The sequence below is a fragment of the Triticum urartu genome, chromosome 5 (assembly GCF_003073215.2).
Source record: "Triticum urartu cultivar G1812 chromosome 5, Tu2.1, whole genome shotgun sequence".
Lineage (NCBI taxonomy): Eukaryota > Viridiplantae > Streptophyta > Magnoliopsida > Poales > Poaceae > Triticum > Triticum urartu.
This window is the reverse complement of record NC_053026.1, coordinates 657,632,618-657,704,706: the sequence shown is the minus strand read 5'-3', so window position 1 is coordinate 657,704,706 and position 72,089 is coordinate 657,632,618. Positions and strand designations below refer to the sequence as shown.

At 46.2% G+C, this 72,089-nt stretch overlaps 2 protein-coding genes across 2 annotated transcripts; one reads left to right on the top strand and one right to left on the bottom strand.

Moving 5' to 3' along the window:
- Positions 1-616: 616 nt before the first annotated feature.
- Positions 617-2,037, top strand: LOC125506566 (ervatamin-B-like). The gene is made up of 2 exons (XM_048671357.1): positions 617-1,154; positions 1,278-2,037. Exons 1-2 carry the CDS (start codon positions 656-658, stop codon positions 1,868-1,870), a joined length of 1,092 nt encoding a protein of 363 aa, XP_048527314.1. The 5' UTR covers positions 617-655; the 3' UTR covers positions 1,871-2,037.
- A 25,395-nt stretch (positions 2,038-27,432) lies between these two features.
- Positions 27,433-37,297, bottom strand: LOC125511671 (probable LRR receptor-like serine/threonine-protein kinase At1g51810). The gene is made up of 12 exons (XM_048677094.1): positions 37,072-37,297; positions 36,273-36,840; positions 35,238-35,746; positions 34,554-34,698; positions 33,157-33,228; positions 33,006-33,071; positions 32,854-32,934; positions 30,484-30,647; positions 30,135-30,370; positions 29,635-29,764; positions 28,417-28,476; positions 27,433-28,334 (listed from the first exon to the last, which is right to left on the bottom strand). Exons 1-12 carry the CDS (start codon positions 37,163-37,165, stop codon positions 27,661-27,663), a joined length of 2,799 nt encoding a protein of 932 aa, XP_048533051.1. The 5' UTR covers positions 37,166-37,297; the 3' UTR covers positions 27,433-27,660.
- Between the last annotated feature and the right edge of the window lie 34,792 nt (positions 37,298-72,089).

Genomic DNA, 72,089 nt, shown 5'->3' with positions numbered 1-72,089 from the left:
AAATGTAAATCTCGTGAAACAGGGATGGAACCCGCGACTTCCTGCTTCTACCATGCGTTTTGTTTGAACCAGGCCACTGAGCAAGTTCTAAACACGTGTGCATACATTTTCTCTTTGACCTCGTTCACTAATTTAATTCAAAACAATTTGTTTTTTTTCGGACGATATTTCATGTTATCGGGAATTTCCAAAAATAGGCCAGTTTCTGAAAATCTCGTTTGAAAAAAAAACCCTGCGACCGTACAGGAGCCACCCACGACGAGCTGCTGCGATGCAATTCTCGTGAACCAGGATTAAAAAAAATGTAATTCTCGTGAAACAGGGTTGGAACCTGCGACTTCCTGCTTCTAGCACACCCTTCCTACAACCAGGTCACTAAGCAAGTTCTAAACACGTGTGCATTCATTTTTTATTTGACGTCGTTACTTATTTAAATTCAAAACAATTTGGTATTTTCGGACAATATTTCATGTTTTTGGGGATTTCCGAAAATAGGCCGGTTTCCGAAAATCTCGTTTGAAAAAAAGAAACCCTGCGACTGTACAGCAGCCAAACACGACGAGCTGCTGCGATGGACCTAGCTAGGCGCCCGCCTATATAAGCATGAGGCCCGGTGCATGTATTCCAGACAAGGATCCAACCCGAGCTAATCAAGATGGCTTCCTCCACGCCTTACCTTGTCCTACTCTTGTGCCTCACCACTTTCCTGCAAGCATTGCTTACTGCGGCAAATTACCCACCGCCGCCGCCCCCGCCGTTTGAGCTGCCGGAGTCCGAGGTGAGGGAGAGGTTCTCCAAGTGGGTGGTCAAGTACTCAAAGCACTACTCGTGCCAGCAGGAGGAGGAGATGCGGTTCCAAGTCTTCAAGAACAACACCAACGCCATCGGCCAATTCGACCAACAGAATCCTGGCACCGTCATCGGTCGCGGGTTCCAGCCAGGTGGGTCGCAGACCAACAGCAGGGGCGGGGTGAGGATGAACAGGTTCGGCGACCTCAGCCCCACGGAGGTCCTCCAGCAGTTCACCGGGCTCAACACCACCAGCTTGAATGCCACGTCACCCACCTACCTCCCCTACCACTCCTTCAAGCCCTGCTGCGTTGACTGGCGCTCCAGTGGCGCTGTCACCGGCGTCAAGAATCAAGGCACTTGTGGTAAGTTGTCAAGCTATACCTTCTTGCAGATTTAGTTATAGTATACTATATGCATGCATGGTCATGTTTGCTCAATGAATTACTCGTGTCGTCGTGCGGATGGATGAAATTGCAATATGGCAGGATCGTGCTGGGCATTCGCGGCGGTGGCGGCCATCGAAGGCATGAACAAGATTAGGACGGGGGAGCTGGTGTCGCTGTCCGAGCAGGAACTCGTGGACTGCGACACCGGGAGCAGCGGCTGCGGCGGCGGCCACTCAGACTCGGCTATGGCCCTCGTGGCCGCCCGTGGTGGCATCACGTCGGAGGAGAGGTACCCCTACGCCGGATTCCAGGGAAAGTGCGACGTGGACAAGCTACTGTTCGACCACCAGGCGTCCGTCAAGGGCTTCAAGGCCGTGCCACCCAACAACGAAGCTCAGCTGGCGATCGCCGTAGCCATGCAGCCCGTGACGGCGTACATTGACGCCAGCGGTTTTGAGTTCCAGTTCTACTCCGGCGGCATCTACCGTGGCCCCTGCTCCGCCAATGTGAACCACGCCGTCACCATCGTCGGCTACTGCGAGGGTCCCGCCGAGGGAGACAAGTACTGGATTGCCAAGAACTCGTGGAGCAACGACTGGGGTGAACAAGGATATGTCTACCTCGCAAAGGACGTGCCCTCGTCCACGGGCACATGTGGCCTTGCCACCTCGCCCTTCTACCCCACGGCTTGACCACAGCAGCCAGCACTATGTGTGATATCTAAGAAATTGCTTCGATAATGCAAAATTATTTTTTTTACTATACTTCCCTTTAATTTGATCAATCGTTAGACCATGCGTGTAATAGCATGTCCTGAGAGTAATAAATTTTCAAGTGAATTACACTTTTTACCAGTTAATTGTGCATTTGTGACATATATTTACCGATTTTGTGGATGTTGTATCGAAATATCCCATCTAAAAAACTGTGTACTCGATTTTAATCCATTTTAGCATTTTGCCTACTATTATATATGACCCGCATGTTAGGTACATACTTTAACAACAATGTTTAAAGATCTCAGGACAGGATCGACGATCATGTCTAGCCTTCTCTTCTCGCATGTGTTCCACTCCTCGCCGTCTTAATGGTTGAAGGAAATATGCCCTAGAGTCTCCCCTTCACCGGTAGGGTGGTCAAGCTGGAGGTCCTCAAATCTCCGTTATCTCATCCACATCACCCTAGCATATCCTTCTGGAATCGGCCGGCAGTGAAAAGTTGCGCCGGGTTCAGTAGGATAAACAGAGCCAACAGCCGCCTTGACCTTCAAATTCATCCATTGCGTCATAAGGTGGCAATTTTGAGACTCCGTTATACCATCCACGGGATAGCTGGCAGGAGCCGTCAAGGCATGCTCCAGCTGAAGCAGCTCGGTGGAAGCCACGCTGCTTCTGCGCTGAGATGGCGGGGTAGCTTCGGGGGAGGCTTCGGCAGTATGTTTGCTGCGATTTGCTTCTCGTTCTTTATCGCGTCTACCCTTGCTTGCAGCGCCTATTTGGATCTGCTGCACTTTTTTCCTCCTCTCATGGGATTTGCAACCGCTTGCGTCCGGAAACCCAACCTTCCACGGAATGGAGCCTGGCGTGCCTCGTGTCATCCAGGGTGCTCAGGATTCCCGAGGGCCATTGTGAGCTCGTCGTTCTCTCTGTCTAGAAAGAACGTTCCTTCCTGCGCTGCTTCGATATACTGCTTAAGCTTACTGACTGGTATGTCCATTTGATCGTTCGTCCAAATGCACTTCCCTGTTACAGGGTCCAAGGTTCCGCCAGCCCCGAAGAACCAAGTCCGGCAACGGTCTGGCCAGTTATTTGTCTCTGGTTCGATCCCTTTATGAACCAGATCATTCTCAGTCTTGGACCACTTAGGCCGGGCTACGAGGTAGCCACCTGACCCCGTGCGATGGTGAAGCTTCTTCTTCGCAGCATTTTTCTTGTTTGTCGCCGACATCTTCTTACTCTTTTCCGATGTCTTGTGGGCCACAAATGCGGGCCAGTGATCTCTGATATTCTCATATCTGCCCTTGAATTCTGGTGTCTCATTATTTTCGACAAACTTATTCAGCTCTTTCTTCCACCTCCTGAATAGTTCTACCATCCTCTTTAGAGCAAAAGACTTGATTAATTTCTCTTTAACTGGGTTCTCTGGATTATCCTAGGCGGTAGGTGAATTTGACTTCAGCTTAGTCAAAGATCATTTTTCTCATATCATTGACATAAGACACCTCAGGGTCTTCTGTAGCCGCTTAAACCATTGCTGGATGCTTATCGGGATCTTGTCCCTAACCAGACCGCACTGAGCAACCAAATGCGCTCTTTGTCCGGAGGGGTTCAATAGGTTGGCCGTCGGGCGCGATTGCTATGATCTCAAACTTTTCATCCGAGCTCAACTTTTTCTTCAGGCCTCGTCTCTTTACCGAAGTTGTGCTCGATTCGGAGGGCTAGAAAAAAGAACAAAGACTTAATTAATATGTGTACATACCAAAACAATGAATGCATCAATCAGCTAGTCAGCATAGGCTTAACTAATATATATACCTGGCCGGACTCGGTTCGGTAACCGGAGCCGTCATCACGGTCTCCTTCTTGCACCGGCATTGGGTCACCGGAGCCGTCCTCATGTTCTTCTTCTTGCACCGGCATTAGGTCACCGTAGCCAGCTTGTTCACCCTCTCCTTCCAGACCATCGGTTTCGTTGAGAAACAACGAGATGGCATCACTTCCTTCTGCGATTATGTCCCTCAACAACGCTTATTTTGTTGCTTCGTCTAGGGCGGTGTCCATAGTTTCTACAAATATTTACAACATGGCAATTATTATTCAAACATGACAGATGGATATATTAGTGCCAAACGTAGAACTAGCTACCTAATCATAGTAAGCTATCGGGAGGGGGTATATATCGACAACGACGACACTACATATATGTCCCTCGACGACCCTCGTTCCCGATAAAAAAAAGAGGAAGAAGAAGAAAAATAAGAGGAGAAGAAAGAATAGAGGAGAATCCTCTATTCTTTCTTCTCCTCTTTTTTTTCTTCTTCCTCTTCTTTTTTTATCCTCTTCTTCCTCTCATGTTCGATAGGATCGCTGAGGGGTCGAGAGGTTGCCTAGTGTCAAGGGATTCAACAAAACCATGTCTTCATCATTAGGCGAAAGTAACATGTGCATGATGGTACGAAGCTCTTCAAAGTTGTTCTGGAACGGAGTCCCAGATAGGATAATTCGCTTTTTGGTACAAAGTTCAGCAAGAGCCTTCCGAATATCGCTATTTGGAAGGCCTTTGCTGAATTCGTACCAAAAGGCGGATTATTCTATCCGGGACTCTATTCCAGAACAACTTTGCAGAACTTCGTACCAACATGCCCTGGTTACTTCCGGCTAATGATGAAGGCATGGATTTCTTCAATACTTTGACACTAGGAAACCTCTCTCTACTTCCGGCTAATAAGAATAAGAATAAGAAGAAGAAGAAGAAGAAGAAGAAGAAGAAGAAGAAGAAGAAGAAGAAGAAGAAGAAGAAGAAGAAGAAAGAAGAAGAAAAAGAAGAGGAGAAGAAGAAAGGAATAGTGGAGAAGAAGAGAAAATAGAATATTCTATTTTCTCTTCTTCTCCACTATTCCTTTCTTCTTCTCCTCTTCTTTTTCTTCTTTTTTCTTCTTCTTATTTATTTCTCCTCTTCTTTTCGGTAGAGGAAACCCTAAATAGCTAGCAAGTATCGTGGGTGTGAGATACATGTGGCCTTCGGTGTCGGACACTACATCCACGTCCCACAAGTGACGTGGGCGTCGAAGCCCGCGCCACTTGTGGGATGTGGGTGTAGTGTCCGACACCGACGGTACATGTATCTCACACCGACGATACTTTCTATTTAGGGTTTCTCCTCTACCGCTCCTCGACCTCTCGACGACCCTCGTTCCCGATAAAATAAAGAGGAAGAAGAAGAAGAAAAAAGAAGAGAAGAAAGAATAGAGGAGAAGACTTCCTCTTCTTCCTCTCCTCTTCTTCCCCTTCTTCCTCGCCTCTCTCATGAATGTCCGGCGTTCTCGACCCCCCCCCCCCCCCCCCCCCCCCCCCCACACCCTCGACCCCTAGGCGACCATCGACCCCTCCTGATAAAAAAAAGATGAAGAAGAAGAAAAAAAAGAGGAGAAGAAAGAATAGAGGAGAAGCTCCTCTATTCTTTCTTCTCCTCTTTTTTTTTCTTCTTCCTCTTCTTTTTTATCCTCTTCTTCCTCTCATGTTCAACGACCCTCGACCCCGATAACATTTTTTTCCCCGATAACATTTTTTTCTCCGAGATAGTTAGTGTTCCCGAGTGAACGGGAGGGGGACATTTTTTTCTACGAATGTTCTATATACATACATCCATCGATATCATTCCATACATACATATACATCTACATTATATATGAACAAAAAAATATCAAAATTCATCATACATACATGTCCAGTATATATGAACAAAAATTATAAACTTTCTCCCCAACTCATACATACATACATACATACATCTACATCATATCAATATTTTGCAAATTAAGGAGCAGGGAAGGAAGGAAGGGGGAGGATGGGGCGGTAGCTACCTCTCCCGGAGGGATCGGGGAGGAGACGCGGGCGGCCGGCGTCGGGGGCGACGGCGACGAGGACGGGCTCGGGGTCGGCGAGGGCGAGGGCGACGGCGGGGCGCGCTCGGCGGCGGCGGACGGGCTCGGGGGCGCAGGGGGTGCTCGGGGGCGGCGGATGGGCTCGGCGGCGCAGGGGGTGCTCGGGGGCGGTGGACGGGCGGCCGGCGACGACGGCGAGGCAGGGCGCGCTCGGGGGCGGGGCAGGGGCAACGGCGGCGACGGCGAGGCGAGCACAGGGGCAGCCTGGCGGCGACGTCGGGGCGGGATCGAAGAAACTGAACCAAAATTTTCACAAGTGTGGCTTATATAGACGGAGCATTGGTCCCGGTTGGTGGCACAAACCGGGACTAATGCCCCCTTTAGTCCCGGTTGGTGCCACGAACCGGGACCAAAGGCCAATTTTCAGCAGCCCAAAGGGCGGGAAGCGGCGGCCTTTGGTCCCGGTTGGTGGAACCAACCGGGACTAAAGGGGGGCATTGGTCACGGTTGGTGCCACGAACCGGGACCAATGCCCCCTTTAGTCCCGGTTGGTGCCACCAACCGGGACCAATGGCCTTTGCTGCCCCGAGCCCAAAAGTTTAGTCCCACATCGCTAGCTGAAGGGCGCCGACACTGGTTTATAAGCGCTGGTGTTCCTACCCATTCGAGCTCCTCTCTAATGCAGGCTTTCGGGCCTAAACTTGCTACTGCCCGTGGGCCTATTGGGCCTTCTGCGGGCCTGAATTCTGGCCCATGTAGGGTTTCTAGTCGTATTCAGGCCGTGGAGGCCCAGTAGGAGGCATTTTTTTGGTTTTTTCTTTTTTATTTCTATATTTTTTTGGTTTTTTATTTTTTTATTTCTACTTAAAACTAAATACTTACAGTTTTTTAGTGATTTCTTTTTGCTTTTAGGTCACAAAAATTATAAACTTTCTGTTAGTGCCATTAGTTTTAAATTTTAAATAGTTTAAATTTGAATTTTTAAAAATTTGTGGGAATCACTAGTTTATGAATAACTTTACTATAAAATAGAATTTTTTTCTATTTATTTTTTATTTTTACTTACAACTAAATACTTACAGTTTTTTAGTGATTTCTTTTTGCTTTTAGGTCACAAAAATTATAAACTTTCTGTTAGTGCCATTAGTTTTAAATTTTAAATAGTTTAAATTTGAATTTTTTAAAATTTGTGTGAATCACTAGTTTATGAATAACTTTACTATAAAAATAGAATTTTTTTTCTATTTATTTTTTTATTTCTACTTACAACTAAATACTTACAGTTTTTTAGTGATTTCTTTTTGCTTTTAGGTCACAAAAATTATAAACTTTCTGTTAGTGCCATTAGTTTTAAATTTTAAATAGTTTAAATTTGAATTTTTTAAAATTTGTGTGAATCACTAGTTTATGAATAACTTTACTATAAAAATAGAATTTTTTTTCTATTTATTTTTTTATTTCTACTTACAACTAAATACTTACAGTTTTTTAGTGATTTCTTTTTGCTTTTAGGTCACAAAAATTATAAACTTTCTGTTAGTGCCATTAGTTTTAAATTTTAAATAGTTTAAATTTGAATTTTTTAAAATTTGTGTGAATCACTAGTTTATGAATAACTTTACTATAAAAATAGAATTTTTTTTCTATTTATTTTTTTATTTCTACTTACAACTAAATACTTACAGTTTTTTAGTGATTTCTTTTTGCTTTTAGGTCACAAAAATTATAAACTTTCTGTTAGTGCCATTAGTTTTAAATTTTAAATAGTTTAAATTTGAATTTTTTAAAATTTGTGTGAATCACTAGTTTATGAATAACTTTACTATAAAATTAGAAATTTTTTCTTTTTTGCTATTTATTTTTTATTTATACTTACAATTAAATACATATAGTTTGATTTTAGGTCACAAAAATTATATTCTTTTTGCTATTGAAGAATATTATAGTTTTATTTTAGTTGATCATAACATAATATTTTAATTGATTGTTTTTATTTTCATAAAAGTTTTGTAGTTTATTTTGTTTGCTATTAATTCATTCTTTGAGCTAAATGACTCTGAAATTGGAAAGCATTTCAAAATGAACTCTGAAAAGGTTGAAAGTTGGCATGGTATCATCATTTCACCCACATAGCATGTTCCAAAAAATAGAGAGGGTTACGACAAAAACTTGATGCACTTCGTGTACAAAATGGACAATCACTTTCGAAGTATCAAAGTTTCAAACCATAAGACATGAAAGCATTTCAAATGAACTCTGAAAAAGTTGAAAGTTGGGATGGTATCATAATTTCACCCACATAGCATGTGCATGTACAAAACGGACAATGGTAGCATGTTCGTCTGTTACAAATTTGGCATGGTATCATCATAATAGTTGCGGGAGAAAGTCTTCACTTTTTCTTCGCTTGTGTCATTTGCTTATTGCGCCGTAACCATGGATGATCTTCATTGTTTATCAGGATGCTTGGGTCAGCCTTGACATTGAAGGGAGGAATTTCATGAAACTTTTCATAATCTTCAGACATGTCTGTCTTGCCGTCCACTCCCAGGATGTCCCTTTTTCCTGAAAGAACTATGTGGCGCTTTGGCTCATCGTATGATGTATTCGCTTCCTTATCTTTTCTTTTTCTCGGTTTGGTAGACATGTCCTTCACATAGATAACCTGTGCCACATCATTGGCTAGGACGAACGGTTCGTCAGTGTACCCAAGATTTTTCAGATCCATTGTTGTCATTCCGTACTGTGGGTCTACCTGTACCCCGCCGCCTAACAGATTGACCCATTTGCACTTAAACAAAGGGACCTTAAAATCAGGTCCGTAGTCAAGTTCCCATATGTCCACTATGTAACCATAATATGTGTCCTTTCCGCTCTCGGTTGCTGCATCAAAGCGGACACCGCTGTTCTGGTTGGTGCTCTTTTGATCTTGGGCGATCGTGTAAAATGTATTCCCATTTATCTCGTATCCTTTGTAAGTCAATACAGTCAAAGATGGTCCCCTGGACAACAAGTACAACACATCACAAACAGTGTTGTCACCTCTGAGACGTGTTTCCAACCAACTGCTGAAAGTCCTGATGTGTTCACATGTAATCCAGTCGTCGCACTGCTCCGGGTGTTTGGAGCGCAGACTGTTCTTGTGTTCATCGACATACGGGGTCACCAAGGTAGAGTTCTGTAGAACTGTGTAGTGTGCTTGAGACCAAGAATATCCGTCCCTGCATATTATTGAGTCTCTTCCAAGAGTGCCTTTTCCAGTCAGTCTCCCCTCATACCGCGATTTAGGGAGACCTATCTTGTTAAGGCCAGGAATGAAGTCAACACAAAACCCGATAACATCCTCTGTTTGATGGCCCATGGAGATGCTTCCTTCTGGCCTAGCGCGGTTACGGACATATTTCTTTAGGACTCCCATGAACCTCTCAAAGGGGAACATATTGTGTAGAAATACGGGCCCCAGGATGACAATCTCGTCGACTAGATGAACTAGGACGTGCGTCATGATATTGAAGAAGGATGGTGGGAACACCAGCTCGAAACTGACAAGACATTGCGCCACATCACTCCTTAGCCTTGGTACGATTTCTGGATCGATCACCTTCTGAGAGATTGCATTGAGGAATGCACATAGCTTCATAATGGCTAATCGGACGTTTTCCGATAGAAGCCCCCTCAATGCAACCGAAAGCAGTTGCGTCATAATCACGTGGCAGTCATGAGACTTTTGGTTCTGAAAATTTTTCTCTGGCATATTTATTTTTCCCTTTATATTCGACGAGAAGCCAGTCGTGACCTTCATACTGAGCAGGCATTCAAAGAAGATTGCTTTCTCTTCTTTCGTAAGAGCGTAGCTGGCTGGACCTTTATACTGCTTCGGAGGCATGCCGTCTTTTTCGTGCAAACGTTGCAGGTCCTCTCGTGCCTCAGGTGTATCTTTTGTCTTCCCATACACGCCCAAGAAGCCTAGCAGGTTCACGCAAAGGTTCTTCATCACGTGCATCACATCGATTGAGGAACGGACCTCTAGGTCTTTCCATTAGGGTAGGTCCCAAAATATAGATTTCTTCTTCCACATGGGTGCGTGTCCCTCAGCGTCATTCGGAACAGCTAGTCCACCGGGACCCTTTCCAAGGATTACGTAGTGTAAATCATTGACCATAGCAAGCACGTGATCACCGGTGCACATGGCGGGCTTCTTCCGGTGATCTGCCTCGCCTTTGAAATGCTTGCCTTTCTTTCGTCATTGATGGTTGGTCGGAAGAAATCGACGATGGCCCAGGTACACATTCTTCCTGCATTTGTCCAGGTATATACTTTCAGTGTCATCTAAACAGTGCGTGCATGCGTGGTATCCTTTGTTTGTCTGTCCTGAAAGGTTACTGAGAGCGGGCCAATCATTGATGGTCACGAACAGCAACGCCTTAAGGTTAAATTCCTCCTGTCTGTGCTCATCCCACGTATGTACACCGTTTCCATTCCACAGCTGTAAAAGTTCTTCAACTAATGGCCTTAGGTACACATCAATTTCGTTGCCGGGTTGCTTAGGGCCTTGGATGAGAACTGGCATCATAATGAACTTCCGCTTCATGCACATCCAAGGAGGAAGGTTATACATACATAGAGTCACGGGCCAGGTGCTGTGATTGCTGCTCTGCTCCCCGAAAGGATTAATGCCATCCGCGCTTAAAGCAAACCATACATTCCTTGGGTCCTTTGCAAACTCATCCCAGTACTTTCTCTCGATTTTTCTCCACTGCGACCCGTCAGCGGGTGCTCTCAACTTCCCATCTTTCTTTCGGTTCTCACTATGCCATCGCATCAACTTGGCATGCTCTTCGTTTCTGAACAGACGTTTCAACCGTGGTATTATAGGAGCATACCACATCACCTTCGCAGGAACCCTCTTCCTAAGGGGCTCGCCGTCAACATCACCAGGGTCATCTCGTCTGATCTTATACCGCAACGCACCGCATACGGGGCATGCGTTCAGATCCTTGTATGCACCGCGGTAGAGGATGCAGTCATTAGGGCATGCATGTATCTTCTCCACCTCCAATCCTAGAGGGCATACGACCTTCTTTGTTGCGTATGTATTGTCGGGCAATTCGTTATCCTTTGGAAGCTTTTTCTTCAATATTTTCAGTAGCTTCTCAAATCCTTTGTCAGCCACAGCATTCTCTGCCTTCCACTGCAGCAATTCCAGTACGGTACCGAGCTTTGTGTTGCCATCTTCGCAATTGGGGTATAACCCTTTTTTGTGATACTCTAACATGCGATCGAACTTCAGCTTCTCCTTTTGACTAATGCATTGCGTCCTTGCATCGACAATGACCCGGCGGAGATCATCATCATCGGGCACATCGTCTGGTTCCTCTTGATCTTCAGCAGCTTCACCCGTGGCAGCATCATTGGGCACATCGTCTGGTTCCTCTTGATCTTCACCAGCTCCCCCCGTTGCAGCATCACCGTATTCAGGGGGCACATAGTTGTCATCGTACTCTTCTTCTTCGCCGTCTTCCACATAACCCCTATTTCTCCGTGCCTCGTCCAAACATTATAGTGTGGCATGAAACCCTTGTAAAGCAGGTGGGAGTGAAGGATTTTCCGGTTAGAGTAAGACCTCGTATTCCCACATTCAGTGCATGGACAACACATAAAACCATTCTGCTTGTTTGCCTCAGCCGCATCGAGAAACTCATGCACGCCCTTAATGTACTCGCGGGTGTGTCTGTCACCGTACATCCATTGTCGGTTCATCTGCGTGCATTATATATAATTAAGTGTCCAAATTAATAGAAGTTCATCATCACATTAAAACCAAAGTGCATACATAGTTCTCATCTAACAACATATAGCTCTCCAGAGCATCTAATTAATTAAACCATACATTGAAACTATGTAAAACATTTCAATGCGAAAACAAATGCGATCATAATCGCAACCAAGGTAACAATTGATCCAACGGCATAATGATACCAAGCCTCGGTATGAATGGCATATTTTCTAATCTTTCTAATCTTCAAGCGCATTGCATCCATCTTGATCTTGTGATCATCGACGACATCCGCAACATGCAACTCCAATATCATCTTCTCCTCCTCAATTTTTTTTATTTTTTCCTTCAAAAAATTGTTTTCTTCTTCAACTAAATTTAACCTCTCGACAATAAGGTCGGTTGGCATTTCCGATTCACATACATCCTAGATAAATAAAATCTATGTCACGTTGGTCGGCATAATTTTCATAAACAATAAATGAACCAATAGTTATAAAGATAATATACATACCAAATCCGAATCATAGACAGGACGAGGGCCGACGGGGGCGGATACCAAAACCGTCGCACTATATAAGATGCAATAATAAATGTAAGAAAATGATACAAGTATCTATCTAAACATACAAGTAAGAATATTTTTCCTTTCAGAAAGAAGATAAGAACAAGAGGCTCACCACGGTGGTGTCGGTGATGAGATCGGCGCAGGTGATCGACGGCGGTGAAGACGGGGACGGGGCGTGACGGACCGCTAAATCTAGACAAATCTCGAGGAAAATGGAGCTTGGAGGTCGAGCTTCGAGAGGAGAAAGCTTAAGTAGTGTGGCTCGGGCATTCCATCGAACACCTCATGTGCATAGGAGGTGAGCTAGAGCACCACAAAGCCCTCTCCCCTCGGCCAGAAAAAACAGAGCACTGTGCTCTGCTCTTGCGCGAGGGGGTATATATAGGCACCCCCATTGGTCCCGGTTGGTGGCATGAACCGGGACTAAAGGGGAGCCTTTGGTCCCGGTTCAAGCCACCAACCGGGACCAATGGTGGTGGGCCAGGAGCGAGGCCCATTGGTCCCAGTTCGTCCCACCAACCGGGACCAAAAGGTCCAGACGAACCGGGACCAATGGCCCACGTGGCCCGGCCGGCCCCCTGGGCTAACGAACCGGGACCAATGCCCACATTGGTCCCGGTTCTACACTGAACCGGGACTAATGGGCTGAGCCGGCCTGGACCATAGCCCTGTTTTCTACTAGTGCATGTTCATCAAACTATGAGATTATACAACTCTGGAATACCGGAGGAACACCTTGTTTGCTATAAAATGTCACAGCGTAACTGGGTGATTATAAAGGTGCTCTACAAGTGTCTCCAAAGGTATTTTTTGGGTTGGCATAGATCGAGATTAGGATTTGTGACTCCGTGTTTTGGAGAGGTATCTATGGGCCCTCTCGGTAATGCTCATCACTATAAGCCTTGCAAGCAATGTGACTAATGAGTTAGTTGCCGGATGAAGTATTACGGAACGAGTAAAGAGACTTGCCGGTAACGAGATTGAACTAGATATGATGATACTGACGATCGAATCTCGGGCAAGTAACATACCGATGACAAAGGGAACAACGTATCTTGTTATGCGGTTTTACCGATAAAGATCTTCGTAGAATATGTAGGAGCCAATATGAGCATCCAGGTTCTGCTATTGGTTATTGACCGAAGATATATCTCGGTCATGTCTACATAGTTCTCAAACCCGTAGGGTCCGCACGCTTAACGTTCGATGACGATTTATACTATGAGTTATGTGTTTTGATGGCCGAAGTTTGTTCGGAGTCCCAGATGAGATCACGGACGTGACGAGGAGTCTTGAGATGGTCGAGACATAAAGATTGATATATTGGACTATGTTATTCGGACATCGGAAGTGTTCCGGATAGTTTCGGGTAAAACGGAGTGCCGGAGGGGTTACCGGAACCCCCCGGGGGAACTAATGGGCCACCATGGGCCTTATTGGAGAGAGAGGATGGCCGCCAGGGCAGGCCGCCCTCCCCCTTAGCGGTCCAAATTGGACAAGGGAAGGGGGGCTTTCCTACTCCCTCTCCCTCTCCTTCCTTCCCCCTCTCTCCCTTTTGGTGGAATCCTACTAGGATAAGAGTCCTAGTAGGACTCCCCTCTTGGGCGTGCCCTAGGGGCCGGCCGGCCCTCCCCTCCTCCCTCCTTTATATACCTGGGGAGGGGGCACCCTAGAACACACAAGTTGATCTTTTAGTCGTGTGCGGTGCCCCCTCCACAGTTACACACCTTGATCATATCGTCGTAGTGCTTAGGCGAAGCCCTGCGCCGGTAACATCATCATCACGGTCACCACGCCGTCGTGCTGAGGAACTCACCTCGTCCTCAACTGGATCAAGAGCATGAGGGACGTCATCGAGCTGAACGTGTGCTGAACGCGGAGGTGCCGTACGTTCGGTACTTGGATCGGTTGGATCACGAAGAAGTTCGACTACATCAACCGCGTTACTAAATGCTTCCTCTTTCGGTCTATGAGGTTACATGGACACACTCTCCCCTCTCGTTGATATGCATCTCCTAGATAGATCTTGTGTGATCGCAGGAATTTTTCTGAAATTACTGCGTTCCCCAACAGTGGCATCCGAGCCAGGTCTATGCGTTGATCTTATATGCACAAGTTGAACACAATGAGTTGTGGGTGATAATAGTCATACTGCTTACCAGCAACGCCTTACTTTGATTCGGCGGTATTGTTGGATGAAGCGGCCCGGACCGACATTACATGACCGCGTTCATGAGACTGGTTCTACCGACGTGCTTCGCACATAGGTGGCTAGTGGGTGTCAGTTTCTCCAACTTTAGTTGAATCGATTTTGACTACGCCCAATCCTTGTTGAAGGTTAAAACAACACACTTGATGAAAAATCGTTGTGGTTTTGATGCGTAGGTAAGAACGGTTCTTGCTAGAAGCTCGTAGCAGCCACGTAAAACTTGCAACAACAAAGTAGAGGACGTCTAACTTGTTTTTGCAAGGCTTGTTGGGATGTGATATGGTCAAGACGTGTATATAAATTGTTGTATGAGATGATCATGTTTTGTAGAAGTTATCGGCAACTGGTAGGAGACTTATGGTTGTCGCTTTATTGTATGAAATGCAATCGCCATGTAATTGCTTTACTTTATCAGTAAGCAGTAGCAATAGTCGTAGAAGCAATAGTTGGCGAGACGACAACGATGCTACGATGGAGATCAAGGTGTCAAGCCGGTGACGATGGTGATCATGATGGTGCTTTGGAGATGGAGATCAAAGGCACAAGATGATGATGGCCATATCATATCACTTATTTTAATTGCATGTGATGTTTATCCTTTATGCATCTTATTTTGCTTAGTACGGCGGTAGCATTATGAGATGATCTCTCACTAAATATCAAGGTATAAGTGTTCTCCCTGAGGATGCACCATTGCTATAGTTCATCGTGCCGAGACACCACGTGATGATCGGGTGTGATAAGCTCTACGTTCACATACAACGGGTGCAAGCCAGTTTTGCACACGCAGAATACTCGGGTTAAACTTGACGAGCCTAGCATATGCAGATATGTGATACGTCTCCAACCTATCTACCTTTTCTCACGCTTTTCTTCTTGTTTTGGACTCTAATTTGCATGATTTGAATGAAACTAACCCCAGGCTGTGCTGTTTTTAGCAGAACTACCCTGGTGTTGTTTCTGTGCAGAAATAAAAGTTCTAGGAATGGAACAAAACTTTGCGAGGATTTTTTATATCAATAATAAGAACTTCTGGAGCCAAGACCTGCCGGAGAGGGGTACCTGGGTGGGCACAACCCACCAGGGCGCACCCCCCTCTCCTGGCGCACCCAGGTGGGTTGTACCCACCTGGTGGCCCCACTGACGACGCCCCTGATACTATAAAATCACATATTTCCAGAAAAAAATCAAGGAGACAGAATTATTGCGATCCACGAGACGGAGCAGCCGCCAAGCCCTGTTCTTCCTCGGGAGGGCAGATCTGGAGTCCGTTTGGGGCTCCGAAGAGGGGGGTATTCATTCTTCGTCATCACCAACGAATCTCCATCGCCAATTCCGTGATGCTCCCCACCGGGAGTGAGTAATTCCTTCGTAGGCTCGCTGGTCGGTGAGGAGTTGGATGAGATTCATCATGTAATCGAGTTAGTTTTGTTAGGGCTTGATCCCTAGTGTCCACTATGTTCTTAGATTGATGTTGCTATGAATTTGAGCATACATGGATGACATCGTGGTCAAGTCATGTAAAGGTTCCGACCTACTGACTGACCTTGCTGAAACCTTTGCCAATTTGAGAAGATATGATATCAAGCTTAATCCGTCGAAGTGCACATTCGGAGTCCCAGGTGGAAAGTTACTCAGTTTCCTCGTTTCCGAGCAAGGGATCGATGCAAACCCAGAAAAAGTTTGTGCCATCCTCCGAATGAAACGCCCCATGCGTGTGCATGATGTTCAGAAGCTTACTGGTTGCTTGCCGCATTGAGCCGATTCATTTCTCGTCTAGGTGAAAAGGCATTGCCTCTTTACCGACTGATGAAGAAATCTGACAAGTTCGAGTGGACTCCTGAAGCTGACGCAGCATTTGCAGAGCTCAAAGCCCTGCTTTCCACCTAGCCCGTGTTGGCTGCCCCAATCAACAAAGAGCCTTTACTACTTTATATTGCAGCCACTAGACAAGTTGTCAGTACAGTGCTCATGGTCGAGCGGGAAGAATAAGGCAAAGCCTACAAAGTTCAGCGCCCCGTGTACTATATTTCTGAAGTCTTAACTCCGTCCAAGCAGAGATATCCGCATTATCAGAAGCTTGTTTATGGAATTTATTTGACTACAAAGAAAGTTCCACATTACTTCTCAGATCACTCGGTTTCAGTCATCAGTGATGCTCCATTTTCAGAAATTCTGAACAACAGAGACGCAATTGGTCAAGTGGCGAAGTGGGCGATTGAACTCTGTCCTTTGGATATCAAGTTTGAGGCAAAGAAGGCAATCAAGTCCCAAGCAATAGCAGATTTCCTCGCCGAGTGGAGCGAGAAGCAACAACCGAGTCATATTCACTCGGAACATTGGACTATGTTCTTTGATGGGTCCAAGATGTTGAATGGTTCTGGTGCTGGTGTAGTCCTGGTATCCCCGCGAGGCGATAAACTCAGTTATGTTCTCCAGATTCACTTTGATTCCTCCAACAATGAAGCTGAATATGAGGCACTTCTGTATGGGTTGCGTATGGCCATTTCACTCGGCGTCCGTCGCCTAATGGTTTACGGCGACTCAGATTTAGTGGTCAATCAAGTGATGAAGGAGTGGGACATCAGGAGCCCAGCTATGACTGGCTATTGCAATGAAGCGAGAAAGTTAGAAAAGAGGTTTGAAGGGTTAGAGCTCCACCACATACCCCGACTCAAGAATCAAGCAACTGATGACTTGGCGAAGATAGGTTCCAAGCGGGAGCCCATCCCCAGCAATGTGTTCTTGGAGCATCTTCACACCCAATCAGTTCAAGAAGACCCTTTCACATAAGAGCCCCCGGAACCGAAAAGTCCTACTGATCCGACTGAAGTCGAAATCCCAGCTGTGGTCGACCTGATCATGGAGGTTTTGGTCATCACCCCCGATTGGACGGTGCCATATATTGCGTACCTACTCAGAAAAGAGCTTCCATAAGATGAAGATGAGGCCCGTTAGATTGCACGTCGATCCAAAGCCTTCACCGTGATAGGTGGACGGCTTTACAGAGAGAGTGTTACTGGAGTTTCTCAACGATGTATCACGCCAGAAGAAGGTCGAGTGATCCTCAATGATATCCACTCGGGGACCTGTGGTCACCATGCGTCCTCTCGGACCATCATAGCCAAAGCATACTGAGTTGGATTCTATTGGCCACGAGCAAACGAAATGGAAAAATAAATAGTTGACAGGTGTGAAGGCTGTCAGTTCTACTCCAACATGACCCACAAGCCTGCATCAGCCTTGAAGACCATTCCACTCATCTGGCCATTTGCTGTTTAGGGATTGGATATGGTTGGACCCCTAAGGACCAGCAGAAGTGGTTTCACACATTTGCTTGTAGCAGTCGACAAGTTTACCAAATGGATCAAGCCAAGCCTATCAAGAATCTCGACTCAAGCACTGCCATCAGTTTCATCAGAGAACTGATGTTCAGATATGGAGTCCCTCACAGTATTATCACGGATAACGGCTCCAACTTTGATTCTGATGAGTTTAGAGCATTATTCGCCTCCCAAGGAACTCGGTTCGACTACGCGTCGGTCGCACATCCGCAGTCGAATGGGCAGGCAGAGAGAGAAAATGGTTTGATCCTCCAAGGGTTGAAACCCCGGTTGATGCATGACCTCAAGCATGCAGCAGGCGCTTGAGTAGACGAGTTACCATCAGTCCTTTGGGGATTGAGAACAACACCAAATCGGTCGACTAGTCGGACTCCTTTCTTCATGGTCTATGGGGCTGAGGCCGTGCTACCGAGTGATTTGCTTCACAACGCACCTTGGGTAGAACTTTTCTGAAAAGCTGAAGTAGAAAAAGCTAGGCAAGATGCTGTTGACCTTCTAGAAAAAGAAAAAGAGATGGCCTTGATCTGATCGACCATTTATTAGCAAGACCTCCATCGATTCCATGCCAGAAACATGAGAGGTCGAGCATTTCAGGAAGGAGACCTGGTGCTCCGAGTGGATCAGCAACGGCCTCACAAGCTTGCTCCTACTTGGGAAGGTCCCTTCATCATCACCAAGGTGCTCCATAATGGAGCGTATCACCTCTACAATGTGGAACACAAGAAAGACGAGCCACGCGCTTGGAATGCGGATCTGCTCCGCCATTTTTACACTTAAACACTCGAGTCGACGAGTTGTAATAAGAATCGTTCAGTTTGCTTATCAAAGACAAGATTTTTGTAGTACCTTAATAACTGTTATCCTGTCAAGTTATATGTTCAAATCCCCCATTGGGTGGCTTAGCCGCGAACCTGATTCGCCTAAGTTTCAAAAAATCCTACCGAGTGAAGAGCAACCCTCTCACTTGGGGGCTTAGTTGCAGTCGTGTACTCGCCTAAGTTTTAAAAAATCCTATCGAGTGAAGAGCAACCCTCTCACTCAGGGGCTTAGCTGCAGTCCTGTACTCGCCTAAGTTTTAAAAATCCTACCGAGTGAGGAGCAACCATCTCACTTGGGGGCTTAGCTGCAGTCTTGTACTCATCTAAGTTTTAAAAATCCTACCGAGTGAAGAGCAACCCTCTCACTCGGGGGCTTAGCTGCAGTCATGTACTCGCCTAAGTTTTAAAAATCCTATCGAGTGAAGAGTAACCCTCTCACTCGGGGGCTTAGCCGCAGTCCTGTACTCGCCTAAGTTTTAAAAATCCTACTGAGTGAAGAGCAACCCCTCACTCAGGGGCTTAGCTGGAGTCCTGTACTCGCCTAAGTTTTAAAAATCCTACCGAGTGAGGAGCAACCATCTCACTTGGGGGCTTAGCTGCAGTCTTGTACTCGCCTAAGTTTTAAAAATCCTACCGAGTGAAGAGCAACCCTCTCACTCGGGGGCTTAGCTGCAGTCCTGTACTCGCCTAAGTTTTAAAAATCCTATCGAGTGAAGAGTAACCCTCTCACTCGGGGGCTTAGCCGCAGTCCTGTACTCGCCTAAGTTTTAAAAATCCTACCAAGTGAAGAGCAACCCTCTCACTCAGGGGCTTAGCTGCAGTCCCGTACTCGCCTAAGTTTCAAAAATCCTACCGAGTGAAGAGCAACCCTCTCACTCGAAGGCTTAGCTGCAGTCCCGAACTCGCCTAAGTTCAGAACCGGTCCTAGTGACCGAGTCACAAATACAATGTGCGCTCCATCTTGATCCGCAAGGACGACGAGGTGCAGGTCATGTATAGCACCTAGTGCTTTCACCCATGACCCACTCGACGGAGCTGCGCCACAAGTACAACGTGCGCTCCATCCTGGTCCGCAAGGACGACGAGGTGCAGGTCGTGCACAGCACCTAGTGCTCTTGTCCATGACCCACTCGACGGAGCTGCGTCACAAGTATAACATGCGCTCCATCCTGATCCGCAAGGATGAGGAGGTATAGGTCATGTGCAGCACTTAATGCTCATGCCCACAACCATTTCGTCAATACCGCATCACAAATCCAATGGCAATTCCGAGTGAAGAATCAAGTGTCACTCGAAGTCAAGAGATTCAAAAGCAAAAAAGATGAAGTCAAGCATATTAAAAGAAAAACCAAGTTCAGATAAATCCCACGAGGTTCAGAACCGCAGATAACAGTGCTCGGGCAACATGCCCGAAGGAGTTTAATGGTTACAAAATCACTCGGCATTCCGAGGCAAATTTTAAGCAAGGCATAAATTTTGTTTACTCCGCAGGGGGAGGGCTGGCAGGCTCAACGAACTCGTCCAAATCGATTTCGTCTGCAATGCGAGTTGCTGCTTTGAGGAAGGTCTCCATGAAAGACTCGAAGTGAAGCTTCTTAGTGTTGGCAACTTTGAGCGGTGCTAGCTTCTCTTCCTTGGCCTCTTTGCAGTGGACGCGAACCAGAGACAGAGCCACATCAGCTCCACATCGGGCGGATGACTTCTTCCACTCCTGCACTCGACCGGGAATCTCGTTGAGTCGAGTCATCAGAGGCTCGAGGTCATTTTGGAATGTCACCCTTGGCCAGAGTGCGGTGTCAATCCGTGACACCGCCACCTTCAGTCGTGAGAGGTAGTACATGGCGCTGGCAAGTCGAGATTCCAGTCAGAGCATGTTCATGGCAGCTTCATCCTTAACAGGGGAGTTGATGGGATCCAAGCTCCTCTCAATTCGCCCAGTCTCTTCCTCGAAGTTTTGGCAGAATTCTACACACACATAGAAATGATGAATCAACAGTTATATAAAGAGTTGAAAGTGGAAAATCAGTCGGACAAGAGGAAATACCTTCAAGCATAAGGAACAGTTTCTTGGCGAGTCCTCCCAGATAAACTGCCAGCTCGTTCCTCTTCCGAGTGAGATCTTCAACCTTGTCAGTCAAAGCCCCCTTGTCCTTCTTAAGTCGAGTCACCTCCTTGTTGGCCTCGTCAAGAGCAGTCTTCAACTTGGTGTTTTCTTCTTCTAACTTGTCGACTGAAACTAACTTCTTGTCAGCAAGTGCTATTTTCTCTTGCGTTGTTTTCTATGCGATCGCAAGGTCAAGGTCTTTCTTCTCCAGAGCCCGCCTCATTTTTTCTAAAGGAAAAAACATTCGGGTCAGAAGGAAGAAATAAAAAGATGCCAAGGAAGATAGTCGGCAAGCTTTTTACCTCCCAGACCAGCAGTTTCATTCTGAGCCTTCTGCAAGTTCTCCTTGGCCAACTCCAGGTCAAGGTGGAGTTGGATTTGCTTCTTCTCCAAGTCAGAAAACCGGGCTCCGAGCTCACAATATTTCTGCAGTCAGTGAACAGTCAGTCGACAGGAACAAAGATTGGTTCCTCCCGAGCGATAAAGTACAACTTCAACTCTCTATGACAAAAAAGAGTTCTAAGACTACTGCCGAATCATACATTCAACAGTAGTCTCGGGGACTACACCCAGTGGGTGCACTTAGCGTGGCCCCACTGATTTGGCATTTCAATCGACTTGGTCCATCCAGTCGAAGAAGAAGAAAAAAGTTATTCTCATACCACAGCCGATTGCCCGCAGTCGACTGCGGTCTCGGGGACTACAGCCAGTGGGTGCACTCAGCATGCCCCCACTGGTTCAGATTCCACTCGACATGGTCCGTCCAGACCGAGTGGAAGAGTTGTCAAAGAGTCATTTACTTCAAGACCCCCGCTGAATCAAACATTCGACGGCAGCCTCGGGGACTACACCCAGTGGGTGCACTCTACGTGCCCCCACTAGTCCAAGGATACACTAGGCACGATCTAGTCGACTCAAGTGGAAAAATTACTCAGCAAAAATTGAAACACCCAGTGGGTGTACAGATGCAGACAGACAGTAGATGCACATTAAAGGTTTTTTCGGGTAGCATATCCTAACAGAACAAGCGTCAAGCTAAAATATTAGTCGGAAATTAGCTAACCTGGACGTTGGTCTGGAGTGCCAAGCTGGCATCATAAGCGGCTTGACTGGCCTCACGCACCACCTTCATCTGCTCCATCATAAGGCCTGCACTACTAGAAAAAGGACTGTTAGTGGCGCGCCTATTTTTGCCATTAATGGCGCACTATAGGTGCGCCACTATTACCACGCCACTAGTAACGCCATTAGTATTGCAGGTAACAGTGGCGCACCTTGTAGTGCGCCATTACTATTGCTACAGGTGCGCCACTGATAACTTATTTTTTTGAATTTTTTGATTTTTTTATTTTGAAGGCGGGAAAATAGTAGTGGCGCACCGTCTAACCCCCACCGTGCGCCATTGCTATTTTTGATTTTTGAATTTGGATATGGATCTAGATATGGCTCATTTTTTTGCTCGTTTTTTTTTGTTGAACTTTTTTCAAATTTCGTTCTGGACCTAGATCTGGTACATTCTTTGTGCCGGGGGAGCTCCACATGTGGCCGAAAGTAGAGGAGGAGGGAGGAGAGACCGTGAGGAGGAGAGGAGGGAGCAGAGATCGTGAGGATCAGGAGAGGAGGGAGGAGGAGGTCGCCGGAGAGGAGGAGGAGGAGGACCGTGAGCAGGAGAGGAAGGAGGAGCACCGTGAGGAGGAGAGGAGGGAGGAGGAGGTCCGTGAGCAGGAGAGGAAGGAGGAGCACCGTGAGGAGGAGAGGAGGGAGGAGGAGGACCGTGAGCAGGAGAGGAAGGAGGAGCACCGTGAGGAGGAGAGGAGGGAGGAGGAGGAGGACCGTGAGCAGGAGAGGAAGGAGGAGCACCGTGAGGAGGAGAGGAGGGAGGAGGAGGAGGAGCACCGTGAGGAGGAGAGGAGGGAGGAGGAGGTCACCGGAGGAGGAGCACAGTGAGGAGGAGGTCACCGGAGGAGGAGCACCGTGAGGAGGAGGAGGTCATCGGAGAGGAGGAGATGAAGTGGAGTAGAGGAGGAGAGGAGGAGATGGAGTGGAGGAGAGGAGGAGAAGAATGAAGGGGTAAGTGGGTGGCCGGCCATTTTAAACTTCTGTCCCAACTTAGCAGTGGTGCACCGTGCACCGGTGCGCCATTGCTATTTTTTTGAATTGTGAAGGCAGGGAAATAATAGTGGCGCACTATTCACTGATGCGCCATTGCTAATTTTTTTACATTTTTCAAAAAAAAATATTAATTGTGAAGGCGGGAAAATAGTAGTGGCGCATTATTCATAAGGTGCGCCATTGCTAACTTGTTTTTTATTTTTTGTATTTTTTTGAATTTTGAAGGCAGGAAAATAGTAGTGGCGCACCATGCACTAGTGCGCCATTGCTAATTTATTTATTTTTTGCATTTTTTTCAAAAAAATTTGCCTCCAGATCTTAAAAGCATCGTAACTTTTTTTCTGTTAGGTTTTTGAGGATTCTAGAAAATGGATAACGGGCATAGCCCGTTGAATTCGGATGTAACTTTTCGATTAGATGATTTTTCATATAAAAAACATTTTCATGGGAGGACGTATGCAAAAGTTACGGCCATTTTACCGAAACACGGCGGCCTTTTGCAAAAATATTCAAAATTCATGTTTGTTAATTTTCCTAACAACTAGAACACATAACACATGGGCATCTATTTTTTTGAATTTTTTTTGAATCTTTTATTTTTTAAAAACCTAAAAGGTGATCCACCCGGGGGGGTGTTTGTGTGTGTTTGTGTGTGTGAGACGTTAGTAATGGCGCACCCTCCCTGGTGTGCCATTACTAATCTCACACACACGCAGGCACACGCTCACCAGACATAGCAATGGCGCACCACGCCTAGGTGCGCCACTACTATGTAGCATAGCAGTGGCGCACCTATGTGTGGTGCGCCATTGCTATGTCTAGTGGGGGGATGGACCCAAAAAATAGCAATGGCGCACTGCTCATGTGGTGCGCCATTAGTAAAAACATAGCAATGGCGCACCTGATTCTGGTGCGCCACTGCTATATAGCAGTGGCGCACCACCATCATGGTGCGCCACTAGTAGAGATATTGGGGATAAGCCTTTTTCTAGTAGTGCTGCCTGGCGTATGGCTTCCTTGGCAGCACTCACTTGGTCCTCTGGGACATGATGAGCGACGAAGAGTGAAGGAACAGTCGAGTCAGCCAGAGGGTCCAAAGCATGGAGTTGCACGGATGAAGCAGGGACTTGAGCAATCGACGCAGAAGGACGTTCAGCCGACACGGGATCGGCAAAAGTAACAGAGGCCCGGTTAAGATCTTCGGACTGCTGGGTCGCCGGTTCTGGCACTGATGTCGACTGAGGTGCCTTGCCGGCTGGCACTCCCCTGCCTGAGGTCCTGCCCCTCCTTCCCGTAGACCTCTGGGGCATAACTTCATCGTCGTTTGGAAGTTCAATAACATTTTGCGGCGCTGCAAAACAATCGACCACAAGAGTTCAGTTGACCAATAAATCAATTGCCAAAATGAAGGCATGATGGCAGGAGTCATACCTGCTTTGGAAGTGACCGCATCTTCAATCCCCTCATCACCTTCATCCTTGTAAATAGAAGTCCTGGAGGTAGCAGCACTGCAAGTTTCAGGATTCACTCGGTAAAGTTGAAGAATGAGTCAACCGTAGTACATAAGTTTCCAAACAAGACAAGAGCAAAGAGACAAAAGTAAAATACTTACGCAGAGGCAACGGGAACGTCCACCTTGATTTTACGCAGGGCCTTCCGGGGCTTTGCAGGCGCAACTTTGGGCTGCTTCTGAGCCTTCTCATCCGGATCAGGAGTGGATGTCTGAGTGCGCTTCGAGGCTTGCGAACTTGACACAATTGCTTTGCCCCGTCCACCTGCTGGATCGTGTGTCTGCTTGGAACGTCGTTCGGAGCAGGGTGGTGACTCGACTTCTTCACTACTGCTTGAGTCGTAGCTCTCATCATCGTCCGAGTCCCCTGATTGCCACTGAGTGCTTTCGTCCGCGCTCGCCTCTCCTTCCTGGGCCAGATCCCCGTTCGGCATTGAGTACATTTCAGTGTATATCTACAAGACAAAGGGTCAAACAAAACGTCAATCAAATTCGAGGATGATTGCAAGTCAGAATTAGAAGACACTCGGTAACAGATGTCGGACCTTGTCTGGTTCGTGCTCAGAGTCGAATGGCGCAACTCTTCTAGACCCCCTGGGGTTGTCCTTGTTTCCAGTGATGCTCTACAGCCACTATGCCACTATCTTCTCGTCGACCTCCTCCGGGTGGATCCGAGCGGTGTCGTTTGAGCCCTAGTACATCCACATCGGATGATCGCGTGCCTGGAGAGGCTTGATGCGTCGACTGAGGAACACCTCCAACAAGTCCATACCAGTCACGCCGTCACGGACCAGCTGAACTACCCGGTCGACTAGCATCAACACTTCAGCTCTCTCCTCCGGGGTTTCGAGCAACGAAGGAGGTTGGTGGACTCGATCCATGGTGAAGGGAGGAAGACCGGTTGACTGACCAGGAGTCGGAACATCCTTGCAGCAAAACCAACTCGACTGCCATCCCCTAACCGAATCGGGAAGAGTCATTGCAAGAAAAGCACTAATACCTCTCGTATGGATCCCTAAACCCCCACACATTTGGATCACTCGGGTCTTATCATCAGTCGGACTGGCCTTCTTCACAGACTGAGAGCGGCAGATAAAAATGTGCTTGAAAAGACTCTAGTGCAATCGACAACCCAAGAAGTTTTCGCACAAAGAGACATACGCGGCAAGATATGTGATTGTGTTGGGAGAAAAATGATGAAGTTGGGCTCCGAAAAAGTTCAAGAAAACCTCAGAAAAAAGGATGAGGAGGCAAAGAGAATCTGCAGTCGACATGAGTGGCGAGGAGGACGCACTCACCCTCCTGCGGCTGCGGCTCGAGTTCGTTCCCCGGCAGCATCCCGGATCCAGGGGCAATCAAGCCCCCCGCTACCAGATCATCCAGATCTTCTTGCCGGATTGCAGACCGGATCCAGTCCCCCTGAATCCAGGCGGGCGGCAATCCGGACCTTGATGACGACCCCCGACTCGTCTTCTTGCCCTTCGACTTCGCCGTCACCGTTGCCTTCTTGGCACGCTCCAGGGCCGCCGTCTTGTCCTTCCCCATCGCCTTGGATTGCTCACGGGCGCAGTGGCGGTGTCGAGAGCGGAGAGGGGAACAGTGGAGAAGCAGAGGAGGAAGAAGGGGAATAAGGAACACTGTGCAATCGCATCGGCCTCAACGCCTTTTATGGGCTCACTTCCGAGTGGCTGACGCGTGGGCCCAAGCGATCCTGTCAAATCCCGCAACAGTCGCGCGCTCGGTACGTGGCGAAAAAGGTGGTGCGAGAATCGAGGCGCCCCTGCCTAATCCGTTCCGTTTACTATGGTGCCCTCCGACCCGTGCGCTTCTCCAAATTTCGAATCCCATAAGATCCGGGAATGACAGTGCAACCAATCGCGCCAAAGATTTTGTACCATTCCAACAGTCGAAGCACATCAGTATAAGTTCACTTGACAAACTCTGAATGGATCAAGGCGACTGAAAATGAAGTTAAAGGTTCAGCATGGTTCGCCGACCCAAGTAGAATGCCTCTGAAGCATAAAAATCAGGTCGGAACCATCTCCAACTTCTTCTCTACTCGGATCTCAATCCATTCGGGGGCTAATGACGATGACATGTACCTAGGGTAGGGTAATAGGACTAACCTAGACACCCTTCCCAAGGACACTGCCCTACAGTCAAAGACATTCAAAGAACAACAACATCTACCGACTGAAATCACCTCGGAGTGCAACCCACTCGACCAACAATTCCACTCGGATAACCCAATTCCATTCGACCAAGATATAATCATTCGACCATACCAGAAACCACTCGGAGTACAGAAGATCTAAAGTCACTCAGGATGGCAACGGTCAGGCGTTCACTCCGTAGTCTCAATGATCATTTATATGTCTTTATTGCTGGCGTTACCAGTAACATCTCACCTTAATGTACATTGAACTCCTTGTAACGTGGGTTTGCTGGGGTCCTGGCGCACTCTATATAAGCCACCCCCCTCCACTAGCACAAGGGTTCGCACCCCCATGTAACTTCACGCATAATTCAGTCGACCGCCTCCGGACACCGAGCGGTAGGACTTTTACTTCCTCCGAGAAGGGCCTGAACTCGTAAATCTTGCGTGCACAACCTCATCGTAGCTAGGATCTTGCCTCCTCCTACGTAACCCCTGTTCTACTGTCAGACTTAGAACCACGACACCGCCCCCGCGAGATCATATACAAGTGGATTAGTGATACAATTAGAGAGCCATGTCTACCATTTTTTTCAACGTCATACTTGTTGTGATGACTTTGATTTCATCGAGAACGTTTACTACTCAAGCGCTGTTTTCCTTAGTTTAGTCTCTTTATTTTTTTTGTCTTTTATTTCTTTTTTGTAGTTTAGTAAACTCTATTTGTCTTCCTAGCAACTTACTATAATAGGCTATTTCCAAACTACGGTTTGGGTGTGTACATAACTGTGTAAGCGTAGTTACAGGGTTTGTATTTCCTTCCTATTTGCTCCTTGTGGGTTCGCCACTTCGCTTATCACGAAAGTGTTACAACAGCCCTGTGCACTTGCAGGTCATCAACTGTGCTGCCCCATTTTACGACAATTTCATGCTAGAAAGTATGACCTTTATCGGGGAGATTGTTGTAAAGTTTTAGTGTTTTGACTCTCCCAAGTGCATTATGACCATTTGGTGAGAAATCCTCATAGATTGACGCTCATTTCACACACGGTCACTAATAAAAAGGTTAGAATCGAAATATATTTCTTCTAGTTTATAAAAACGTGCCTACTTGTATTTTATAAAAATATCCCTTACTCAAACGATCCCACAAGAATACATGAGAAATATTAGAAACTAAAAATTACTACATTGTAGTTTATAGAAATCAATGCCAACACACTTGAAAAAATTACCAAACTTCTCTAAGCAGATGCAACAATAAGTCAGAGGACATCTTCCTTTCACCGTCCAGAAAACGTGCCTACTCCTGTCAGCAGCCCACTAGTATCACCAGACTGGAAGGAGCTCTCGTCGTTGCTGACACCAGATATCATCATCTCGAACTGCTTTCGAATTTCTGTATCCATGGATTTCTTAGACTGGGGAATCCCGGAAATAGAGTGCTTTTCGCTTGAAACCGTCGGTAGCCACACTTTGAGCCTTGAAACAACCTCGGTCATGGTCGGCCGGTCGATGGAAGCATTTTCGACGCAGTTCAAGGCAATGTCTACGGCACTCTCAACAGAACTGGCATCATACTGGTCCAATAGCCTCTTGTCTACAATATCGTGAATGCTTCCCTTAGCTATATTTTGGCGCACCCAATTCGGTAGATGGGCGGTTTGAGGTTCCATTAATACTGGGGGCTGGCCAGTGATGATCTCCAAGAGGACAATGCCAAAGCTGTAAACATCTGTCTTGACAGTGAGTTGGAAAGTTGCATGGTACTCAGGGTCGAGGTAGCCAAGAGTGCCAGCAGCAACAGTTGATATGTGTGTGTGAGCATCGTTAAAAGCCCGCGAAAGCCCAAAGTCCGATATTATTCCCACCAGGTTCTTGTCCAGAAGAATGTTTGGGGTCTTCACATCTCTGTGCACTATTGATGGTGTGCATAACTCATGTAGATACTCTAATCCTATAGATTATTAAAACTTGTAGTTCGTCAATAGGCACATACATACATGACCTAAAGGAAAATACACAACTGAAATGCGGACCTTGTGCAGCATCAAGTGCAATATGAAGTCGTTGTTCCCAATTCAAACTACATATGTCTCCTGCATTAGTTGATACCAAATTAATGTATGTGTCGTTTGATAAATGCTAGGTATTTTAAATTTTCGCATATTTAAACTAGCAAATGGTGGTTACAAACACAATGATTAACCATAGTAACAATTGGTATACTAATATCTAAGACATGCATAAACATGCACTTTGACCTTCAAGATACCACTGATTTTCCTATTCTTCATAGAGCATTTATATATACAAATCCGATTAACAATCGAACCAAGCTACTAAAGTATTGTTGTAATACATACCTCTCTACTTGCTTTGTTTCTTACTACCTTTGAAAGATATATATATATATTTATAATTTGAGATTATCTTTCAATGGTTATGAACGTATGACTCTAAGACTGTAATTGTGGTGCCGTCACTTTGTTAGAAAAATATTGATGTCCATGTGATGGTGATGACATTAAAAGAATATCTGAAATCCGGTCTAGCAACTCAACCATATAGACTAAAAGCCATAATAGTTTAGGAAATCAACTACTACATCCGTATCGGTGTATAAGTCATTCGCATAGTTCTAGGTCGACAATTTACCTATCTAAATATGTATTATATGTGACAAAAAATATATATTTAGAAACTACATCTGTGTACAAATCTAGTGATATACTTTTAATGACATATAACACATATTTAATTCCTCAAATCGATGACCTAGAACTACGCGAATGGCTTACACACCGAGACGGAGGGAGTAAACCTTTAACATGGATAGTTGAACACGTAAATCCTGATTATACTACCATATCAAAGCTAGAGTAGTTTGATTTTAGAATTTTATTTTATACTTAAGACACATGTAAAATTTTATGTTATGCTATGGAACACAATATATTGATAAAATTTGCAAAGTAAGTGATTCCCACTGCTTAGTGAAAACTATTTGCATCTCGGTAGTTGTGTAGTTTTTGGTTTTGTAGGCAGTAGAACCATGAAATGGTTAATTTGGTTTTAATACTGAACATATTTTGGGTTTACTTGACTCATTTGATTTAATTGACTTCAGGTCCATTTGATTTTTGTAGCATCTAAATATAACTTACTGGAATAACTAACTGCAGCTGCAAGTTAGGTTTGTTGTACCTAAGTCAGCTATGCTTGACAAGAACGTTAGTAAAAGTTAAGATACAAACCTCCCCTTAGAAGTTGTTGAAGATTTCCACCGGGCATGAAGTCATAAACGAGTGCTAGGCACTTCTTGTTCTGGCAATATCCTTTTAAAGTCACGAGATTCTTATGATGAACTTTGGACAAGGTTTGCACCTGCGATAGTCGATATAGTTACCAGCATTTCTAGAGTTGAAGCCACATGCTTCATCTGGTGAACTAACATCGTGGAATTTGCAAATGCACGATGAGGGTATCCTCTTTATAGTGTGTTGAATATGTTAAAAATCAATAGGGGTTTTGTAGACATTCATATGAAAGAACAAAATTCAATCCTATATATAACATCATGTTAATATTCATGGTTATTGCATCTACGTATCTCTAGCCTTTAAACTCTATTTTTTATATCTTAGTTTTTTGTATATAACAAATGTAGGTTGTGGAAATGGTTTTATATAACTTGCATACTTTAACTTTGTCTTGGACAAAATAGTCATGTGGCCTAGTTGGATCCGTATTGTACCTCAGGGAGGAAGTCCTTTGACTCTGCTATTGATGTCTCCATGAGCACTTTAACAGCTACCTCATCACCATTTTCCAGTATGCCATGATAAACAATACCAAAGCCTCCTTTTCCAACGATTGTTTGGAAGTTGTTTGTTATGAGCTTCAACTCCGCATATGTGAACCGTCTAATGTCAATATGTAGGGGATTTTCCTCTTCATACATAGCATAATCCTCATTGTATGTTGACTTCTCTACAAGGTGAAGAGGGTTTGTTTTCATGCAAGCTTAGGTCTAGAATTTCTGTGAAATTTGCACCACCTTCGCATTGATGGAAGGAAATTTAAAGTGTATAGTTTTATTTTACCTTTCCAAAATAACTTCCAGAGTATGCACATTCCTACTACGAGTGACATCAGTATCACGGGAACTATCACTGCGATGAGCAAGATAGGTGTGGTTTTCCTCTTCTTCGTATTATCTAAGCAGTATGTATCTTTTTTGTTTGAGCATATAGGATTGCCTTCTAATCTAATGAGACAATTAACAACATACATCAAAATCAGCTCAAATATCTTAGCTGCTCTACAAAGTTAGGATTATAACATCAGTCTATTTTCAAAGATGACTAATTTGCAAATAGTTCTTGTACAAAACTCAGCCCTTGGAATGAACAAACTACATGATTTCTAAACCATGTGGAGTTACTACTAGGTCCTTAGCTTCCTCCCATTTTAATAGACCTAGATGATAAAGCATGTATATATATATTGGATGCCAATGCACGTAATTAAGGGCATGTTTGGATCGATAAATGCGCGGACGAGCTTTCGGTGCACCCAAGTTGGCCACCATAACTTTAACTAGATGATGCCCCGAGCATTGTTGCGGGAGTCTTTGTAAAATAGATGCATAAATAGATGTTAAAAGCCAAAAACTATTGTGAAAACAAATTTAAGAATGCTCTCGGTCAAACGGGGTGTTAAAAGACTAAAACTATTGAAAACAATAAAGTATATGAAGCATGTAACATAATGTTATATAAAAAGGGAAATCTATTCGATTGAAGTCAAACATGGTGCCATTTTTATCAAAAGTGTGTAACATGACCTACATAGATTTGCCCCAAGCGTCTAACGTACAAATATATGTAGTTCATGGTACAAAACAACAAAAATGTGTAACATGACAGTCTATGTTGAAAATTAGTGAAACAAATCCATGCATGATTGCTGAGGTGGCATGGTTGCATGAATAGATTAGTGCACAAATTGTAACTTGTGACCACATACATGTCTTGATGATGTGGCATAGCTCCATGAAAAGGAAAAATAGATAGTGGGTTGTAACTATCTAAGAATAGAGGATTTGCCAAGAGTTTATGTATACGACAAGTGGAGTTGTTGTCGCATGGTGCTAGAAAAGTGTGATACACGACAAGTATGGCACTAGCCAAACAGCGGGCAGAGAAAGGCAAACTCACATCTAATTTAACAAAGGACGCCGATAAGTGCCACACGTGTGGGCGTTAGGGAGTCTGCCCACACATTTTGTGTGGTGTATAAGAGGAACAGTCCACACATCTACGTGTGGACAAAACAAGTAATGCCCACACATCTCTTTTTTTCCCTCCCGATCCCTCTCACACACGTGCGTGTGGGCGAAAATAGATAGCGCCCACACGCCCCGTACGTCAGGCCTCGTACCTCGTGGTCCCGCACGCCCCGCGTGACAGTCACCGCGCGCCCGCAGTTGCCATGGTCCAGACCCTCGTCCATGTTCGTTTAACTGCAGTTGCCATGTCGCTGAACTACGGTTGCCATGTCGGACAACTACAGTTGCCATGGTTGCTCAACTGCAGTTGCCATATCATGTCAAAAGTTCCAAATGCCATTTTTTAGCAACTGCGGCTGTTGCCATGTATGGTCTGGTTTACTATAGTTTCCATGATTTGAAAACTTTAGGGGTTTTCCACCTACTAACACTAGGCAGTTGCCATGTATGGTCTGGTTTACTACAGTTGCCATGATTTGAAAACCTTAGGAGTTGCCACCTACTAACACTAGGCAGTTGACGTGTAGCGCTAAAAAAGACATGGCAAAAGAACATGTTCGGGTAAAAAAAAGAGAGTTGTCATCTGCTTACAAGCACACTAAGGCAGTTGTCGTGTACCCTGCAAAATACATGGCAACTGAGATGTTCGGGTAAGAAAAAAGAGAGAGTTGCCACCTGCTTATAAAGCACACTAGGGCAATTGCCATGTGCACTGCAAAACACATGGCAAGTGGCAACTTGGGTGTGGGAGATGAGACGGGCGTGTGGGCGAAATGGCAAATGCCCACACACCAGCCCTTGTGCGTGAGTGGAAAGTGGCGTGTGGGCAAACTGCTGAACGCCCACACACCAGCCCCTCCTGTGTGGTGAAACGGCCGTGTGGGCGACCGGGTGAATGCCCACACACCAACCCAGTCCTACGTGGCACTAGAAACATGCCAAGATTCGTGCGCTCACAAACGGACGCGGATCCACGCGTGTGGGCGAGATGCAAACGCCCACACGTGTGGGCGTTAGACTTTTCGTTTAACAAATGCACTTATAGTAATGTGCAAAGGTTGTTTCTAAACCTAATTTTTTCTATGATAACCAAACTTAGCTTGAGCTTAATTCTTTTCAGGTGCAGTTGTTTAGTTCATTCGAGAAAATCTAATAAGAAATTGTGCAACAAAGCATGCCAAACCTTAAGTCCAGCTGACCGGCCTGGACTCGTTGAAGAATAGAATCAGGGATTGGTCCGTCTAGCTTGTTATTTGACAAGTTACTGAAAAATAATAGTTAGAATCATTCATCTAAAATTTATATCATCAGCCATAGATGTAATCAGAGACTTACAGAACTTTAAGTGAATTTAGTTGATAGTCTGGAATAGCTCCCGTCAGATTGTTGTGTGATAAATCCCTACATACGTTTTCTTCTTAGGATCACGAAAGACGACAACGTATTCTTTCTAGCCTATCAATATTATGTTGTGGGCACCACTTACAAGTTCTGTAATGATGTCATGTTCATGAATGATATGGCAAGTCCACCACCTAGTCCACTGCTAGAAAGATTGCTGTAAAAAAACTAATGTTAATTCATGTACCTTTAATTAAGTGACAGCATTGAGCTAACATGTATTTTCAAAGAATATGTAAATGTCCTTCTGTGGTTCAGTTTTATACTAGCTTCTTTCAATATTTCTACTGAATTACATGTATTTTCAAGATCTTAGGACATGGGGTCAGGTTTATCCATTCTGATATATTTATTACAAACAAAAAAAAGAACATATCTGCTGCAGCATGCCAACGAAAAGGTAACTTCTGTGGAGCATTAAATTACTTAAGGTTGATGCAATGTAATGCACTTTAAATCTTTAAAAGATTGAGTTGCAATGTTTAGATTCTGACACCCGGTGAAAAAAAACGGATCGAGAATCCGTCGGAATGATTTGACTTCACAAATCACCCTCCCCTCTTGCCAGGCACGGGCCTCAGGGTCGGGCCGTGGTGCTGAGTTGTGGGTGGCGGAGACGCAAGTTGTGGGCGGCTGCGTGAAGGGGCTGCAGCGGCGGTGGTGCGTGGTGGGCTTCGACGGCGACAGACGGCCAGATCTGGGCCCAGGCGGCACGGGCTGATTGTGGCGCGACCTGTGGGCATCCACCCCTGTTGTGCCAGTGGTTGGTGGTGGTGGAGGCACAGCGGCAGTGGCAGGTGGGCGTGCTGGTCAGTCTCCAGGCGTTCCGCCGGCTGGGCGACGGCGGCAGTGCAGATTGTCTCCCCGGTGAGTATCTTGGCGATTGGCGGAAGTCCTTGGGGTTCTCCTTGTAGGTTGCCGGGTCTGCGTCGGTGGCTTTGCGCTTTTCTTCGTCGTCCATTGAGGTGGGACGGCACAGGGGTGTGTCCGGTTGGGAGGTTGGCTAGAGGGATGGGCGCCGCGACGTGCTCGGGCCACCCGTCACTAACACAGAGGTGTGCCGGTCCGGATGCGTCCGCTCCCCCACTTCCCCATATCCCCAGCCACATGCGTGTTGTTGCGGCTCCGGCAATGTTCAAGGCGTGACCTATGCTGCGGTCGTCGGTCAGGGGTGTCCTTTTGGTACAAAGCAGATCTTTTTGGATTGTCTTGGGTGTGTTTGGATGATGGACGGGGAGGTCTGCAATCTGCATCGTCTCCAAGTAGTTTGCTTGGTTGTCGTCCGAGTGGTGTGACGGTGTCCGGCACCTTTGTATCTTACTTTGGGTGTGTGGTGTTGTGTGCCGTGGTGACGTGTGTTTGTATCAGTTCGCTCGGATGTCTGTTGTTATGGTTGCTTTATAATATAAAGCAGGAGAAATCCTTTTTAGGTAATGTTTAGATTCTGATTTAATATGATACAAGTCTTGGTTATGTACTTACACCGTTACAATCCTCGGAATCTGGTTGCTCTTAGAGTAGTCACAAGTCAATCCTTTCCAGGAATACTCTATTGGGGAGCATGGATCTCCATTCCAGCTTGTCCGTGCCAAATTGTATTGTGCCTTGACGTCTTTCATGTACTTTACTACAACAGCGAAAGACAAGGGTAAATATATGGACGGCATAAAGTAGCTGTATTAGATTACCTTAAGAAGCACATTATTTAAGCAGTACTTCTTCCGTTTCTAAATATAAGCCCTTTTAGAGACTCCAATACGGATTACATACGAAGCAAAATAAATGAATCAACACTCTAAAATATGTCTATATACATCCGTATATAGTCCGTGTTGAAATCTGTAAAAGGTCTTCTATATATTTAGAGATGGAGGGAGTAGAAGTGTAGAACTGACTAAATTGAACTAGTAATTCATTTATCAACTAGGGTTTTCCAACGGCACATTAGCATTATTTGACCTTTAAAAGATGGTATACTCTGGAATTGAGTGTGCAACCTGTTGATAAACTTGATCCTTATTACTTAACTGAAGATCGTGACGATGTGGAATAGAGCCAGTGAGGTCATTAGCATTTGTCAAATACATGACGTTCATGTGAATCTGCTGCTAAATACGTACTCGTGACAAATGTGTGATGCACGTGCAGTATATACATTAATCTTACCATCATCAGAGTCGGTGGTGAGATTCTTCATCAAAACAAGCGAGTACAACTCCAACGCATTGATGAGTGGCGGAAGACTCGAGCCGGCCGTCTTGTTTAAGATGAAGTATGCGTCGCCCTTCTGCGCGAAAAGCCCGCTCTTGTACATGCTGTCCACCTTTAATCGTGACGGGGAAAAACCTGGGAACAGCCCTTCACCGGCGCTGTAAATATTGAACCTCCTGTTCGGGTTGCTCCCGTTTAGCTCGGTGAAGTGAAAGATCGAGAGAATCTGTAGGGTTTGAGCGTCTTTATTGGCTCCCGATGACTCGCTGATTATTATGGAGGAATTGTTTGCGTCTATGCTCATGGCATTCTGCAAGATGGCGGATGGCACCCTGAAGTCGTTGTTGCCTGGGAGGTTCTCCAAGTTATTGCTGGTGTTCAGGCTGATATAGGGGTAGTGCTGGACTTCCGTCCTTTTCCCAGAATAGCTTTCCCAGAAACGGTCATAATTATCCGTTGGGTATCTTCATCGCACACAGAATGAAAAACAGATAAATAGCTAGCACAATATTATTCTAATCTGTTAGTATTTACTTGAAAGCTAATTGCTGTAGGATCTAGCAATCCCAATATTACTCCCTCCGTTTTTATTTACTCTGCATATTAGAGTTGATTAAAGTCAAACTTTGTAAAATTTGACAAAATGTATAGAAAAAAATATAAATATTTAGCATAACAAATCTATATGATGTGGAAGTACATTCAACAACAAATCTAATGGTATTTGTTTGTTATTGTATATATTAATATTTTTGTCTATAAACTTTGTCAAAATTTGTAAAACTTGACTTTAACCAAAACTAATATGCGGAGTAAATAAAAACAGAGGGAGTACTTTTTGTTAGAAGTAATTGCGGAATCAGGAAACAAAGAAGTAGGAAACACTCTTAAATGTGCCAACCTAGCAAAATGAATTTAAGACAACCATTGACAGGCATATTTTAGATACAATCCAAAACTAGTATTATGGATATGGCAGACTTGTCTCACCTTGTGACATAGTCGGTGATGTTGCCAAATCTGAATCGAATAAAGTAGCTGACTGACACAGAAGTATTGACAAAAGGGTACATGGTATCTAGTAGTGGCCTCAGCTCCAAAGAAGATATGAAAGGAGTCCCGGAACCGAAGTTTACCAGGCAAACGGACACGGAGCTGCCTGTAGCAACGGTGAGCACCTCCTTCCATACCGCTTTATCTGTGGGAAAATTTGACAAGTCCACCGAATCCCAGAAATTGACGCCGATATGGAGCCCAAACCGAAACAGGGACCCGTCCTGAGTCTTGTTCAACCTATCATAGTTGCCATAAGTAAATATGGCCCTCAACAGATACTTCTTGCCTGGGGTGGATGGCAGTGTATAACAATTCCTTGAACCAACAGGGAAGCTCCTCAGGGTGTTTTGGTTATCATCTGCTGTGCTAGCCATGAACTCTGGTAAAACCTCGTGCTTCTCACCGCTCTCGACAAATTCATCGTCAGAACCGTACCGTAGATTTAAGTTGGCGTCAGGGTAGGCACTGAAGTTTTTCAATCCACAATCGATGTTTATGAACCCTGCACGAACGCACAGAACGACGTATCATTATCATGTGTTTCAACTTAAAGGTCTACAAAGCAATGATCACGGCATATGCGGCGGCTATACATGCAATAGCTAGTAAAAAAAAATCTGATTTATGAGATTTCAGCCATGTGAGAATGTTTTAAGTTGCACGCGGAAGAAAACTGAATTGTGCGTGCAGGAATCAACAAGGGAACCCTAGGAGGACATGATTTGAAAATTACCGGGAGGAGGCTGGGCTCGGACTTGAATCGCCATGACCAGGATGAGAAGCAGCGCAAAGATCCATGTCAGCTTTGTACCGAAGCCGATCGCCATGTGGTGCTCTAAGGTTATTGGGATGTGTGAAGCAAGAAACAAACGTGTGCTGTTATATAGCAGAGAGAAACACAACTACCACTGTTTGGTAGTGTGATACCGGCCGGTTTGGTTGACCAGACTCGGCGCTGGATGCACAATGCAGAGGAGCCAAAAACCGGTTTGCTCATCATTAGGCCGGCCGGCAACTTTCCCCATTCCAAACTCTAACGAGGTGCAATCATGGCAGGAAAAAGAATAACAACTTGCAAGGGCAGTTTCCACGATGCTGCGCTCACGAACCCGGCTACAGGCTGATATAAGAATGAGCAATAGCGCATGTCTCAGTCTCTGACGTCAACAGGAAGGTTTTATTTCCACGCGATCTCATCATCGGCATGTATGTGGTCGCATGTCGTCGATGGCGCTCGGTCGCATGTCCAATAGTCACAAACACGATACGGGCATAGTGGGACAATATAGTAATCATAAGATTGTATGATGCCTAATCCATGGGAGGGCCAACCCTAAGATCATGTTGTCATTCATGTCAGGTAGAAGTATCCCTCGCCATGTTCTCCAAGCATGTATACACCTCTTTCAACAGGCCTCGTTTCTCCACACGGTGTAGAGACGACCATAAACAAATCGTACCGGTACATCTGTAGATAACCTATGTAAGAGAAATGCTCTTATTATTAAAAATCTTGTCATTTCTACATACCTACTGCGGCCAAATAATGGCAAGCGTTCACACCCCGAGGAGAATTTTAAACTTGTGGTCAATCTCATATAACCAGTTGCCAAATATATTAAAAATACTACATGAAGGATACAAGTCAGAAGCTACTTGGATGAACAACCATATAAAACGAGCTAATTTGCATTGGAAAAATAAGTGTTTTATTGTTTCGTCGTGCTGCGAGCGGAGACTTCCTATTTACAAGCGTACACAACCACCGCAGTCTCGATCGAGCTGGAGACCCGCGTGCATGTTGAGCCTGCGACGACTTCCTTGCTTCTTAGATGAAGAGGCACGAAGTGGCTAGCTTTTAAATTAATAAAGCCCACAAGGTTCACATGTTACAGCTTAGGTTCCTGTGGATCCCAGGTTACAGTAAGGATCGTAAACAATCTGGAATGAGTTCAGCCCTTACACTAATTCAATAGAAAAGCCATCTGAAAGCATAAGTAGAGGAAATGGTTGAAACCGGCTCGCAGGTAACTTGTACAGGTGACACAGCTCCGTGACCAGCATTTCGATGATGGTGCAGTCCTCGGGCTTGGAGAGAGGCCCCCATTGATGTAAGAGAAAACCAATTTTGAAGAAGCAATCAGCGGGTTGCCGCGGAAAAATATCAGCGATGGCGAACTTGATTCTAATGTTTCAGAGAGCCCAACAAAGAACGGGAAAAAGAAGCCACACAAAAGTCTTCCCTTTCCCATAGAGGGCTAATAAAATTACCCAGAACGGGAAAAAGAAGTAACATAAACTCACAAAGGTCGTCTGCACTTAGAGTGGAAAACTGCGATGGGGGGTCAATCCGGAGGGCATCTTGCTTTAGGTTGGGCTGAAAAAATGTTCTTATGGGCTAACCTACCACAACCACGTGGAAAAGTCCATTCGCGAAAGGGCGTTCGGTGAAAGTCAAAGGGCTAGATCTCCGGGTGAACCGGGCTAGGGTTAGGCCGCTCAGGGGCCTTCGAGGAGTAGCAATGCCACCAAAACATCACGTTGGGTCCTCATACATGTCTTAAAGTGTGGTGGCATGATTAAAGAGGCAATGCGCACCTCCGGAGTGTGACCACCTTCACGGACGGCGATAACATCGAAGTAACGTTCGGCAAGTTTGTTGTTGCATGAATATTCCTGAATAGTCAGAATGTGACAATTTTGTGAAATTTTGACACAACACAAAAATAGTGGCTATAGGCTATGTGGTAATTTCTCATATTTTAGAGATGCAGAACTATCTGGAAAAAAAATCCTATTTATTGATTATTCCTTACATGTCTACAAGTGTGGTGGGGCTCTTCGGGTTAGCACTCCCACCAAAACTTGCTTTGGGTCCTCACACATGCCTGAAAGTGTGATGGGATGCACTAGTAGAAAAAGGGCCTTCAGTCCCGGTTCATAAGGGCCTTTAGTCCCGGTTCTGGAACCGGGACTAAAATGTCGGTACTAATGCCTCTCCCTTTAGTCCTGGTTCAATCCAGAACCAGGACTAAAGGGCGCGGCCACGTGGAGCTCCACCTTTAGTCCCGGTTGGTAACACCAACCGGGACTAAAGGAAATTTTATGATTTTTTTTTGAAATTTTTTTTGAATTTTTTTTATTTTCAAATTTCTGAATTATTTTAACCTCTAGTCTGTAATCACCACCCCTCATCACTTCTCAATTTATCCTCTAATCACCCCTCATCATTCCAAATCATCTAACTTCCCGAACGGTCACCCATCCTCCCACTCCCCCAGCTTGAGCACGCTTAACTTCCGGGTTCTATTCTCCCTCGCTCCAAGTCTGCACTTGTTGTTTTCCTGACAATACTAAGATGTCAATCCTATTAACCTTCAGGAATTTTGCTTGAGCATGAAGTGACACATTTCATAGTTTTATTTTGAAACTATTGTTTTAAAAAACAATAATTATTTAGTAACACTAATATTTCTTGAATAATTAGTTTAACCATTGTTTGACCACAGTTTGACCACAGTTTGACCAGATTTGACCAAAATTGAAATAACTGAAATAATTATTTAGTAACACTAATATTCTAGAATAATTAGTTTGACCATTGTTTGACCACAGTTTGCCCACTGTTCGAATTTTTTTCGATTTTTTTTCACTCTAGATCTTAAAAGCCCCGTGACTTTTTTTCTATTAGGTTTTTGAGGATTTTGAAAATGTTTAACGGGGTTCCCCCCGTTAAATTCGGATGTAACTTTTTGAGTAGATGATTTTTCATATAAAAAACTTTTTCATCCGAGTTAGTATGCAAGAGTTCTTCAACTAATGGCCTTAGGTACACATCAATGTCATTGCCGGGTTGCTTAGGGCCTTGGATGAGAACTGGCATCATAATGAACTTCCGCTTCATGCACAACCAAGGAGGAAGGTTATACAAACATAGAGTCACAGGCCAGGTGCTATGGTTGCTGCTCTGCTCCCCAAAAGGATTAATGCCATCTGCGCTTAGACCAAACCATACGCTCCTTGCGTCATCTGCAAACTCCTTCCCGTACTTTCTTTCGATTTTTCTCCACTGCGACCCGTCAGCGGGTACTCTCAACTTTCCGTCTTTCTTACGGTCTTCTCTGTGCCATCGCATCGTCTTGGCATGCTCTTTGTTTTGGAACAAATGTTTCAACCATGGTATTATAGGAGCATACCACATCACCTTGGCAGGAATCTTCTTCCTGGGGCGCTCGCCCTCGACATCACCAGGGTCATCGCGGCTGATCTTATAGCACAATGCACCACATACCAGGCAAGCGTTCAAATCCTCGTACTCACCGCGGTAGAGGATGCAATCATTAGGGCATGCATGTATCTTCTGCACCTCTAACCCTAGAGGGCAGACAGCCTTCTTTGCTTCGTACGTACTCTCGGGCAATTCGTTGTCCTTTGGAAGCATATCCTTTATCATTACCAGCAACTTTCCAAATCCCTTGTCAGATACACCATTCTCTGCCTTCCATTGCAGCAATTCCAGTGTGGTGCCCAGCTTTTTCTTGTCACCTACGCAATTCGGGTACAACAATTTTTTGTGATCCTCTAACATGCGCTGCAACTTCTTCTTCTCCAAATCACTTGCGCAGTTTCTCTTTGCATCGGCAATGGCCCGACCTAGATCATCAACGGGCTCATCTGATGCCTCTTCTTCAGCTTCTTCCCGCATTGCCGGCTCAGCTTCTTCCCGCATTACCGGCTCAGCTTCTTCGTCCATTGTTGTATCATCGTATTCAAGGAACCCATGGCCAGGATAGCTGTCGTCGTCCTCTTCTTCTTCATTGTCTTCCATCATAACCCCTCTTTCTCCGTGCTTGGTCCAAACATTATAGTGGGGCATGAAACCGGACTTAAACAGGTGGACGTGAATGGTTCTTGACGTAGAGTAATTGTGACCATTCTTACAGAGAGCACATGGACAAGGCATAAAACCATCCGCCCGCTTGTTTGCCTCAGCCGCAAGTAGAAAAGTATGCACGCCCTCAATGAACTGGGGAGAGCATCGGTCATCGTACATCCATTGCCGGCCCATCTTCATTACACAACACCGAATAGACCAAATTAATACAAGTTCATACATAAAGTTTATACAACACTTAAATGCAACAAACAAATAACTCTCTAGCTAAAGCATTTAAATGCAACAACAAATACGATCAAGATCGCAACTAAGGTAACAATGGATCCAACAGCATAATGATACCAAGCCTCACTATCGATGGCATATTTTCTAATCTTTCTAATCTTCAAGCGCATTTTCTCCATCTTGATCTTGTGATCATCGACGACATCAGCAACATGCAACTCCAATTCCATCTTCTCCCCCTCAATTCTTTTCAATTTTTCTTTCGAGTACTCGTTTTCTCTTTCAACTAAATTTAACCTCTCGACAATAGGCACGAACCGGGACCAATGGTTGTGGGCCAGGAGCGAAGCCCATTGGTCCCGGTTCATCCCACCAACCGGGACCAAAAGGTCCAGATGAACCGGGACCAATGGCCCACGTGGCCCGGCCGGCCCCCTGGGCTCACGAACCGGGACCAATGCTCCCATTGGTCCCGGTTCTGGACTGAACCGGGACTAATGGGGTCACCCGGCCTGGACCAAAGCCCCCTTTTCTACTAGTGATGCTTAAGTAAGCAATACACATCTCCAAAGGGTGACCCCCTTCACGGACGGCACTGTCATCTGCACTTAGAGTGGGAAACTGCGACGAAGGGTCAAGCCAGAGGACATCTTGTGATAGGTTGGGCTCAAAATTCATTTTAAAATGGTCCTATGGACTAACCTACCACAACCAGGTGAAAAGTCCATTGGTCAAAGGCCGTCCGGTGAAAGTGAAAGGGCTAGATGGGCTATGGTTAGGCCGCTCAAAGGCTTTCGGGGGTAGCAATGCCACCAAAACATAGCGTTGAATCCTCATACATGTCTTAAAGTGTGGTGGGAAGATTAAAGAGGCAATACGCAGCTCCGAAGTGTGACCCCCTTCACAGACGGTGATAACACTGAAGTAACGTTCGCCAGGTTTGTTATTGCGTGAATATTCCTGAATATTCAGAATGCGACAATTTTCTGAAATTTTTACACAGTACAAACACAGTAGCTATAGCCCATGTGGTTATTTTTCATATTTGTTAGAGCTGCAGAAGTATCTAATTTTTCTCTCTTTATAGATTGTTCTTCGCATGTCTACAAGTGTGGTGGGGGGTGGTCTTCGGGGGTTAACAATCCCACCAAAACTTGCCTTCATACATGTCTGAAAAGGTGGTGGGATGTTTAAATAGGCAATACATAGCTTCAGAGTGTCACCCCCACTAGTAGAAAAAGGACCTTATGTGAGACACATTAGTCCCGGTTCGATTTTGGCCCGGTACTAATGGTACCATTAGTCCCGGTTTGAACGGCTATGCATTAGTGCCGGTTCGTGTTGAACTTTTAGTACCGATTCGTGCCACGAACCGGTACTGAAGGGGTGGTGGCAGGCTGGCGTCAGGCCGGGGCCCCACGAGCTCCTTTAGTAATGTTTTGTGCCACAAACCGGCACTAAAGGGGTCTAACCTATAGTCCCGGTTGGAGACACAAACCGGGACTATAAGGCAATTTTCAAACTCTACCCCCCTGGTGTATCGCCATTTCAGTTTTGAAAAAAACAAAAGAAAATGATAAAAACTTCAAAAATTAAAATCCTTCGAGATGTAGTTATGTTACTACATCTACAAGTTAGGAAAATTTAAAAACTTAAATTTGGACGTGTTTTGCAAAAAAGTGTGATGAAAAAGTAAAACGACTATATCTTTTGCATACTATGTCGAAAAAAACGTATAATATATCAAAATGTTCGGCACAAAAATCCACTGTAGGCCTGTTTGCAAATTTTTAGAATCCTCAAATTCTAAAAGGAAAAAAAGATATGCTCAAATTTTAGTTTTTTTTGAATTTTGGTCAAACTATGGTCAAACTACTTATTCAAGAAATATTAGTGTTACTAAATAATTATTCAAGAATATTAGTGTTACTAAATAATTATTTCATTCTTTTGAATTTTGGTCAAATCTGGTCAAAAGGTGGTCAAACTACTTATTCAAGAAATATTAGTGTTACTAAATAATTAATGTTTTTTAGAATAATAGTTTCAAACTCAAACGGTTAAACGTGTGACCTAATGCTCAAGCTAAACTCCTGAGGGTTTATAAGATTGATAGCTTACTATTGTCAGGAAAACAACAAGTGCAGACTTGGAAACTAGGGGGAATAGAACTCTGAAGTTAAGCGTGCCCAGGCTGGAGTAGTGAGAGGATGGGTGACCGGCCGGGAAGTTAGATGATTTAGAATGAGTGATCCACACTTGAGCCGTTAAGAGGGGTGATTAGAGACTGAATCATCAAATAATTCAGAAAATTGAAAATTGAAAAATAATCAAAAAAGATTCAAATAAAAAAAACCTTTAGTACCCGTTGGTGTTACCAACCGGTACTAAAGGTCCCGCATACCACGGCACGAACTCACGCCACGTGGTGGGCCTTTAGTGGCGGTTCGTGCTGAACCGGTACTAAAGGGGGAGCCTTTAGTCTCCACCCTTTAGTGCCGGTTGCAAAACCGGCACTAAAGGCCCTTACGAACCGGTAATAAAGCTCCGTTTTCTACTAGTGCCCCTTCACAGACAACACTGTCATATGCACTTAGTGTGGGAAACTGCCACAGAGGATCCCCAACTTCGTTGCTTCTGATGGCTCTCCTCCCCCCTCCCGCTCTCCTCCCCCTCCTCCTCCCCATGGTCCTACGCCTTTCGGCAACATAGGTCCGTCCTTGCCTCTCCCCTCCCCCATGGCTCCCCTCCGTCTCCGGCGCCGGCCTCTCCTCTCAACGTTCCCCTTCTTCCGTCTCATGGCTCCCCTCCTCGTCCTCTCTCCTTTGGATCTGGTTCTGGTAACACATTCTGGGCCCTTTCTTCGGTTGGGGGCGAGGACGACTCTGACTCCGATTCTGACCTCCCTCCTCTCGCCACGGTCTCTCCTCCTGTCATGATGCCGCCACCGAGGTCGGGGCTGACAGGGCGCGTTCGGAAATTTGCCCCGGGTGGGCGTGGTCGGCCGGTGTTCTCTGATGCCGTGGCTGGACCTGGCTGGATCCAGGTTCGGCGTGGCCGTCGATGGGATCATTCGGGGACGACTTCTTCGCCGGTTTGTGCCGATTTTGGGGTCGCTCCTTTGCGGGTTGGTGGTCTGGCGCGTTTGCCTTGCTCTCCTCCATCCTCGTCGCCGGCGGGCAGCCTGGGTTCGGTGCTGCTGGCGGCGGCCGCCGCTCTCCCCTCGTCCGCAATCCTAGATCGGGTTTCCGTGCAGGAGGCTTGTGGGCCCTCTACTCGACCCACTTTGGCCTAGTCTGGGCCGTATGCCCCTATTGGGCCGCCTTCGCTGTCGTCTCCTAGTAATTTTCCCCCCTCCCCATTCTGGGCCCTGGGACTAGCTTGGCCCCAGTTGCCCCCTCCCCCTCTGGCGAGCCTAGCCTGGCTAGCTCCGGATATATATATGGGTCCGCAAGGGCTCTGCCCTCCCCCCATTTCTAGGGTTTCCTGCATCTCAGTCTGATCTGTGCCGCTTCCGCCTCCGCATCCCACTCTACCGCAGATCCCCTCCCCCTCTACCTCTCTCTCCCCTTCGCGGTTGTGGTGGCCATGGATCGGTCCCGTGGGTCCTCGAGCGAGGCCGTGTCGGGCCAGAAGCGGCGGCGGGAGGATTCGAACGACGGGGCGGCGGATCTGGAGCTCGAGGCGTCCCTCCGCTTGAAGCTTGAGGCCGAGCAGGCGGCTCGGTCGCAAGTGGCCCGTGACCGCGAGGCCTAGGTGGTGGGGCCCGAGTGGCTTCAGAGAGATGAGCGTGCCCGATCGGCGGCGGCGTCTGCAGCGATTTCAGGGTCGGACGCCCCCGGATCTGGCGGATCTGGGGTCGATCGCTAGGAGGCAGCGGCGGCTGGTGGTGGCTCTGGTCCTGGTGCCCGTCCCCCTCCTCCTCCTTCGGCTGGCCTGCTCACCTTGGCTCGTAGCGGTGGTCGGGCTTCTGGACCCTCATCGAGGCTCGGCGGTCGCCTGATGAGGCGTGGGGGTGCTGGATCTGGTTCCTTTGGGCGTCGCTCTCCGGCGTCTGGCCCTAGCTCGTCTTCTAATGCCATGGGCGATCGGATCTTGCCTCCTCCCCCTCCTCCGCCGGCTCGTCCCTCCCTCCACTTCCCCAACCACCTAACCCTAACCTTACTTGCTTCGCCCGCCACCAGCCCAGCCATTTCCAATCCCGTTGCCTCAATCCACCTTTCTGCCTGATCTGCAGAAAAGATGGACACCTTATGGTGGATTGTCAGAATCGTCGCAAGACTGCCTATTTTAAACTCTTCGGTCAAGGTCTCCCTCGGTGTTCATTCTATGCTCTCGATAACGAGATTCCTCAGGTGCATGTGGCCCCTGCGCTCTCCAACGCTGCTATTATTTCCATCAAAGACCACAAAATCTCCCCCAAATCCTCCTGGATGAACTCAAACTGTGGGATGGCGGAGGTTGGAATTGGCAGATCCGACAGCTCTCTGACTTTGACTTTGCCGTGGTTTTCCCCTCCAAGAGTAGCCTCAAGATGATCTGCTCCTGCACTGGATTCACTTTACCTCTCAACCAGTGTCGGTGTCAAAACCGGCGGATCTCGGGTAGGGGGTCCCGAACTGTGCGTCTAAGGATGATGGTGACAGGAGACGGGGGACACAATGTTTACCCAGATTCGGGCCCTCTCTATGGAGGTAATACCCTACTTCCTAGTTGATTGCTCTTGATGAATATGAGTATTACAAGAGTTGATCTACCACGAGATTGTAATGGCTAAAACCCTAAAAGTCTAGCCTGTATGATTGTGATTGCAACTACGGACGAAACCCTCCGGTTTATATAGACACCGGAGGGGACTAGGGTTATACAAAGTCGGTTATAGAGAAAAGGAATCTTCATATCCACACGCCAAGCTTGCCTTCCATGCCAAGGAGTGTCCCATCCAGACACGGGAAATAGTCTTCGGTCTTGTATCTTCACAGCCCATCAATCCAGCCCAGGTCACATAGTCCGGACGCCCGAGGACCTCTTAATCCAGGACTCCATCAGTAGCCCCTGAAATAGGCTTCAATGACGAGGTGTCCGGCGTGCAAATTGTCTTCGGCATTGCAAGGCGGGTTCCTTCTCTGAATACTTCCACACGGTCTTTAACGAACGTGCCTGGCTCTGCAAAACAAGTACCACACACAACCGCAGAGAGTATAATATTTCATGAGTACAATCCGCTGACAACTTTTTGTAGTGTGACATCACGCCACCACCCGGTTTTTATTTCGAACCGTTTTTCGGCCTGCCGCTCCATGTTTCGAGATGTGGTTTTATTGGCACGTCTCGTCGAAGCGGAGATTGTGTCCCCTTATTGCGGGATACTCATCAATACGGGTGTGGGTAATCCAACCGTGTCGTCTGCACGACCCTTGGGAATAGGCGAGTTTTGAGGCGAGTGGGAGGCGCTTGATATTCACTGCCTTTATAAAGAGATAAGGATTCACTCCTTTCACCCACGCCTTCTCTTCCTCTGCCTCTACATTCTCAAGCTCCAGCGCCCAAGCTCTGATCTTTTCCGCCTCAAGGAAGCACTCCGACCATGTCCGGATCCGGAGCGCAAGGCAAGTGGATGGCCTCCTCCATCAAGGAGAAGGACATCAAGAAGCTCCGGGAGGCCGGGTATTTGGCCAAGGAAATCGCCCACCGGCTCCCGGCCAAGGGGCAAATCGTCCCCACCCCGGAGCCCAACAAGAGGGTGGTGTTCATGCACCACTTCGTCCGCGGGTTAGGGTTTCCTCTCCATCCTTTCGTCTGCGGACTCATGTTCTACTACGGGCTGGATTTCCATGAACTAGCCCCGAATTCCATCCTCAACATCTCAGCATTTATTGTCGTGTGCGAGGCCTTCCTCCGCATCCCACCCCACTTTGGATTGTGGCTAAATATCTTCAATGTGAAGCCAAAGGTGGTGGGTGGCGAGCACGCAGAGTGCGGGGGCCCCATGGTGAGCAAGATGCCCAACGTCACATGGCCCAAAGGTACTTTTGTGGAGACCGTCAAAGGATAGCAGCAATTGTGGTTCTATATCACAGAGCCTCGCGACGCCACCTGGGCCGCGGCTCCCGAATTCCAGTCTGGCGCCCCGACGCGGATCACCTCCTGGCTAGAGAAGGGCCTGGACTGGTATTCGTCGGACGAGCTGACAGCGCTTCAGACGCGCATTACAAGCATGATCAACAAGAACATCAAGCTTGTCAATGTGATCCAGGTGATGCTAGTTCGTCGGATCCTTCCATGCCAGAGCCGGACTTGCCATTATGGGAGTTTGATCCGGCCGAGCACCAGACCTTGCAACGGTTCTTCGGAAGTATGCACGAAGATGTCTGGAAGGTGCTCTTTAAGGCGAACCAGGCGTGGCCAAAGACAATCAATGATCGCGCGCATGACCTGGCCCATCCCACCAGTTTGGCAAGTATTTCGCATTTCAAGGTGTATCCTTTACTTGCTTACCCAGGGAAAATGCCTAAGCCTCCCTATTTTATTTTTTCAGGATTGGACAAAGAAGGCGGAGCGGATTCGGTGTCCGGCTCCGCTGCCCGAGGAACCAGCCATCCTGCTCTTGACGGCGATGCTGGTTCCGGCGCCCTACCAGGCGCCGGAGAAGAAGGCCAAGAAGAAGGCCAAGGGGACCAGAAGTGGCCCCTGCCGCAAGAGTACTTCAGACGCGACGTCCGAAGACGACGAGACTCACTCCTCCGCCGCCGAAGACGACGAGGAGGAGGAGGAGGAAAGCAATCCCCCCCCCCCCCCGAGGGGGGAAGGAAGAAGAGGGTGGCCTCCACAAATCTGGAGGCGGAGGCGTCCAAGAAGGGGAAGGCCTCCCTCGCGGATAACTCCGCATGGGACGTCGACAGCAGCCCGGAGCGGCGCCCCCAGAGATAAGCCCCCGGCCGGATCGTGAGTACTCAAAGACCCCGACGCATACACCCAGCCTCTTTTCTTCATAGTTTTAACATGTTGAATCATGTAACTGCAGTCCGGCGCGTACCGACCTCGAGCAGTCCTCATCTTCGGGAAATTCATTGGACCCGAAGGTGATGGACAGCGGGTCCCTTTCGGTGGCCTCCTCTCCCAAGGCCATGGACGGCACCGAGGTGTTGTCCCGAAGGATCCCGGGCCAGGGAGAGACGCAGGAGGCCGTCAGTGTGGCGCCAAAGGGTGAAACCTCGGCCGCCGGACACATGGGGGAGCAGATCCCCATGGAGACTGGCAGTGGGGGCCAGATCCTGTTCGGCCCCCAGCCGAATACGGTCCCGGAGACCTGTACGGCTCCGGAATCCGACAGGCAGCCTTCTTCGAAAGAAGGAGGTGTGCCTATTCCGCCGGTGACCTCTGTCCAACCAGAGGCACCAAACACTCTACAGGTGCTTCCATTGTCGAGGAACACCGTACCCTCGTGGGTACATTGGTTGAGAGGGTTCAGTCCGTTAAGAACGGACTGGCCGAAGCCTGCACCAGCCTTCTAACAGGCTTTGAGGTAAGCAACGCAATTATATATATAAAAAGAATGTCACAATATAGACAGTAGCCCCTGGGACTCTGTCCGGTGTTCGGAAAGCAAAAGCCAGACAGAGGATCAAATAATTTTCGCAGGAAACTAACAATACATGTCTATGTGAAAAAGCAGGCGTTGCTGCTGGCTGCGGCCTCCCATGCTGCGGAAGTCTCTAGACTGAAGCAGAGTCTAGAGCGGGCCGAGGAAGAGCTCGGCCATGTGAAAAAGCAGCTGGAGGACAAGCAAGGTATGTCATGACTTTCTGTATATCAGAAAGGATAGGTGATTGATGTTGACAATACTGCCATGATATTTGTAGGAGCAGCGACCGAGGTCGAGACCCTCAAGGCCGCGCTGGCTGATACGTCTCCAACGTATCTATAATTTTTGATTGCTCCATGCTATATCATCTACTGTTTTGGACAATATTGGGCTATATTATCCACTTTTATATTATTTTTGGGACTAACCTATTAACCGGAGGCCCAGCCCAGAATTGATGTTTTTTGCCTATTTCAGTGTTTCGAAGAAAAGGAATATCAAACGGAGTCGAAACAGAATGAAATCAACTAGAGAAGTTATTTTTGGAAGGAAAGCTACTGGAAAAGCTTGGAGTGCACGTCAGGAAAGAAGGGAGGTTTCCACGAGGGTGGGGGGCACGCCCCCCCCCCTTAGGGCGCGCCCAACTTCCTCGTGGGCCCCCCGAAGCTCCACCGACGTACTTCTCTCACCCCATATATACCCACGTACCCTAAAACTTCCGAAGACGAGAATAGATCGGGAGTTCCACCGCCGCAAGCCTCTGTAGCCACCAAAAACCAATCGGGACCCTGTTCCGGCACCCTGCCGGAGGGGGGAACCCTCACCAGTGGCCATCTTCATCATCCCGGCACTCTCCATGACTAGGAGGGAGTAGTTCACCCTCGGGGCTGAGGGTATGTACCAGTAGCTATGTGTTTGATCTCTCTCTCTCTCTCGTGTTCTTGATTTGGCACGATCTTGATGTATCGCGAGCTTTGCTATTATAGTTGGATCTTATGTTGCTTCTCCCCCTTTACTCTCTTATAATGGATTGAGTTTTCCCTTTGAAGTAATCTTATCGGATTGAGTTTTTAAAGATTTGAGAACACTTGATGTATGTCTTGCCATGCGTATCTGTGGTGGCAATGGGATATCACGTGATTCACTTGATGTATGTTTTGGTGATCAACTTGAGGGTTCCGCCCATGAACCTATGCATAGGGGTTGGCACACGTTTTCGTCTTGATTCTCCGGTAGAAACTTTGGGGCACTCTTTGAGGTTCTATGTGTTGGTTGAATAGATGAATCTGAGATTGTGTGATGCATATCGTATAATCATACCCACGGATACTTGAGGTGACATTGGAGTATCTAGGTGACATTAGGGTTTTGGTTGATTTGTGTCTTAAGGTGTTATTCTAGTACGAACTCTAGGGTTGTTTGTGACACTTATAGGAATAGCCCAACAGATTGATTGGAAAGAATAACTTTGAGGTGGTTTCGTACCCTACCATAATCTCTTTGTTTGTTCTCCACTATTAGTGACTTTGGAGTGACTCTTTGTTGCATGTTGAGGGATAGTTATATGATCCAATTATGTTATTATTGTTGAGAGAACTTGCACTAGTGAAAGTATGAACCCTAGGCCTTGTTTCCTAGCATTGCAATACCGTTTTACGCTCACTTTTATCGCTTGTTACCTTGCTGTTTTTATATTTTCAGATTACAAAAACCTATATCTACCATCCATATTGCACTTGTATCACCATCTCTTCGCCGAACTAGTGCACCTATACAATTTACCATTGTATTGGGTGTGTTGGGGACACAAGAGACTCTTTGTTATTTGGTTGCAGGGTTGCTTGAGAGAGACCATCTTCATCCTACGCCTCTCACAGATTGATAAACCTTAGGTCATCCACTTGAGGGAAATTTGCTACTTTCCTACAAACCTCTGCACTTGGAGGCCAACAACGTCTACAAGAAGAAGGTTGCATAGTAGACATCACTGGCCGAAGCCCAAAATAGAGCGGCGGATGAATAATTCATCCGCAAAAAGCACGAGGCCAGGGTTGGTGAGGTCCAACAAGAGCTCCAGGATGCTGTGAAGAAATGCGAGTCCTTGGAGCGCAAGATTGCGGATCAAGAGTCCGAGCTTGCCAAGGCCCATCAAAGCGCGCAAGAGGCCCGGGTTGAAGCCTAGGGCACCCTCCAGGAAATCCAAGAAGCCAAGAAAATTACAGCGGTTAAGGCCTTCATTATGCAAAGCAAGTATGTGAAGAAAAGGTACTTATTACTGACCCGGATTTGGAGTTCTCCAGGAGCATTTGCGGATCTGCCGCGTAGCATTGCTGATGCTGTGGAATTCTTCCGAGCCGAAGAGGGGAGCTCAACGAAGAAGCTATTCTGGTCGCAATACCTTGCGCCAGAACATCCGGTGCCCTTTAGCGATCAGTTAAAACAGCTGGTCAAGCTGCATAGGGTGGCCGAACTAGCCATGAAGGATTTGATAATCTGGTTGTGGCCTGGCGGAGCCATACCCAGCAGCTACTTCGGACTCGTGAAGCGACTGGTGAATGCCTGCCCTCGGCTTGACGCCATTAAGTGGTCGGTCTGCATTGAAGGTGCGCGGCTGGCCTTCGCCCGTGTCAAGGTGCGGTGGGCGAGGATGGACGCCGTCAAGCTCGCGACCGAGGGACCGCCCGTGGGCAAGGAGCACCGCACGCCCGAGCGATATTTCGGTGATGTTCTGGAGGGATCCCGCATTATAGCGGAGCAATGTGCCAAGGATATTATCTTTGAATGAATACATTCATGTTATCCTGTCCTATACTATGAAACAAAGTCGTTTATGTAATATAATCCTTGTTTATTATTTCAAATATTTTCCTCATGTGCGACCGTTTTATTAAATCTGAGAGTTGGCCAGTCGTCGGTTTCAGCCCCCACGTAGGTAGTACGGGGGTGTTCAGGAGGGAATCTAAACACTCTAGATCCAAAGTTTTGGTCCTTGAAGGAGGTGTTTAGCGCAGCGAACCAGGCAATTGGACTATATGGATTTATCACCCTCACTTAGCCATAGGAGTTTTATAATAGAAATTTAGCCGCAGCCCCTAGCATTCGGAAATCCAGACTTGGGATGCTGTAAACACCTGATCGGATAAGAAACCGATTCGTCGCATAATGCGGAATAAATCGTAAAATATTTTGTAACCTCTCGAACAGCTGACCAGCTCATGCAGCATCATGACAATCAGTTTTCGGCTTTCTCTACTGAGGTGCTCATCCGGATGAACCAGGACACAATCGCAGTAGTTCTCCCTTTACTACCCTAGCCGATATAGCGGAACGTAAAGTAGTAAGCACAGGAGTCGGGCAACCCAACTATTGACCAAAGACATGATTCGGAGCCGATGCATATAATGCTAAAGTTCGGGGTGCCGAACTATACTGTAAAAAGTGTTCGGACTTTGGTGCCGTATTATGAGCGTTATGAAGCCCCTGGCGAATTAAGGCGTACCAGAGTGTAGGGGTGCAATTTATAAGAATATTAAAAAAATAAAAACTATATTCCATTATAGTTTAATTAATACATCAAAGCGTATTTGTACAAGTAGTGCGATAAGCAACAGGGCTATTTAACATGCCACGACCATGGGACAGCTGCGTGCGGGTACTGAAAACAAGCATAACGATCGTTTAAAAAGACCACCTGGAAATTCCCTTATACGTCAATGCTTCTTGCCCTCTTGGTGTATCCGTCCTTTGATAGGTCCGACAATCAGGCCACCAGGGAAGGCCTGAAAAAGAAACCTGAAACAGATGAAAAAGAAAAAGTGAAAGTGTGTGGATCCAGGGGAGGTTGAGCCGTATTATGGAACACGATCTAGCTGTGCCTCCGTCTATGCCCATGGTATTTTGAGTGCGTAGTTATGTACGCGCGGCACGAACGCCGCCGTTTTATCGGGACTGGGACGGAGGCCAAATTGCTAGGCAAGCTCTTGACAAGCTGGATTGTCCTGCTACAAAGTAGTTCATACTCGTTTGACAGTGTTCGAGAGCCTGGCCTCCGAATTGAGGTTCTGCTTGAAAAGGCCGCTATGTGCTTCTGCTGCAAGAGCAGCGGTGTGCTCCTCGGTATGGAGGGAGCGTTCCATGTTCCCATTGACTGTTATGACACCGCGTGGTCCGGGCACCTTGAGCTTTAGATAAGCGTAGTGTGGCACCGCATTGAATCGAGCGAATGCGGTTCGTCCGAGCAGTGCATGATAGCCACTGCGGAAGGGGACGATATCGAAGATCAACTCTTCGCTTCGGAAGTTTTTTGGGGATCCAAAGACCACCTGCAGTGTGATTGAGCCCGTATAGCGGGCTCTACACCTGGTATGACTCCTTTAAAGGTAGTTTTTGTTGGTTTGATCCTTGAGGGATCGATGCCCATTTTGCGCACTGTATCCTGATAGAACAGGTTCAGGCTGCTGCCACCGTCCATGAGGACTCGTGTGAGGTGGAATCCATCAATAATTGGATCAAGGACCAGTGCGGCTGAACCGCCGTGACGGATACTGGTCAGATGGTCCCTGCGATCGAAAGTGATCGGGCAGGATGACCATGGGTTCAACTTTGGGGCGACTGGCTCCATCGCGTAGACGTCCCTAGGTGTGCGTTTGAGCTCCCTCTTGGGGATATGGGTTGCGTATATCATATTCACCGTTTTAACTTGGGGGGGATTTCTTTTGTCCCCCTGTGTTCGATGGTCGGGGCTCCTCGTCATCGTCCTCACTTTGCGACCCCTTCTCTTTGTTTTCGGCATTTAACTTGCCAGCCTGTTTAAAAACCCAACATTCTCTGTTGGTATGATTGATTGGTTTATCAGGAGTGCCGTGGATTTGACATGGACGATCGAGTATGCAGTCCAAGCTTGACGGGCCCGGATTGTTTCTTTTATATGGCTTCTTCCGCTGACCGGACTTAGAGCCACTGAATCCGGCGTTGACCGTCGTGTCTTCGGTGTTGTCACCGTTGCTTCGACGCTTGTGTCTATTTCATCGGGGCTTGCCGTTGCTATTTCTGGTTTCAGAAGTGCCAGGTTCGCTTGTATTGCTATTTCTACGGGCTAGGCCACTATCCTCGCCCGCGCAAAAGCGGGTCATAAGGGCTGTCAGGGTTGCCATGGACTTCGGCTTTTCTTGGCTGAGGTGTCGGGCGAGCCATTCGTCATGGATGCTATGTTTAAAGGCCGCTAGGGCTTCGGCATCCGGACAGTCGACGATCTGGTTCTTTTTAGTTAAGAACCTAGTCTAGAATTTCCTGGCTGACTCTCCGGGCTGTTGAACAATGTGACTTAAGTCGTCTGCATCCGGAGGTCGGACATATGTGCCTTGGAAGTTGTCGAGGAAGGCGTCTTCCAAGTCCTCCCGGCTGCTAATTGAATTTTTGGGCAAACTTTTTAGCTAGTGCCGAGCAGGTCCCTTGAGTTTTAGCGGGAGGTATTTGATGGCGTGAAGATCATCACCGCGGGCCATGTGAATATGGAGAAGGAAATCCTCAATCCATACCGCAGGGTCTGTCGTCCCATCATATGATTCGATGTTCATGGGTTTAAACCCTTCCGGGAATTCATGTTCCATTACTTCATCGGTGAAGCAAAGGGGGTGTGTGGCGCCTCTATATCAGGCCAGGTCGTGACGTAGCTCGGATGGAGTTCATCTGCGATCTTCGGCCCAGGCGTGGTGATATTTGTCACGTCCGGCCGGATGGCCATCGTTGCGCGTCGGGGCACGCCCCCGCGATCCGTAGATCGATCTGGTCTGACCTGCTCTGTTTTCCATGTCATGCCGCGGGTCATATGTGTATCCTCGAGCCGTTGTGTCTCTGTTTTTATGATGAGATAGCGCGGGCTGATGTTCGGCTTGAGTTGCCGCTTTGTCCCAGCCACTGGTGGTCGGTCAGCCATATTACGAGTTGGCAGGACGGGCTCCAGCGCCTCGTCATCGAATTGGGGTAGCAGTTTACGCTTCGGGTAACTTTTAGTGGGGCGCTCGAGTCCGTATTCCTCAGCTGCCAGGATATCAGTCCGTCTGTCGCTGAGTAGATCTTGATCAGCCTGAAGCTGCTGCTGTTTCTTTTTCAGGCTCCTTGCAGTGGCTATTAGCCAGCGCTTAAAGCGTTCCTGATCGACGGGGTCCTCAGGCACGATAAAGTTTTCATCGCCGAGGCTTGCCTCGTCCTCGGAGGATGGAAGATAATCACTGTCCTCCAGGTCTTCGTTAACGGCCTGTTCCTTAGGGCTGACTTGCCCATCCTCACGTTCGTCCTGTTCGGAAGTTGGCTCGACGGGGTCTTCATTGTCTTCGGCGTCGTCCGGAGTATTATTTTCTCCTGTGCGAGTATTTCTGTTTTTTCCACGGCATGGTTTAGAGCCGCACCGCTGACGTCGGTGCTTTGGCAGTATCTCAGGAGGTTTATCTACGACTGGATCCTTCTTGCTATCGTTGTTATTCTCTTTGGGTGTATCCACCATGTACACATCATACGAGGAGGTGGCTGTCCAGCGCCCAGTAAACGGCAGGTTCTGGGCCGTCTCCTCTCCGGCATCGTCGTCCATACCGTCAATGTCTTCGAAGTCGTAATCTAGCATTTCAGTTAAATCTTCGAAAGTGGCAACAAAGTGGGTGGTGGGTGGGAAGCAAAATTCTCCGTCGTCAGCCTCCAGTTCAAACCGGATATAATTCGGCTGTGAGTCCCCCGCTAAGGAGAGGATTTTTAATGAGTTTAGCACATCACCCAAAGGTGAGTGCCAGAAGATGTCCGCGGAGCTGAACTCGAAGATCAGTGCCTGATCGAGCCCGATGGGCGCGGATGTACGCGGTTCGGAACATGTGGCCGGAGTCGAATCCAAGGTTCCGGTGACACAGATCCCGTTCGAGGCCGGGTCTGTGTGCGGCTCCAACGCCGCTGAGTCTGCGGCCTCCATGGCGGGGTTGAGCTTCCCGTCCTCGGATGGCGCAATCTGCTCCGGATCTAAGGCTAGAGTGGTTGCAGGCGCCGTCTCCTGGGCACGGTCCGATGACAGATTTAGGTCATGTTCATCATGGTGGCGGGGAGCGACTGCCATGGGCTTGAATCCATCGAAGATCAAGTCTCCGCGGATATCGGCAACTTCTCCGCGGATATCGGCAACGTAATTCAAGTTTCTAAACCTGACCTGATGGCCAGGGGCATAGCTATCGATCTGCTCTAGATGGCCAAGCGAGTTGGCCCGCAATGCAAAGCCACCGAACACGAAGATCTGTCCGGGAAGGAATACCTCCCCTGGACTGTGTTGTTGTAGATGATCGACGGAGCCATCAAACCTTTTGGCGACGACGCAGCCGAACTCTCAATGAAAGCACCAATGTCAGTGTCAAAACCGGCGGATCTCGGGTAGGGGGTCCCGAACTGTGCGTCTAAGGATGATGGTAACAGGAGACGGGGGACATGATGTTTACCCAGGTTCGGGCCCTCTCTATGAAGGTAATACCCTACTTCGTGCTTGATTGATCTTGATGAATATGAGTATTACAAGAGTTGATCTACCACGAGATCGTAATGGCTAAAACCCTAAAAGTCTAGCATGTATGATTATGATTGCCTCTACGGACTAAACCCTCCGGTTTATATAGACACGGAGGGGACTAGGGTTATACAAAGTCAGTTACAGAGAAAAGGAATCTTCATATCCACACGCCAAGCTTGCCTTCCACGCCAAGGAGTGTCCCATCCGGACACGGGAAATAGTCTTCGGTCTTGTATCTTCACAGCCCATCAGCCCGGCCCGGGTCACATAGTCCGGACGCCCAAGGACCCCTTAATCCAGGACTCCCTCAACCAGCTCGTTGTCTCTGTGAAGGCGGCTTCCAATGGTGCTAAACCTATCTCCCCCCTCTCGGAAACCTGGGTCCTTGTGGATGATATCCCCCCTATTTTACGCTCTGCTGAATTCGTGATGGCCTTTGGTGATTTGATCGGAAAGCCTATCATGGTGGACCCGGAATCCCTCTCCGTTATTGGCCCCGTTCGTCTCAAGCTCTGGGCAGTGGACCCCTTGTGCATTCATGGTTCCGTCGATGTTTTTCCTTCGTCGGATGGCTTCAGGTTGCGGGTCCGCGTGGAGGGTGACGCCAATCCCAACATTCCTCCTCCCCCACCTCCTCCTCTGGCTGAGAATCGTGGCGGAGGGGGCGATGACGCTGGCAACTTGAGCGGGGGCTCGCACCCACACTTCACGGCCTCGGAATGGGACGGAATGGGCTCGAAATCCAAGGAACTCTTCAAGGATAATGCCCCGAAAAGCAAGGATGGTGGAAAGGATATGATGGCGGAGAAAGTCTCTAATCAGGCTGCCCCGGTTGTCCCTCCTGTTGGTACTCCTGTTTCTAGGGTCTGCTCCAACCTGCCGGTCCGTCCGAGCTCTCCGTCTGTGTCTGGCATTGAGGATCTCCCCACTTCTCCTCCGCGTGCTACGGCTGGATCCCTCCCCAAGCGCAAGTCTTCTGTCCAGAAGTTCTCCGCTCGCAGTCGGGCCTCTTGGGGCACCAATCTCTCCACGGTGGGGCTCTGTCGCCGCCTGGATGCTGACATGGGTGATGCGGCGGGCCGGGCCTCTCCGGTGGCACCGCGCTCTACTCCGATCCGTTCCCCTTCTTCTACGGTGCGCAAGAGTGAGCGGATTCGCGACAGTGGAGTTCGGGTGGCTGACAAGGCTGCCCACCGTGCGGCGGCTCGTGATCTTCTAGCTTCAGGTACTCTTCCATCTCATCCTTCGTTGGTTCCTTCTTTTTCTCCCTCCTCCCTTATTAGGCTTGTTTTGCCTTCTTATTTGGATGACCATTTGAGAAAGGTTCTCACGGATGTTGGTATATCGCTTGACCATAATGTTGGATCTCCTTCCTCCCTGCTTGCTCTAATTAGGGCCAATGAGGTGGCCCAGACTGCTATCGCCAAAGCAAAAGAGACTGTGGCGGCTCATCCTGCTCCTCTAGTTGTGGCCGAGGGGGGTTCGGAGGGGGATGGCCGAGGGGGGTTCAGAGGGGGGATCCAGCCTGTTCCGCTGTCCCCCGGGTCTCTGTGAAGAAGGGTGCCCCTAAACGCGCTAAAACCTGCTTGGCTCCCTGCAGGTCGAGCATACGTATTAAGAACCTGTCCTTCAAATGAAAGCACTTTTCTAGAATGTTAGAGTTTCGGGGCTCGGGGGCATTGGGACCAAATCAAAGACGTTGTCAGGGGAGATAGTATTGATGTGATCGGATTGGTCGAAACCTTCAAAACCTCCTTCTCCCCTCACGAGCTTTCTACAGTTGCTGGTGTTGATCGTTTTGACTGGAATTTTCTCCCCTCTTCGGGCCACTCAGGTGGCATTCTAATTGGTTCTAAACGTGATATTTTTAACTTTGTTACCTTCGACCATGGTATTTTTTGGGCCAGTTCTGTTGTGTTCGACCGCTAACTCAATAAGCTCTGGGAAGTAATGGTTGTTTACGGCCCGGCAGATCACTCCCTTTCCCCCTTATTCCTGGACAAAATCTCTAATAAGGTCGAGTCTTGCACCCTCCCCTCCTGATAGGAGGCGATTTTAACCTTCTACGCTGATAAGAACACCAATAACTTCTCCTGGGTGCTGGTAGATGCTTTTAACGATTTTATTAGTTCTTGCGCTCTTCGTGAGATTCCTAGGGTGGGGTCTAGGTTCACTTGGACTAAGCATCAAATCTCTCCTAATCGCTCAGTCCTGGATCGTGTTCTTGTCTGTCCGAGTTGGGACTCCCTTTTCCCGCTTGCCACTCTCAAAACAAAGGCTATTGTAGGCTCGGACCACGCTCCACTCATTCTTGACATGGGGCTTCACTGTGCCTCCTCCCCTCCTCGGTTCCAGTTTGATACCTCTTGGCTTTTAATTGATGGCCTTGGTGACCTCCTCGGCTCTCGAATCCATGATAATCTTTTGACTGCCCGTCACTCCTTCGGCCCCATGGATGATTGGCACCACTGCCCGTACTCACTGCGCAAGTTTTTGCGTGGTTGGTCTCGTAATCACGCGGCCCAGGAACGCAGAGATAAAACCCTCCTCTTGGCTCAGATTAATGATCTAGACTCTTGGCCTGATTCTTCCACTACTAGGAAAAGGGCTATAGATGATATGGACATTAATGGCGCACCGTGTATATGGTAGCAGTGGCGCACCAGATACAGGTGCACCATTACTAACAATTTTTTTTCAAAACTACTAATGGCGCACCACACACCAGGTGCGCCATTAGTAATATATTTAGCACCAGGGTTACTAATGGCGCACCTGATGTGTGGTGCGCCATTAGTAACCCTGGTGCTAAATGCACCCCCCCCCCGGTGGACCGCCTTTTCAGTTTTAAAAAAAATAAAATAAAATGATGGAAATGTCAAAAAAATAATAAAAAATAAGTTTCCCATGTGATATGTGGTCTAGTTGTTGGAAAAATTTATAAATATGAATTTCGACTTTATTTGCAAAATCTCTCTGGAATTTAGTAAAATGGGTATAACTTTTGCATACGAACTCGAATTAAAAAGTTTTTATATGAAAAATCATCTACTTGAAAAGTTACATCCGAATTGAACCAGGGGAACTTTGTTCAACATCTTTGAAATCCCCAAAAACCTAACAGAATGAAAGATACGAGCTTTTAAGATCTAGAGGGGGAAAATGAAAAAAAATCAAACTTACTAGTGGCACACCATTTGCTAGGTGCGCCACTAGTAACAGAAAAAAATTGGTTTCAAAAAAAAATTTGCACTTTGTTTTCAAAATATGATACGTAATATGACCGGGAAGTTTGAAATATTTTTTCAAAATTTCATCATACTCATGAACATGAACAAAGTCCTAGACATCAACAAGGTTTAATAGGATTGATATGATAGATATATCAACAAGTGCGTGTGAAGTGAGCTGGTGCTGGGGTTGGATAGAACTGTGAAGTTAAGCGTGCTTGGGCTGGAGTAGTGTGAGGATGGGTGACCTTCCCGGAAGTTTGACCACAGAGTGCGATTTGACCCGAGATTAAGCCATATTGACCCGAGATTAAGAAAAAAATGAAAAAAAAATTAAAAAAAAATTCTGAAAAAATTAAAAAAAATTGTTACTAATGGCGCACTTCTATGTGGTGCGCCATTAGTATACCAGATACTAATGGCGCACCAGCACTTCTATGTGGTGCGCCATTAGTATACCAGACACTAATGGCGCACCCGTGGTGCGCCATTAGTAAAAAAATTCTAATGGCGTGGTGCTAGTGGTGCACCTGTAGTGCGCCATTAGTAGCCAAAACAGGTGCGCCACTAGCAGGCCTTTTCCTAGTAGTGTTCTGGCCTCTCTGATTCTGAATGGGCTTTGCGCTTCTCCCTTGAGCAATCTATGGATGCTTAAAGGAGATTCCCCCACTACTTATTTCTTTGCCATTGCCAATGGGAGGAGGCGTAGATGCATGATTGACAGCCTGATGATCGAAGGGGTTAGGGTTTCAGACCAAGGCATGAATCACATAGTCAATTTCTTCTCCTCCCTCCTCTCTGCCAAACCTGATCAGGGGTTCAGAATATCTTCTAACTTTTGGGACCAACGGAATAGGGTGTCCCTAGACGAAAACCTTGCTCTTTTGATACCTTTCTTTGAAGAGGAGATTTTTTACGCTATTAGCAAAGCTAACACTAACTCTGCGTCTGGCCCGGATGGCTTCTCTATTCCTTTCTTTAAAACTTTCTGGCCCCAACTCAAGGATCTTATCTGTGCGGTTATTCAAGGGTTCTGTTTGGGGACGGTGGACATTTCTAGGCTCAGTTATGCGGTTATCTCTCTCATTCCCAAGATTAAGGGTGCAGAGCTCATTTCCTAGTTTAAGCCTATTTCTCTTATCAATAATTTTGCCAAATTCCCTGCCAAATGTCTGGCCACGCGTCTTACCCCGGTGGCTCTCCGTACCCTCTCTTCTACTCAATCTGCCTTTGTCAAGGGGTGTTTCAATATCGATGGGGTCCTCTGCTTGCATGAGACCGTTCATGATATCCACAAATCAGGCAGCAAGGCTGTTATTCTTAAACTGGACTTTAAAAAAGCCTATGATTTGGCGAGCTGGGGTTTCTTAAGACAAGTGTTGTTGGCTAAGGGCTTTGATGGTGGTGTGGTTCATCGAACTATGCAGTTGGTCATGGGTGGCCATACTGCCATTTTTTGTTAATGGGAAAGTTAGCAATTTCTTTAAGAACTCTAGAGGCCTTAGGCAAGGTGACCCGGCCTCTCCCATCCTCTTCAATTTCGTGGCGGACGCCCTTTCTAATATTCTATCTAGGGCCGCGGGGGCTGGCCACATTACTCCTGTTAGCTCCATTCTTATTCCGCACGGGATTACTCACCTTCAGTATGCGGATGACACGATTATTATGGTGGAACTTAATGATCAATGCATTGCCCACCTCAAATTTCTTCTTCTTTGCTTCGGGGCACTTTCCGGTCTAAAAATCAACTTCTCCAAAAGTGAAGTCATTGTCACTGGGGTCTCGGACACCGAGGCCTTACGCGTTGCCCACTTACTGAATTGCTCTCTTGGCTCCTTTCCTCTTAAGTGTCTGGGCCTACCTATTACCTCTGACAAGCTCTTGGCTAAAGACTTTGCTCCTACGATGGCTAAGGTTGGCAATCGTGTCATGCCCTGGAGGGGCAGATATAATACACAGGCTCGTAAAGTGGCCTTGATTAATGCCTGCCTTACTTCTCTCCCTGTGTTCCTTATGGGATTCTATCTGCTTACTAATGGCACACACGCTGGGTTTGATAAACATAGAGGCGCCTTTTACTGGAACGTGGCCGACAACAAATGCAAGTATCGCTTGATCAAATGGGACTTTATTTGCAGACCAAAAAGCCTTGGGGGCCTGTGTATCATTAACACTTTAGTCATGAACAAATGCTTGATCATCAAATGGCGGTGGAAGATCATGACCATCACCCCAGATAAGCCTCTTTGGTACAACATCCTCAAAGCTAAATATTTCCCTTCCTCTAGCCCTATGTTTGCCCGCGCCTCGGGGGCCTCTCAGTTCTAGAAAGACCTTGTTAAACTTAGGCCTATTTTCCAAGGCATCGTCAAGTTTGTTGTTCACAATGACAGATCCACTAGATTCTGGCTTGATTGGTGGTGCGGTTCGACCACGCTGGCAAATTCTTTTCCTGTTCTTTTTTCTTATTGGCCTGACCCTGAGATCTCAATCTTTGAGCTTGCAACCAATAATTGGGATCTGCAACTGCGTCGCTCTCTCTCTCCTGAAGAGTTGGTTGACTGGCAGCACCTTGTTACCTTTGTCCCTATGCTCTCGGAGGAGGAGGACACGGTGGTCTGGCCCCACTCCCCTTCTGGTCGTTTTTCTGTGAAATCGTTATATGGTAAGTTGATTGCTGGGTCCATCACTTCCAATTTCAAGTGGATCTGGAGGGCTCGTATCCCTCCTAAGATTAAGATTTTCCTCTGGCAAGCCCCTCGTGGGCGGTTGCCGGCTAGTGATCAGATCCGCAAACGTAACGGCCCTGGATCTGACCATTGCGCCCTCTGTGGGCTAAGAGAAGACACGATGCATATTTTCTTTAATTCTGTTCTGGCTAAACTATTCTGGTGTTGTATCAGATCTTGGTTGCATGTTTCCTGGAGACCGTCCTCTTTCTCAGACCTTCGACTCTTGGCCAACAACCTGGTTGGGGCCCAGAGGAGAATGTTTTGGGTGGGCTTGTCAGCGATGTGCTGGACTCTCTGGACAATAAGAAACAAATTTACTATTGAACATGTTTTTCCTGCTAAATCTGCTGATTGCTTATTTAAGACTTTCATATTCTTGTAGCAATGGAGATTATTGACTAAGGAGGAGGACAGGGAGGTGTTCGATATGATGATATCCAAGATTCGGGCTTCTGCTATATCCCTTTCTCCAGTCCAAGCCAGCAGTTAGGAGTTGTTGTCCCTGATGTTGCTGTCTTTAGTCTCTCCAGCCTGCGTGCCGTGTACTGGCCTGGGAGCCATGTACGTTCTACTTTAGCCTCTGTGGTTCTGGTTGATACTCTGTGTGTGCTTCGTGGCTGTTTGCTGTGGTTTGTTATGACTCTGCCTGGTGGCTTTATTTATAAAGTCGGGCTCTGGCATTTTCTCTAAAAAAATAAACTGCCACGGAGGGTAAACCCCGAGGGCATCATGTGATTGGTTGGGCTTAAACTTTGTTTTGAAATGTTCCCATGGGCTAACCTACCACAAATAGGTTGAACAGGCACTGCACATCTTGTTAATAGGCTGGTCAATAAAAATGTCCCAAAATGATACGAATTAATAGTAGAAACATGCAACAATGATATAAAACAAGCATCCAATAATCAAAACTTATAGATACGTTTGACACGTATCATCGGCCATCACCCTTACATTATACAGTGCGGCTGGACTTCATGTGCAAATCACGGTTTACTCTTTACGAATGGATACAGAGTATGACTCATACTCTACGGTAAATTTGGAAAGTTCCTACGACTTCGTACTAGACTCATGCTGCAAGCACCTGACTTGCCCTTTGGACGAGTCAAGTATCCTTCCTTCCGTGTTGGAGTCTCCTTCCTCGTCATCACGTTGAGGTCGGTGCAGCTACCGTCTTCCCGCCGAACCCAGGCCTTGATAGTACTGGTATTGGCTTGGACGTGCAGTAGGCGGAGTTCCTCACGTAAAAAAAAAGGTAGGCGGAGTTCCTTGCACCAACATGTGGATTGTGTCTCGCAAGGAGGAGAAAGAAGACCACTTCATCGTGCAGCAGCGCACACCGCCCAAGAGAGCGATGCGATAGTTAAGGCAAGGTTCACCGCTCACATTCGGTGCTCGTGCGGCCGAGGTACGAATTATTTGGCGGGACACGCAGAGCACGAAGAAAGACGAGGCAACTCCATGCGGTTAGATTAGAACGACCAGCAACTGGTGGCAATCGTTGCTAAAATTTGCAATTAATGGCGCAGAAAACATTAGGTGGTATATATGATGGTCTGTTTGATAGGCAAGACTTCATCATTTTAACATATTGATACGGTCCAGCGCAAAAAAAACATATTGATACGGTCGTATATGTAATTTATTAAACTTATTAATGATTATTGGGTCACTTGATAACGGAAGATAAGGCTGGTCACAATGGGCAGGAACTTAGGAGTAACATCACACACTCCAATGCAACTTTGCTTATGTGGCACATATTTAATGAAGTGAGGGCTACTTGTATCGGAACATCACACACTTCAAGAAACAATGAATCTATGACCTAATAAATACATCGTTGCATGACACTACATACATGTTCCTACCTACTATGAAGGTAGTAACATAGTCTAGGGAAGTGTGTAGGTTACTAATTTATATTTTTGCCCATTGTGACCAGCCTAAGTACCACATGCTCGCTTACCCGCGTGCGCTTTCCCAAAAGCTTCCAAACACGCTGTCAAAACTGTGTAGGAAGAAAAAAAATTAACGTGCAAGGCCAGTTCTGTACTAGTCGTGTAGAAGAATACAATGGAGAAGGTCATACTGTTTGAATGGTCAAGTAAACATTCAAAATGTCATCCTTTTAATACTCGAGCAAAGACCAGTTATGTACTCCCTCTGTAAACTAATATAAAAGTATTTAGATTACTAAAGTGATGATCTAAACACTCTTACATTAGTTTACGGATGGAGTAGTTATGTTTAGAAGAGTATCATATGGAAAAAAGTGATACTGTTTTTAAAGGTCGGGTAGACATTCAAAATGCCGCCATCCTTTATATAGTACCGGAACGGCAGGCAACTGGCAGCAACCATTGCTATTTTATTTTATTTTGCGGGTACCATTGCTAATAATTGCAATGGTGCAAACAAGATTAGGTGGTATACATACTGTCATGTTTGGTTTGCATGAGTACTTTATCAATTTAACCTGGTTGATATGGTACGTCCTATATATAATTTAATTTATTACGTTATAGTTAATTGGGCCAGTGATGTGCACTTGATAACCAAAGATAAGTACGTACTCGTACTAGCTAGCTAGCAATGATTCGGTCGTACCACATGCTCGCTTAGCGGCCGCCAAGCATGTGTTTCTTCTCCGATGGACAGAAGTTCAAATATGACGTACCTATTCTGACTAGCACAAAAGCTTGATCGACGTTAGGTTTGAACAAACAAGTATATTATAGCAACATAAACTCACATTTACTGCAAGTTGTGCAATGCGAAAGGACACACCACTATTTAAGAAATAATAATAAACCACTAGCACAACAATTGGTCTATTCTTTGTTCTAATGTGCCATGTTGCAAAAAACAAATTTAAGAATAATAATAGACCACTAGCAGAACAGTCGGTCTATACTTTGTTCTAATGTGCCATGTTGCAAAAAAAACAATAAATTATTCTGACTGCTCGATGTTACGGTGAATTATCATTTGCTGAACTAGTCTTCGGTTAGTCCTATTACTAAAAAAAACGCCCGTGTGTTGCAACAGGATAAAAATGTATATCAGGATCCTCCTGCTTTTGCAAAAAAAATCCTCCTTCTTTCGCACACATAGTGCCACGTCGGTTTTTTAAAATATCAACGCGATGCCCCACATGTATTGTCGCTTATCCTCCTTCCCACCCACGCTGACGGCGGCAGTGGTGTCCACATGTCAGATGTGGTAGACCAATAAGACATGGGGCAGTTGAAGCGGCTTTTAAGAAAAATCGGTCAGGAAAGTCGGCAAAACCAAAAAACTGAGGAGGCAAGTTGGAAGGGAAAGTGATGATGAAAGGAGAAAAAAATCCGCTTTTTGTGTCCAGCGCAACATAATTCTTATTGGACCAAGAATACAGAGGCAGTCCAAGCAGGGATGAGAGGATGAAAAAAAGGTAGAGGCTTACATATATATTCTTTCTCTCGATGATAACAATGATAATCATTCTCGCTGATGTTTCAATCTTTTATTCTCGTCATATAGTGAAGAACATTTCACACCATAAACAAATGGAATAATTTTTGTTTGCAATCAGGCAATGAAAGCTAACCCAACTTCCTGCAATTTATGCCCTCGATCAAATAGCATGCACGAGCAGATTTTTATTGTAGTCATTGTGAGCGCACAATTTGAGGCTTACCTATATATTCTTTCTCTCGATGATAACAAAGATAATCATTCTCGTTGATGTGTCAATCTTTTATTCTCGTCATATAGTGAAGAACATTTCACACCATAAACAAATGAAATAATTTCTGTTTGCAATCGAGCAATGAAAGCTAACCCAACTTCCTGCAGTTTATGCCCTCGATCAAATAGCATGCACAAGCAGATTTTTATGGCTTTATTCAGTAAATTAAATAATCTAAAAACTTTCAGAGTAAGAAATGTTGGTAAATGTTCAGAAATCCAAAATTTTGTTGCTATTTTCAAAATTAATCAAATTTGTAAAAAGTTGCCCATTTTTCAAAAAAAAATATTATTATTCAAAATTGTTCAAGATTTCTAAAAAGAAAATGGCATTTCAAAAAATGCTGCAAATTTGAAAAATATTCACGTTTTAGTGAAATTTCAAAATAAAAAATAATGTTCATGTATAGAAGATCCACATTTTCTAAAAAACTTATGAATTTTCAACACATGTTCCTGTTTTTAAAAAATGTTTACAATTTCATATAATGTTCATGTTTTTATAAAAAAGTTGGTGTTTTCAAAAAATGTTTGACAATTTTAAAATATGTTACCTTTCATATTTTGTTCGGTTTTTTCAAAAGTGTGCATAATTTTTTAAAAACTGTTCAGGATTCAAAAAATTGATCATATTTCCTAGAATATTCAGAAACTTCATACTTTAAAATCCCCTTGATTGAAAAGATTGAAAGGAAGAGTAGATTGAATAACTCATGGGCTTTCTATGGCGTACAATGACGTACCAAAACTCTTAAATGCCTCGATCAATGAATGGAAAAATAGAGGATTGATTCCTTCAAACGTGATGAAATCGAGAAGCTAAATGTTCTTTTTCGTGTGCACACAGGGATTTGCATGCACATATAATTCTCACTGACTTTAAATGCATATTATTTTATCTCCCATCGCAACGCACGGGCGTACTAGTACTAATAAAGCAAGGTGTGTTTCGTCAATTTTTCATCCGTTCACCCACCGAAAAGTTTTTTTTCTATCCGAGGTAGTACTAAATTCTTATGCATTTGTCTGCTAAAAAAAGAATTTTCGTGCGTGGGCCGCGCACTGTGGCCCAGCGAAGCCAGGCCACTTACTTTTCGGCCCATGCAGATGAGAACGTTCTATTTTCCGCACGGGCCTACAAATAGTCAGAGTTTCGCACAGGACAACCAATACCGGGCTGGCCCATTTTTCTTGATTACTGTGTTTTACTTCTATTTTATCTCCCTTCGAATTTTATTTTTCTTTTAGAATTTATTTCGTAAATTAAAATTCTCAAAAAATATTCAGAACTAAAAATCCAAATTTTTGAAAATGTTCAAAATTCCAAAAAAAATTAGCTGTTTTGAAAGATATTCGGAACCTGCAAAAAGTTTTCCCTTGTTCCAATTTTTTTTTCAAAATTGTTTGAGATTTCAAAAGAAAATGAAATTTCAAAATATGGTCCAAATTCGAAAATATTCTTGTCTTAGTGAAAATTTCACAATTAAAAATGTTTGTGTATAAAAGATACACATTTTTTATAAATCTTATGAATTTTCAATACATTTTCCTGCTTTGAAAAAATGTTCACAAATTCAAATAATGTTCATGTTTTTATAAAAAAAAAAGTTGGTGTTTTCAGAAAATGTTTGTGAATTTTAAAAGATGTTCCCTTTCATATTTTGTTTGCGTTTTTTCAAAAGTGTACATAATTTTTTTAAAATTGTTCATGTTTCCTAGAATATTCAGAAACTTCATACCTTGAAATCCCCTTGGTTGAAAGCACTGAAAGAAAATGTGGATTGAATAACTCTTGGGCCTTCTCTGGCGTACAATGACGTAACAAAAAACTCTTAAATGCCCTCGATTAATGAATGGAAAAATAGCGGATCGATTCCTTCACACGCGGCGACACCGAGAATCTAAATGTTTCTTTTTCGTGTGCACACATGGTTTTGCTTGCACAGATAATTCTCACTGACTTTAAATGCATACTATTTTATCTCCTATTACAACGCAAGGGCATATGTGCTGGTTACCAATAAAAACACGGCCCCACCCACCAGTATGCATATATAGGGTCATAAAAGGATCTATCAAGATCCACCTTTTCGAGGAGCTTACATGTAGCACTGGGCATATGAATTTTTACATCAGTGGCACTTCAGAAGTCAAGAGTATACACCCAATACTGACTGCACAAGATACTATGAATTTCAGAGTGCATGTCATGTACAGAAGATGGTACCACACAAAATTCAGAGTAAGAAAATGATCAGGGAACATGGTAGCACCTGGGTCGCATGCAGAAATTCAAAAAACAGCCAAATTAATAGGCAACACATAATTCAGAAATTCAGAGTAGGGTTGCACACAGAATTAGAGAGAATGTGGTTACTCCAAGTTGTTAGCTCCAATTAGCCTGCAGGCAAAAGAGGAGGTAAATACACCACAAGTCACAGAACTTGCACGCGACGGTCAGTTTGATGCATAAACTTGTAAAATACGTGTTTCTGGTCATCTAACTTGTCTTTCCGTTCATATGCGGTGCTTTCTACCGTATCATGTGCACGCTTGGCTTGCCAACATGGCAGGGGCCCAAGACTTTGACGTTTTGCGGTCTGTTTTGCAGTGAATAGTACAGGTCTTAGTGGAGGGATTGGCATGTTTTGGTCCCAAGACTTTGACGTTGAGCTTAAGAATTACAGTTCCTGTCACATTGATGTTTCTGTCAGGCGTAAGGGGGGCGACGGGAGGGCGTGGCGAGTGACCGGTTTCCACGGAGCGCCTCGCGCGGAGGACAGGCATCATAGCTAGAGGTTCTTGAGGACTTTGTTTGCAATTCAACATGATGGTTGGATGTGCATCGGTGACTTTAATGAAACTCTTTTTGGTTCAGAACACTTCTCTCTTTCGCCGCGACCAGAGTGGCAAATGAGGGCTTTTCGGGAAGCAGTGGATGATTGCTCACTCACGGATCTTGGATGGTCGGGAGTGGAGTATACTTGGGATAATAGGCAGTCGGGTAGAACAAATGTCAAAGCTCGTCTTGATAGGGCTTTTGGAAATCTGGATTTGGTTAATATGTTTGAATATATCAAGGTACGTCATATTGTTGCTACGGAGTCAGATCACAGCTTTGTTTTTGTGGATATCCGTGAGCATTCTATATCATCAGCAACTAGAGGGTCGAAACCCTTTAGGTACGAGAATGTTTGGCAGACGCATGTCGATTATGACAAATTGGTGATGGATAATTGGCATCGAGGTGCTGGTGGTCAGGGTCTACAGGGAGTATCCCAAGCTCTCAATTCGTTGCAAGGTAACTTGGCAGCATGGGGAGCGAGGGAGTTTGGTTCACTGACGCGCAAAGTCCATAAACTGCGAGAAAAACTAGAGCGTCTACGCTCCCAATCACTGGGTAGGGGGCCGTCAGAGGAGGAGAAATCAGTTACTAAATAATTGCGACTAGCTCTTAAACAAGAGGAGATTTGGTCCCGTCAGAGATCAAGGGTGTCGTGGCTACGTGAGGGCGACAGAAATACGGGTTATTTCCTGGCCCAGGCTGCTCAACGAAAGCACATGAACAGAATTGAGCATCTTGAAAGAGCAGATGGCTCAAAGTGTGCAGATGTCGAGGAGGACCGTGCTGAAGTTCAGGCGTTTTATCAAGCGTTATATACATCGCAAGGATTTCAGTCAATGGATGACCTGCTGAATTTTGTTCCTAATCGTGTTACGGACGCTATGAACTATGAGCTTCAAAAATCATACACAGAGGACGAAGTTAAGCATGCTCTGTTTCAAATGGCGCCGTCAAAGTCACTAGGGGTGGACGGGTTTACTGCCGGGTTTTTCCAACGCCATTGGAAGCTTCTGAAAGCTGATATTGTCCGGGCAGTTCTAGATTTTCTGAATGGAGGTGAACTTCCGGCGGGTATGAATGATACGTCGATTACTCTAATCCCAAAGGTACGTTTTCCGCATAAGATATCTCAACATCGTCCAATATCTCTCTGCCCGGTTCTATATAAAATTGCTTCAAAAGCTATTGCAAACCGAGTTAGAGGGTGTTTGGGTGAAATTATTGGAGAAGAACAAAGTGCGTTCGTCCTCGGCCGCTTGATCACCGATAACGTTTTAATTGCGCACGAGAGTGTGCATGCTATAAAGAGAAGGAAGAAAGGGGGCAATGCGGTTTGTGCGGTAAAGTTGGACATGATGAAGGCCTACGATCGTGTAGAGTGGCATTATCTTGAGGCTATTATATTGCGGCTAGGTTTTGGTGTAGAGTTTGTCCGTTTGATCCTGAAATGTGTGACTTCGGTCAGGTTTTCAGTGCGTGTCAATGGCGAGCTGCTACCTTTTTTTACACCGACGTGTGGGTTGCGACAAGGTGATCCAATATCCCCGTACTTGTTTTTACTTTGTGCTGAAGGTTTCACATCTTTGCTGAATAGATTCGGTGGAACACAAGTTGACAAAGGGATCAGGGTGAGCTATCGGTCTCCATGGATCAATCATTTGCTTTTTGCAGACGATAGCCTTATTTTCATGCAAGCCCAGATGCATAGTGCTCACCGTTTAAATGAGATTTTAAGGATCTATGGGAAGTGTTCTGGAAAGGCTGTTAATAAGGATAAAAGCTCAATTTATTTCAGTCCAAACACTTCGGCTCCAGTCAGGCAAGAATTAAAACAGATTCTGGGCATCAGTGTTGAGGCTTTCAGTGAGCGGTATCTGGGGCTGCCAACTGCCGTAGGGAGAATAACAAGTGGAACTTTTGACCATATTGGAGAGAGGTTGAGAAGCAAACTCCAAGGGGGGTCCGAGAGGATGATTTCTTGTGCGGGAAGAGAGGTGCGAATAAAAGCTATAGCCCAATCTATACCTACTTTCAGCATGAGCTGTTTCAAGCTAACAAAGAAAGTATGTGCAAAGTTGGCTTCTTATATGGCCAAGTACTGGTGGAGTAGCTCTCTTGATCGGCGTTCAATGCATTGGATGTCGTGGGAGTCTCTCGCACAGCCAAAGATTAAAGGAGGGATGGGCTTCCGAGATTTACAGATGTTCAACGTAGCACTCCTTGGTAAACATGGATGGAGGCTAATGACAGAGCCCAACTCCTTGTGTGCTCGAGTATTGAAAGGAAGATATTTCCCCAACTGTGATTTCATGCATGCCGGCGTCCCCAAAAGCGCGTCGGCGACATGGCGGGCAATCATAGCAGGGCAGAAAGCTTTGAATGTTGGGCTAATCAAACGTATCAGAAGTGGCACAACAGTGTCTATATGGGAGGATAAATGGATCCCAAATAGATTGACAAGTGCACCTGTGCACGTCTTGGCGATGCACAAATCAGCTGGGTAGCAGACATTATTGATGATGAGAATTGGACTTGGAAATCTGAAGTTATAAGACAATCCTTTATCCCTCTAGATGCGGATGCAATTCTTAATATCCCTTTGAGGACTGGAGGGGGAGATGATTTCTATGCTTGGGCGCCTGAGAGGTCCGGGATTTATACTGTAAAATCAGCGTATCGCTCTCTAATGATTCAGAACGAGCATAAAGCTCTAGAAGAAGGGACGACTACAGATACTTCGGAGATGGATAAACAGTTGTGGTCTCGGTTATGGAAACTCAAAGTGCTGCCCAAAGTTCGCGTCTTCTGGTGGCGCGTGATGCGAGGGATTCTTCCCGTCAAAAGTACACTGAAATATCGGCATATATCCAGCGAGAGCAGGTGCAAAATCTGTTTGAGTTCAGAGGAGGATATGATGCATGCATTACTGAACTGTACCCATGCGAGAAGGTTTTGGAACGAAGCC

Coding starts and splice junctions, on each gene's coding strand:
- LOC125506566 (XM_048671357.1), top strand. CDS start 656: ATGGCTTCCTCCACGCCTTACCTTGTCCTACTCTTGTGCCTCACCACT. Junction 1,155..1,277: donor CAAGAATCAAGGCACTTGTG/GTAAGTTGTCAA, acceptor GCAATATGGCAG/GATCGTGCTGGGCATTCGCG.
- LOC125511671 (XM_048677094.1), bottom strand. CDS start 37,165: ATGGCGATCGGCTTCGGTACAAAGCTGACATGGATCTTTGCGCTGCTT. Junction 30,371..30,483: donor CTGGAAGTTATTTTGGAAAG/GTAAAATAAAAC, acceptor TTCACCTTGTAG/AGAAGTCAACATACAATGAG. Junction 29,765..30,134: donor CAAAGGACTTCCTCCCTGAG/GTACAATACGGA, acceptor CGACTATCGCAG/GTGCAAACCTTGTCCAAAGT.